The sequence below is a fragment of the Dermacentor variabilis genome, chromosome 1 (genome assembly GCF_050947875.1).
Source record: "Dermacentor variabilis isolate Ectoservices chromosome 1, ASM5094787v1, whole genome shotgun sequence".
In the NCBI taxonomy this organism is placed as follows: Eukaryota; Metazoa; Arthropoda; class Arachnida; order Ixodida; family Ixodidae; genus Dermacentor; species Dermacentor variabilis.
In genome coordinates, this window is record NC_134568.1 from 234,338,015 (window position 1) to 234,410,103 (window position 72,089).

The window sequence follows — 72,089 nt, forward strand, 5'->3', positions numbered from 1 at the left end:
ATATTTCAATACACTGAGTAAGAACAAACAAGTTATCATCCAAACGCCTACCTATTCTAAAGCCATTCTGAAGCTCTCCCAAAATGCCATTATTCTCATGCCCATGCTTGAAGCTTTAATATGATTGCCTGCATTGCTAGCCTGTATATTACCGATGTAATGGTCAACGGTCTATACGAGTGAATTCTGTCTTTCTCCCCCTTACCTTTATAAATTAAATTCATTCTACTTTGTCGCCAACTGTCTGGTATTCGTCTATCTTTTAAAGTTTTTTCCACTGCTTTCACCAGAGCTTCCTTACTTTTTGGTCCCAGTTCATTTATCAGCCTAACGGGAGCCTCGTCTAGCCCTGTGGCTGTGCGCTTAGGAATTTTCTCTTCTGCTTTCTTCCAGTTTAAATTTGTAAGCACTAGCTCCTTTCCCCTTTGGGTCTCTTTCATGCTCTTTTTTTCTTGAAATACAACCTCGTCCTTGCCTTGGAAAGATTCGGCTGTTACTTTTTGGATGTAATTTATTGCCGCTTCTCCTTCCAGTCTGTTTTCATCTTCGTCTAGGATATGTTGTTGTATTGTTGACTTCCTGCCTAATAATTTTATGTGATTCCAAAATATTCTAGGTGCGGCCTTCTTTTTCTCACGTATTTCTGACAACCAACCTTCACTTTCACCTTTTAATATTGCTTGCACCAGTATTTGAACCATAGACTTTTTCTCCCGGTATATTTCCCATTTACTGGTTACTTCATCCTGTGGCAACTGCGCCTTCTTTGCCTGCCTGTGCTCTCGAGATGCTTTCTGTCGTTCGGCGATCGCTTCTCGTATCTCCTTGTTCCACCAGCTTTTCGGTTTCCTTTTTCCTTTCCAACGAACATGTTGTTTCTCTTTCCGTATTTCTGTCGTTATTACACTTAGAAGCTCACCATATTCCCACTTTTTTAATTGGCCACTTGCCAAGTTCTTCCTCAACTCCAGTGACTATATTTGCTATTTGTTCAGCGTTCAAATTTGGACTGGCCATTGTGCTTTCCTTGCTCTCTTTCCCAACTACATATCCCATATTCAAAATGATGCGTTTATGGTCACTCCCTATGCTGCTAAACACTTCCTCATCGATGACTATTTCTCTCAACTTATCATGAATTCCTTCTGTCATCAGACAGTAATCAATGGTCGATTGCCGGTTTCCCACTTCGCACGTGATCTGTCCTTCACACTTAGGCCCTGTATTCACGATCACGAGGTTATGTTGCTCGCAAAGGTCTAGCATTGACTTCCCGTTATTGTCGGTATAGCAATCTAAATCCTGTATATGTGGGCATTCATGCCACCTAATAGGACAATCTCAGCACCATTCCCGAAACCCTTAATATCAGCGCTTATGCATTCCACTAACTCTTTATTCTTCTCTGTGCAATTTTTTCCGGTTCACAAATACGTAACTCCCAGCCAAGTTTCTTTCCCACTCATTGCACCTGATAACCAAAGATGCTCTTGACATTGTGAATTTACTCTTTTACATTTGGCTCCCTCATGGATGAGCATTCCGACTCCCCCTCCCTTTCTTTCCGACTTAGTTCTGCTGCACCCTTCCCATACATAATTCTCAATAACTGGCCAACCATGACGGGCCAACCTAGAGTTACTGTATATGCTATCAAAGGTAGCAGAGTTGCGCGTAGGTCCGCCATCTTGCATGGGAAGCAACCAATTCTATGCGGTAAAGCCGCACTCCGTTTTTGCAGGCGGCGTGCCTACCGTATCGTCGATCGACCGTGGGCGCTTTTGCATCGCTTGTGGACCGCTTTTCCGCCTAATCGCAAACAAAGCGCATCGAAACAGCTGACTGCATAAGATCGTCAAGAAAAAGGCGCCGAGATCGGTCCCCACCGAAGCTTAGGCCTAGCGTATCCGCCGAGTCCGTCTGCACGCTAGATCTCGACGCGCCTATAGGCTCAGGAATCAAGAAGTCTAACAAGGATAAATCACTATATTTCAGCTTTAGCACCGGTGTTCTTAAATAAACCATTTTTTTTTCATGTTTACAGTGCCAGCACAAGTAGCGATGAGCGCCGATGTGACGCGTCATAAACACAGGTATTTATGTACTGTCGCTGAAGGCTCCCGGCACTAGCCTGCGCTTCTCTGATGAAGATATATGACCAGACCGACGTGTCGACTGAAAGGCATCACTGAACTAAGAAAACGTTGCATATCCTTCGCGTGAAGAACAAGAAACAGCTATCCAAATCAGTAGTAACAGCCCATACAGCGTCCCGGGTCGGCGGTTCATTTAGGACTTTTTTTTCGAAGTTAAAATGCCAGTCGCAAGTGAAAATCGATGTTGTGGAACTTCCGAGCATGCTACTGAACACGGACAGCAAAATTTTCTTTGTGGTACAGGCGTGAGTTTTAGTTGCTGGGCGATAGCGCATCTACCATGACACTCAGCGAGACGTATCAGATCTGCGAAACTGAAACTGCTTCTCGATCCTTGACATGGCAAATTATCCGCTCATGTTCGCCTCCTGGCGTGGCGTAGTGGTAAAGTACCGGGCTTGGGGTCTGTAGGTACGAAGATCGAATAGTTGGAGCTTTTTTATTTTTACTTTTTTTTATTGCACCAAAACGCTCTCCGTTGATTTCTGTGTCCAGACGCCGCGTATTTAACGCGCTAGAGCTATATTTCTCACCAGTACCCAGCGCCTCCGAGTACGCCGCGCCTGCTCAGCGCCCCAGCATTCAGCGCGCGGCACGGGACCCATAATCCAGCGCTGCACTGAACACTGGATACTTGGTACTGGGTTTTGCATTAGGGATACCTGCTTATGTGCCAAAGCTCTCAACGTGTAGGCAGTCTAAAATATTACAGGTTATTCAATGACCAACCATTGGTATTTCGGCACTGGTACCCCATTAGACTTGTTGAAGAAACGTACCCACCTACTAGCAGGCACTGGATATCAGCCACACCTTATATCAGCCACACCAGCAAGTGCCACTCCATTATGTGCCTTTTAACTGCAGGGATTCCAAAAGTAACCTTCTGTGGGAGTGTAGTGAAAGTTTTTCTCTCGCAGGATTGACATAGCTACATAGATAGCTCTCCGCAGCTAGCCCGCACGCGAACAGCGATCGCCAAGATCGGCCGGATTCGCTTTGAATTTGACTGGCGATAACTTGTGTCAATCCAGTTCGCTGCAGCGGCGGCGCCGGGAAATACAAAAATTGGCCCGAGCATCTACTTCTCCGCAATGCACGGTTGCTTGACTCCCACGTGATGACTCTCTGCCAATAGAGGCGCTAGCGGTGAGATAAAACAGACACGCAACTCTGCTACTCTATGACCGCTACCTTTGGTAGCATATACAGACTACAGTAACTCTAGGCCAACCTAAAGCCCCTTGATAATTTGAAAGTAGCTACACTCTCCTCCTCACAGCGCTTTCCCCCTCGATTCTCCTCACCCGCCGGCTGCGCACGGCACGCTATTCCTCCTGGGCTCCCGCGGTATGGTGGCTCTAGCCACCATACCCGCGGACAGGCCGCAGGATTCTATGGAGGCGTGTTCTTTTGGGCCAGTTGCACCCCCCACATGGGGTTCGAAATTTTGAGAAATGCTAATAACAGCATCGATAATGCTGAAGGCAACGTTTATGAGGAGGTTGGTTTTTTCTTAAAGCCGTATGAACGGGGTATACCGATGTAAAGGGAGCTTTGGGGCGAGTTCTATGCTCCAGACTATTTTTCTGCCACGTGATAAGATGCTTTACTTCGTGCATCTGATCTAGTATTGCTTGTGACACATCCCTTTGTGCGTGGTTTATTAAGCGAAAGCCTTAGACCTCTGTTTCAAGGTCCCGTTGTGAGCTACAGAAAATATCACGTGACCGAAAGGCGGGAAGCGAACCAAAGCATGTGCAGCCGCGCATAGGAGATGATTAATGATTAGCAAAGTAATGATGATTAGTGATTGGATTAAGATGAATTCAGGTGTATTAAGGAGCGTTAAGGTGGATTAAAGTTGATGGAAGTGGATTAAGGTGCATAAAGGAGGACAAGGTTGGATTAAGGTCGATGAAGGTGGATTAGGGTGGATGAAGGTGCGTTGAGGTGCATTAAGGACGATTATAGTGGATTAGGGTGGATTAAAGTGCATGAAAGAGGATGAGGGTGGATTAGGAAGGATTAAGGTGCATTAAGGATTATGGTGGGCTAATCTGAATTAAAGTGAATGGAGGATATGGGTGGATTAAGGAGGGTTAGGGTGGACTAAGGTAAATGAATGCGGATTAAGGTGAATTAAGGACGATTATAGTAGATTAGGGTGGATTAAAGTGAATGAGGGAGCAGTAGGGTTGATTAAGGAGGATTAAAGTGCATTAAAGAGGGTTAGAGTAGATTAAGGTCGATGAAGGTGGATTAGGGTGCATTAAGGAGGACTCTCGTGAATTATGGTGGATTAAAGTGAATGAAGGAGGATTAAGGTCGATGAATGTGGATTCAGTGGATTAATGTGCATTAGGAGGATTGTGGTAGTCTAATTGGTCTTAATACTCAATGAACCCTAATTCACCTTAGTCTACCTTAATGCTCCTTCATCCACCTTAATCCAGCTTAGTACTCCCAATCCACCTTAATACAACCTAATCAACGTACATCGCGCCTAACGCACCTTAGCCTACCATATACGGTCTTAATTCTCTTTATCAATCCGCATCCATCATAATCCGCCTTAATCCTCCATCACCTTAATCCTTATTCATACACCTTAATCCAACGTTATCCTGCCCAACAGTCCCAATCTACCTTAATACACCCTAATCCACCTCTATCAAGCCTAATCCAGCTCCATGGTCCCTAATCCATCTTAATCTACACTAATCCAACCTAATCGGTCTTAATTCCCCTTTATCAACCCTAATTCACATTAATGGACCTTAATCTTACTTCATCCACCTTAATCCTCCCTAATCCTAGTTCATGCACCCTATTCCACCCTAATCGGTCCTAATACCCTTTCATCAACCATTCACGGTAATCCACCATAATCCTCCTCCACCCACTTTAATCTTTATTCATGCATCTTAATCCTTCTTAATGCACTCTAATCCACCTTAATCTTCTTTAATACACTCTAATCACATGAATCCTCCCTAATCCACCTTATGTCAATCACTAATGATTCATTAATTGGGTAATCATTCTCATATACAGGGGTGGACATGATTTGGGTCACCTCTGGCCTTCCTTGGGTCACGTGATACTTCGTTTTTACAACGCGCCCTTGAAATATAGAGATCTAAAGGCTTTCGGCTTAAAACTAAAAAAAAAACTCAATGTTGACTAGCTAACGCTTATCACCTGCAATATACGGGTATATTTGCCACTAATTTTTTCAGGGCGCAAAGCAGAATCTATAATGCTGCACTTCCGACTGAGTAACAACAGTTAGCGACGTGTGAGGGGAATATTAAGCATACTGAGGACAACCACAACAAAAGCGCTGGTGAGCAGGCCAGAACGAAAAAAAAATGCAGCATTACGGGATGCTGTGCTACGGCTCAAGCTCTAAGAAAGACGCCTCAGCTCGCAAACAACGCTGTTCTTTGTCGGAATAAAGTTCTTTCGGCTAATGTCACGCTGCCACTGCTTCCTGCGCAAGCGGTCACGCTTTCCTTGTGGTATCATAAAAACGGCATAGCCATCTTGAGGCTTCTTGCTGCAGTTATATGCGCAACAGCCCGGCATAGCGCTAGCACAGAGAGCAGGAAACACGGCGTACAACGTTCGCTACGCCGAGCTAGCCGTGCTCAGGAGGAAAATGGCGCGAATGAAAAAGAAAAACACAAGCAAAACCCAAGATACGCGCGTTTCTAAGAGCAACGGCAGGGAGACCAATCGGCGTGCAGAAAAAACGGGGGCAAAACTGGTTACCGCGGGGGGAACGCACAAGGGGCGAGGACGTCGCGCGGCGGCGGCAGAGTTCAAAGAGTGTCGTTACTTTCAAATTATCAAGGGACTTTAGGCTGGATGGATGGATGGATGTTATGAGCGTCCCCTTTGGAACGGGGCGGTGACTTGCGCCACCAAGCTCTTGTTACTATGCTGCCTAATATCCTACCTAGGTTAACCAATGAGAAACAAAAAAAAAGACACTATGAACTACCACGTCCAAATTTTCTGATACCCTATTGCGAACTGTGCTTTTGTACGTCTCCGTCTTTTGTCGTTTCCCTACTTTTCTTCCACCATTCCTCCAATCGCCTCTTACTGATGTCTATTGCGGACCTGTTTGCTTTACCATTGCTCCCGCTGAACCCAAGGGCTTCAAGGAGGCCAGTGGTGCCTAAATCGACCGCTGGATAGACGTCTTCACATTCTAATAAAATATGCTCCGTCGTTTCCCTAGCTTTACCGCAGCAAGGACATGCTTCTTCTTCCTTCTTATATCTCGCTTTATAGGTGCGTGTTCTAAGGCATGCCGATCTCGCTTCGAAAAGTAACGAGCTTCCCTTTGAGTTATCATAAATGGTTTCTTTCCTAATTTCGTTTTTTCCCCTTAAGTAGTTACTCATGGCAGGTTTCTTTTCCATTGCCGCCACCCATGAGATTAATTCAGCCTCTCTGACTTTCCGCTTGACCTTCTTTGTTGCTGTGTTGCCCACCCCACAGGCCGCATACTTGCTGGTAAGCTTCCTAGTTCTATTCCTCCACTGTGAATCAATGTTTTGCCTGTACAGATACCTGAACACTCTCCCAGCCCATTTACTTTCCTCCATATTCCTCAGCCGTTCTTCATACTCAATTTTACTGCGAACTTCCCTCACTTCAAAACTAGTCCAGCCCATATCCCCTTGCACAGCTTCATTTGTAGTCTTCCCGTGAGCGCCCAATGCGAGGCAACCCACTGACCTTTGGTTCCCGTCGAGTCCTGATTGTACCCCTGATTTAAAGCAAACAACCGCATTTCCAAAAGTAAGTCCTGGAACCATTACCCCTTTCCACATACCTCGGAGGACCTCGTACCTATTGTATCCCCATAGCGCTCTGTGCTTCATTATGGCTGCATTTCTCTTCCCCTTGACTGTTATGGTTTTTTCCTGTGTTTCCATATATCCGTTGCCTTCGTTTATCCATATACCAAGGTATTTATATTCTGTTACCCGAGGTATTTCTTGGCCCTGTATCTCCACTGTCTGTTCACTGTTTTCATTGAATACAATAACACCTGATTTTCTAACACTAAATTTCAAACCTAAATTGTTGCCTTCCTGTCCACAGATATTAGCCAGACGTTGCAAATCACTTTGCTTGTTTGCGAGCAACACAATGTCGTCCGCATAAAATAAACCTGGGAGTCGCTGCTCTATTACTGTACCTGCCTGTTTGTATGATAGATTAAACCCGATATTACTTCCTTCTAGCGCCCTCTCCATCCTCACCATGTACATCATAAACAGCAGCGGGGATAAAGGGCACCCCTGCCTCAGTCCCTTGTTGATATGAACTTTCTCCGCGCTCCTCATCCCTTCCTATTCAACGCAAACGCAAACAGTATTTTCTAGGTAAATCTCTCTCAAAAGCTGTATACAATCGTTACCTAAGCCTTCCCCTTCCAGAATATCCCACAAAATGCTGCGGTCTACGTTGTCGTAGGCTCCTGTAATGTCCAAAAAGGCCACATACAACGGTCTGCTTTCTGCTTTTGATATTTCAATACACTGAGTAAGAACAAACAAGTTATCATCCAAATGCCTACCTATTCTAAAGCCATTCTGAAGCTCTCCCAAAATGCCATTATTTTCTGCCCATGCTTGAAGCTTTAATTTGATTGCCTTCATTGCTAGCCTGTATATTACCGATGTAATGGTCAACGGTCTATACGAGTGAATTCTGTCTTTCTCCCCCTTACCTTTATAAATTAAATTCATTCTACTTTGTCGCCAACTGTCTGGTATTCGTCTATCTTTTAAAGTTTTTTCAACTGCTTTCACGAGAGCTTCCTTACTTTTTGGTCCCAGTTCATTTATCAGCCTAACGGGAACCTCGTCTAGCCCTGTGGCTGTGCGCTTAGGAATTTTCTTTTCCGCTTTCTTCCAGTTTAAATTTGTAAGCACTAGCTCCTTTCCCCCTTGGGTCTCTTTCATGCTCTTTTTTTCTTCAAATACAACCTCGTCCTTGCCTTGGAAAGATTCGGCTGTTACTTTTTGGATGTAATTTATTGCTGCTTCTCCTTCCAGTCTGTTTTCATCTTCGTCTCGGATATGTTGTTGTATTGTTGTTGACTTTCTGCCTAATAATTTTATGTGATTCCAAAATATTCTAGGTGCGGCCTTCTTTTTCTCACGTATTTCTGACAACCAACTTTCACTTTCACCTTTTAATTTTGCTTGCACCAGTATTTGAACCATAGACTTTTTCTCCCGGTATATTTCCCATTTACTGGTTACTTCATCCTGTGGCAACTGCGCCTTCTTTGCCTGCCTGTGCTCTCGAGATGCCTTCTGTCGTTCGGCAATCGCTTCTCGTATCTCCTTGTTCCACCAGCTTTTTGGTTTCTTTTTTCCTTTCCAATGAACATGTTGTTTCTCTTTCCGTATTTCTGCCGTTACTACACTTAGAAGCTCACCATCTTCCCACCCCTTACTTGGCAACTTGCCAATTTCTTCCTCCACTCTAGTGACTATATTTAGGCCAACCATGGCGGCAACTCTAGGCCAACCATGGCGGCAGCGCCACCTCGCGAGAGGAGACGACAGAGGGTCATGTTCTCGCGCTGCTCCCAGGCGGAGTTTTACAACTGAAAAGTATCTATATATATAGCGATGGGCCTTACTTGACATCTTAAGTGCGAGTCTGGACTGTAGGTTTTGAGCAGACCTAATGGCTTGTAGGTCGTGGAGGTTAACTTGGAGGTTAACAAAGAAGCTCGTATATCAAGTTAAGGACCACACAAACATGCGATGGAATGGAAAATGTGGATTGTAACTTTAAGAGACAAGAGAGCGGTGGTGGATCAGAGCAAATGAGGATGGCCGATGTTCTAGTTGACATTAAGAGAAAAAAAACATGGAGTTGGGCAGCTAAACGATAAACCATTAGAATTACAGAATTACTACCAAGGGAACGGAAGTGCAGTCGAGGACGACAGAAAATTAGGTGAAGTGATGAAATTGGCACAAGTTGGAATCAGCTAGCGCGACAGGGGTAATTGAAGATCGCTGAGAGAGGCCTTCGCCTTGCAGTGGACATAAAAATAGGCTGAGGATGATGATGATAAATTGCTTGTTATATGTTTTGCATCCTCCTTCCGTGTTCATTGTCACCCATGATGCTCCTCTACTTGCTTCCCTCTTCTCCTTCCCCAGCGCAGAGTAGCTGGCTAGAAGAATGTACTTCAGGCCTTTCTGCCTTACATATCACTAAACTTTTGTTTTCTCTCTCTGTCTATCTGTCAAAACATCGTCGTGAGCCGCCTAGTGGTCAGTTACAGAATAGCTGAGGCCCTTCTTGCTCCTGTATAAAACACTCACAAAACAAAGAGAGAGAGAGAGAGAAAATGGATGCTATAGCTTTACACGGGGAAAAGGATTTATGAGGTGCGGCGCTGAAAATTTTTTGTGCGTTTCTCATAGCGTTGCACAACGATGCTGATTTCATAACCATGCAGTGGGGAATGCATGTCGCTCCTGCCTCTTTTCAGTCATACAGTTTCGTACTAAAAATGACCAGCGGAAAATCTGGCGCCGCAGTTGCTTACCATCTGTCGTGACCCCATTTTCCTGTGGCGCAATCGAAAACTTCATCATCATCATCAGCAGCAGCAGCAGCAGCAGCAGCAGCAGCAGCCTGGTTAGGCCCACTGCAGGGCAAAGGCGCCTCTCCCATGCTTCTCCAACTACTCCGGTCATGTACTAATTGTGGCCATGTCGTCCCTGCAAACTTCTTAATCTCATCCGCCTACCTAACTTTCTGCTGCCCCCTGCTACGCTTCCCTTCCCTTGGAATCCAGTCCGTAACCCTTAATGACCATCAGTTATCTTCCCTCCTCCTTACATGTCCTGCCCATGCCCCATTTCTTTTTCTTGATTTCAACTAAGATGTCATTAACTCGCGTTTGTTCCCTGACCCAATCTGCTCTCTTCTTATCCCTTAACGTTACACCCATCATCCTCCTTTCCATAGCTCGTTGCGTCGTCCTCAATTTAAGTAGAACCCTTTTCGTAAGCCTCCTGGTTTCTGTCCTGAAATCGAAAACTTATATCCTAGCTATACAAAGCGACCGCGCACTCAATAAAATGGCTAAGCGCGGATAAATGTCTTGCTGCCCGTCATTCTCATGGTGCACGCTGAACAGCCGTACAGCATATTGCTAGCACAGTGTGAGTATGAACCTACGATATCCGCCATTGGGCACGATGGCTTGACCGGCAGCCATGACTTGGGTCCCTTCCACAGCAGTGCCATCAGACGCAATGTCGCCGAGGCACTTCAGCTTATTCCACCGCTGATACTTCCAACAGGGAAAGTGGCCACTTCGTTACATGACCACAGTATTTCAGACTCCAAGACGAACGTAAGCGGCGATGCACATGAAGTAGACGCGTACGAATTTCAAATGTATGAATCGACTAATCGTTGCTACTCGGTACGAGAAATTCACTATTCGAAGTTCTCAAACAGTTTTTTTTTTCTGTCCAAATGGAAGGGTAAATAAGGACTTATTTGATTTTCTGGCAGAAAGATGCTAGTGGTGACTATATTCAAAATGATTGTGCTGGGTGCGTTCAAATAAGGATAATCACAGGGAGGTACGACTATTTTCTTGATTTCAGCAATTTTTTTATGATATAGTAAAATCCCTCCGTACATCCTAACCGTGCTCATTTTTTCAGCGCAAGCCTTTGTTTACGTGCAAAAACATTAACGGAGACTGGATGAAAAGTGCGGCTAATACAAATGCACGACAATCCGACTTTGTAACGTTGTCGAAAATTAATAAAATGTTCTATTTCATAATTCTTCAACCGTGTATACACAACTTTGTAAATAGAAATAACATAATTTCATTTGTTTCCACAGAATCACAACACACAAACAAGAAAAATTGACAAACTAGTTCTAGTTTTTAAATGGGCCTTTTCTGCAATAATTTTTAATACACGTTTCTTTTAACTGTAACTACCTCTCGGACTTTTTCATGCGCATTCTTTGCTACCTTCTAAATGCACAGCAAAGAATATTTGGTCTCTCTTTGTACCATCATCTCGGAATTTGGCAGAAAATTCTGAGAAATCGCAAGAGGTCAAAAAGTTTGAGCTCTCGGGAGAAAAAAAAAAAAATTCATCTCCGATTTCGGTCAAAATTCTCCAGGTTTATCTCGTCTCATCGGTTGTCTGTTTTGTGCAAGAACATATTGCATTATTTTGTTCCGAGTGCAAAAGAAAGAAATGAACAGCAAACTGCAGATATACATAACGCGAGGCAATGTATATGAACAATCTTTAAAGGTATGGTAGGCTAATAGTCATCGCAAAACTTTGCCTCAAGCGTGTCAGAAACAGCGTCGGACTCGATATACATGAAATCCGAGTATGTCATCACATGACCCGATCTCTAGACATATAAAAGAAAGGTCCGAAAGTATATTTATGTTTTCATTTCTGTAGCGATGCTGCGTAATTACAGCGCCAAAAATTTAGATTCTCAATTTCCCTCGCAACTTACAGAGAGTTGGCGAGGAGCTAGGCTCGTATATCTTGTGACGCGTCTCACGAGTCAGCAAGCATACGAGCTCGGTTATAGTCGACATTGAATGACATAACTGAAGGGAACGTCCAGGTTTACAGCAAAGTAACGTTCGCAAGTGACGTGGCAGCCGTGCGCATGGATGCAAACATGTTCACATGTCTTCATGCAGACAATCTGCCCAGGACATTATGCAGTACGTCGATACAGTGAATTCTTTCGATGCGACTTTCTGTCCAGGGGGAACTGCCAAATTACCAGCATCCTCTGAACATGTCTTAGCATTTTAAGCAATTTGCAGAGCGGCTCCAACGCAGTGCTCCCGCACAAGCAATACTGTGGCAGAGTTACCTTCCCGAGTAGGCCTCCGCAGAGGTGCGAGAACGCGCCGGAGCAACGACTTCTCAGGGCGCACCGAAGACCCGCTTCACGGATGTGCTTTGTTCTTCGTCTTCTTATTCTTTTTGTTTGTTTCATTATTAGTATACGACGCGGGCAAACGCCGATAAATAAGCGATCCCGTGCGCCAGTTGACGCTATTTATTTGGGCCAGTGAAGTCTGCCTTGACAGGCGCGATGGGAAAGCACTCAAGTTGGTGAGCAGGAAATTCAAATAATCTGGTTCACTTTATTCCAACTGATTGTTGGGTGGCGCAGTGATGCGACGTGAACGACACTCGATACCGGTGCCTGTTGATACCGGTGTCGTTGCCAAGACCCAAGATCAACCCCGAGGAAGAAGGAATTATTTAAAGCCTGTTGCTGATTTCGACTATGTTGAAAAATAGAAATGACTAATAGGATTCAGAGAAGGGTCTCAAACACACACACACACACAGACAGACAGACAGACAGACAGACAGACAGATAAACTTTATTAAAAGAATAATCAGAAAAACCGCTAATGGTCGGGGCCCTTAGTCCAGGGCTCCGCTGGCTCTTGCCATCTTCTCAGCTCTCTTTATCAGCTTGAGCTGGTCGTCGAGAGCTGAGCTGGACAGCAGTGCCTCCCATTGCTTCCGCGTTGTGTTCCTGTCTGGGTGTTCTATGTTGTGTAGTGTGCACTCCCACGTAATGTGGTATAGGGTTGGTGTGGCCCCACACCATGGGCATTCGTCCCTGTAGGCTGTGGGGTGTATCCGATGTAATATGTGTAGGTTCGTGTAAGTGCCTGTCGTGAGCCTACGCCAGGCAGCGGCATCTTCTGTCTTTAGGTTTCGATGGGGTGGTGGATATCGCAAGCGACGCCCTCTGTGGTAGTTCACGATGGCTGAATACTCGAGGTCGACAGGGTCCAGGTCTTCTGCAGCCGGTGTGATGAGTGCTCGGTTATGTACGAATCCTCGAGCTGCTCTGTCGGCTTGCAGGTTGCCCGTGATGCCAGTGTGGCCCGGTATCCAGATGATGGCTTGGGTGGTGAAGTCCTCAGAGTTCTCCTTGAGTATTCCGGCTAGGACTTGTGCAGCAGGTCTTCCAATTCTACCCTGAAGGAAGTTGCGGCAGGCCTGCTGGGAATCCGTGAGGATCGTCAGTGGTTGGTTTGCGTGTAGGCCCTCGCGGATGGTTAACGCGATGGCCAGCTCTTCGGTTTCCGTAATCGTGCAGGGGCGGGTCGATGTTGCGGAGGTAACGTGGCCTTGGTGGTCGCATGCCACTGCAACTGCGCCCTTGCTGTTCGTCCCATACATGGCAGCGTCCGTAAAACGGGCCATTGTACTGAATTTGAACGCTTTCTCCATGTACTGGGCCATTGCTCTCCTCCTGTCGGAGTGTAGGTTAGGGTCCATGTTACGTGGTAACGGGGCAACGTGAAACCTGTCCTGGACGTGACGAGGTATCAAGCAGGTTTCTTGGGTTCGTGTTGTTATTGCTGGGAACCCCAAGGTTTGTGGGACCTGCCGGCCCGTGCGAGTCCGCGCAAGTCTCTGTTGTTGCGAGACGTAATGGGCTTCTGTCCTGTCAGTTCGCTGAGGGTGTTGCGACACCCTAGCGCCAATAATTTTTCAGTCGATGTACTCATCGGCAGGCGGAGAGCGGTCTTCAAAGCCATCCTCAAAAGTGTGTCGGCCTGATTTGTCTCAGACTGTGTGAGGTGGTAGTAAGGCAGGCTGTATGTGATTCTGCTCACCACCAGGCAACTGACCAGTCGGAGGGTGTCCCTTTCCTTCATGCCTCTGTTCTTGGATGTTACGCGGGAGATCATGCGTGATATCACCTTGACACTGGTTTTAAGGAGTGTAAGGGTGTGTGTGGCCCGCTGGTTGGACTGCAGCCACATGCCCAGCACCCTCAGCAATGGCTTCTCTGGTATGAGGCCCCTGTTGAGGCGTACCTCAAGTCTTCTTGTTGGGTCTGTGGTTACCCCGGCCTCGCCAGACTCGTAGGAGCTCAGATTTCTCAGGGGAGCATTGTAGACCCCGTTGGCTGACGTAATCTTGGATGAGATTTGCTGCAGTTTGCAGCCTTTCTTCTGTTTCAACGAGGGACCCTGTTGTGGTCCAGAGCGTTATATCGTCTGCGTAGATTGCGTGCCGAAGACCTGCTACGTCCTGCAGTTTGCTTGTGAGACTGATCATGGCGACGTTGAAGAGCGTGGGAGAGATGACAGCACCTTGTGGTGTGCCCTTGTTGGGAGGGTGGTACACTGGAGTCTGGATCTCTCCCATCTTCAGCTCCGCCGTGCGGTGGCTCAGAAAGCTCTGAACATACATCATTGCAAAAGCAGAGCAAAGCATTGGCACACGTAGTGATCTGCTCTCGATAAAAACACTTCCTTAGTTGCCAGGTGGACATAGCGGCCCAAAACTTGGACTGTAGACCTATGGACACTTTCTATAAATGAAAAGCATCTTCCCAATGCATCGTAGTAGCCAAATCTGTTTTCCCGTGAAGTAGTAGAAACATTATGTGACAGAATAGAGAAGCTGTGTGTGGTTGCATGTGACAAATATGTTTTCCCTGAGAGTGAACAAACGTACACAAGCAAGCAAAAGGAGGTAACAAAATGCTCATCAGTGATCCTCAACTCACCACCACTGCATACCATTGCACTCAAAAGAAAAGGAGTGCATGTTCCCTGCTAGAACTGCCAGCATAGTATCAGCTTTTAGTGATATGATTTAATCACTGCAGTTCATTATGAAACTGCAGTGTGCACAACAAATGAGACACAAGGCAAAGGTAACAGACAAGCGCGAGTAACAGCACTTGAGTGTTACCTTTGCCTTGTGTCCCGTTTCTTGAGCATTCTGCAGTTACATAATGAATAGCTACCAATTCGTGCAACTTTCAGCAATTCACTGCAGCTTGCAAATCCAGGGAAAACATGCGGAATGTGGGGAATGGAAATTCAAGGCAATGAGCAATGCGAGAACAAGGTGACAGCAGGAACCATCGTTTCGACAGGTGGACTTGTCTTTTTCAAAGCGATATATGCTCTCCTTCGCATAGTATAGATAGGTACGATTTGTCTAAAGGGGAGAGAGGGTAAGGCATTACTCGTGCTGCCAGGCCCACGGCAATCTCTTTGTATAGTATTTGACTGTGCTCGCATGCTATTGAAATTACTTTTGTTGGCAGGAGATATTGAAACTAATCCTGGACCTAGAAATGATCCAACTGTACTCCCTGCTGATATGATTGATGTTCTGAACGCATTGCAAATCGGGCAGTCGGCCATGCTTGAGCAGCTAAATTCAATTAGGTCAACCCTTGCTGATCATGAGAAAACGTTCAGCAAACTCGGCACACGGTTGACCAAGATTGAATCCGACCTGTTGTCACTTTCGAATATAAAGCCCCAAGTAAATAACATAGAAAGCGTCGCTAATAGCAGCGCTGCTCAGGTAACTGTGCTGACTGACCGCATTAATGAGATAGAAAACAGATCCCAAAGATGTAACCTGGTTTTTTACGGTATCAGCGATGTGCGAAATGAGTCGTGGCGTGATTCTGAGGAATCAATAATTGAACACTGCCACAAAAACCTGGGCGTAACTATTCAAAGTCGTGATACAGAACGTGCCCACAGACTTGGCACTTTTTTCAGGAGGGAAAATGGAGGCCAATAATAGTAAAATTCGCCCACTTTAAAGATAAAGAAGGCATCCTGTTCTCAAGCGGTAAGCTGAAGGGCACCGAATACGGCATTAGCGAAGACTTCTCCCCAGAAACTCGTCTGGCCAGGAAACATCTGATCGAATTTGGAAAAGTGCAGCAATCTTCATTCAAGCTCTGTTACGACAAACTTATCTCTGGCCGAAAAACCTACGTTTACGATCACGCTAAACAGTCGGTCGTCGAACGTCAATCCTAGCATCAAGTGCAAAAGCCACTGAGGCCGACTCAGCGTGTTAAGCACAATCTATCGTTGCTCTACCTAACATCCGCAGCCTGATACCCAAACGGGATTCGTTATGCAGCCTCATTTCCTCGTCATCCAGTAACATTGTTGCACTAACGGAAACATGGTTAAATTCCACAATACTTCATTGCGAAATTCTTACAGATCTACCAGAATTTTATATTTTTCGCAGACAGGTGCGATGGAAGCCGTGGCAGCGGTGTGGCTATTGCTACTCGTCGCCAACTTAAGTGCTCTTTTGTAAATGCACGCTCATCGGCTGTTGCTATCGTCCACCCTGCACTGATAGCTCCTTTCTTTCGTTTTTTCATGATGCGTTGTTTGAACTAACCACGGCTTATCCTAACACACCCATATTGTTACTCGGGGACTTCAACTTTCCAACTATACGTTGGAGTAACGTTGCGTCATGTCTAACACAAACAAACATGGCTAGCGAATTTATAAACATTTGCTTGCTGTTCGGTCTATCGCAGCTTGTTACTAAACCTACGCGAATAACTCAACACTCATCAAATATCCTAGATCTCGTCTTAGCGTCGCACCCCGATAAGATGCCTCCTCTTACGTACGTCAGGGGTCTTAGCGATCACACCGTCATTCATGCCACGTTTCCTTGCAATATACTCAAAAGTAAAATATCAAAGGAAGTGCTAACACTATATGATAAAGCCGATTATCTAAGCATTAATCGTGAACTTTCTATCTTTCATGAGCAACTTGCTCTTACGTATCAGCAGCGGTTGACTGAGAGTAACTGGGCACTTTTCAAAACAGAAATGCTGCGTTTAATAGGTCTTTACACTCCAACTATCACGATAAATGAAAGAGCGCGTTCCCCCTGGTTGAACACTACATTAAAGCACTTAAACAATAAGAAAAAACTATTATTTCGTGTAGCCAAATGCTCAGGTTCTTCTTCTGCCTGGGAAAAATATAACAAAGCTACTAAAGAATATAACTTATTAAAAGCACACGCAAAACATAATTTCTTTTCTACTACCGTCCCAAATATGTTGCACTCTAACCAACGGCGTTTTTGGAAAACAATAAAACCCGAAACTAATAGCTCTATTTCTCTATGTGATAATTCTGGCTTACCCATTTCTGACTCAAATGTTCCTGATGCCTTGAACCTTGCATTTTGTTCAATGTTTACAAAAGGACCTACCAATGAACTACCAGATTTACCATTTTTCGATTTTACACCAATGGAAGGTATTAACTTTAGGCCGGAAGGCATCATTAAGGTAATAGATGGCCTGAAGTGCTCATCATCCTGTGGAACCGACGGCACTAATGCCAAAGTGTTAAAAAATACAAAATATGTCTGTAGTTCGATCCTCTGTATCATTTTTCAGCATTCACTTGACACAGGCATTGTTCCAAGAGACTGGAAAACAGGGAAGGTCATTCCAGTCTTCAAGAAAGGTGATCGGTCTTCCCCAGGTAACTACCGCCCCATTTCACTCACCAGCGTATGCTCCAAAATCATGGAACATGTCATTTACTCTCATGTTGCAAACTACCTAACTTCAGTGAAGTTCTTTCACCCTTATCAACATGGCTTCAGGAAAGATCACTCATGCGAAACGAAGTTGGCTTTATTTATTCATGATATTCATTTAAACCTCAACTCTACATTCCAACTGATGCCCTGTTTTTAGATTTCGAAAAGGCTTTCGATAAGGTTCCACATTCTCGCCTTCTACTAAAATTATCACGCCTAAACATCCACCCACTTGTTCTTAACTGGATCCAGTGTTTTTTAACTAACCGAAAACAGTTTGTATATGCTAACCTTACATCTTCCGTTTCCTCCGTTCTATCTGGTGTACCTCAGGGCACTGTCCTTGGGCCACTCCTATTTTTAATCTACATTAATGACCTACCATTCACTGTAACCTCTGCAATACGTCTTTTCGCTGATGACTGTGTCCTATACTGCCCTATCAATACCGTCGCAGACGTCTCTGCTCTTCAGGAGGACCTCTTTCATATTCAAGATTGGTGTGCTACATGGCTCATGTCCCTAAACGTTAGTAAGACTGTGCATATTTCATTCCATCGTCGCCCTAACTACATTCCCCCTGCCTACAAGATAGTTAGTTAGTTAGTTAAATGGGGTTTAATGGCGCAAAAGCAGCTAAGGCTATGCTGCGCCAAACACGAGGTATTTTAAAATCTAGTTTGTGAAGGAAAAGGCTTTGTTAATTATCTATATTTTATGTAAAAATCCAGTGTCGTGTAGAAATTTACGGACGTCACATAATGGGACTAGCGGATCATCACCTAAAATCAGAGCAGGGTGTGAAGGTATGTGTAGTTGATATAATTTGTGCAAAAGTGTTCGTCTGTGTGTTTCAGTCTGCGTACATGTGAGTAATATGTGCATAACTGTTAGTGGCTGTTGACATTTCTCGCATGTTGGTGTGTCTTCTTTCGTAAGTAAGTAATTGTGTGTGAGGTGTGTGTGCCCAATGCGTAGCCGGCATAAAACTACTTCGATGAACCGCTCTTGATGATAACACGACTTCCACTCGCCAACTATGGGTTTCGTGAGATGTAGCTTGTTGTCAACACAATGGTCCCATTCGCGTTGCCATTTTACCGTGAAGGCTTTTCTAATTGCACGGATGCTATCACTATATGGGAGTGTCGTGTTTGTAATATCTTTGTGCGCTGCCATCAATGCACATCTATCAGCTGCTTCGTTACCTGGTATCCCTACATGGCTCGGGACCCAGCAGAAACGAATTGACCTCCCGTATTCGTTAAGCACCAACATGTTTAAAATGTCTCCTATCAGGGGTTCACACTCAGATTTCAGATGTAGAGCCTTCAGTGTACTTAAGGAATCAGTGTATATGACTGTGTTTTTGTGCTTGCCAGTGATAATCTTTTTAACTGCAACCCATACAGCATAAACTTCAGCAGTGAAAACAGAAGCATGTATTGGTAGACGGACACTTGTTTCCCAATATTCTGTTACGGCCCCTACACCCACGTGTTCTTTTGTTTTGGAGCCATCCGTGTAGAATTTCATGTGATTTTGATACTTGTCTTGAAGAGCACGGAATTCTTGCATGATGTGTGCGTGTGGAGTGTTTCTTTTCTTTAAATGTGTTAATGTCCAGTCGCACAACTGCGTGAAATTGTACCATGGGGCCAACCGTTGTGTTTTCTTGGCGACCTGGAGGACTTCGTGGGGGATGTCATAATCCTGACAGTATTTCTCATACTGCAGGAGAAGTGGCCTAATCATGTTCGGTTTATTTGTGTAGTGTAAGCGTGAGTTGCACTGTGTGAGGATGTTGTAGCATATGTGTTGCGGTGATGACTGAATTCTGAGTAGGTAAGAGAATGTTAATAATGCTCTGCACTGCTGTAATGAGGGTTCATTACACTCAACATATAAACTTTGAATGGGTGATGTTCTGTAGGCACCACTTGCCAGTCGCAATCCAAGGTTATGTACTGGATCAAGGAGTTGGACGTAGGACTGCCTGGCTGAGCCGTAAACCACGGAGCCGTAGTCTAAAAGGCTACGCACAAGAGAGCGGTAAATACGTAAAAGACAGGTTCGGTCGGAACCCCAGTGCTTATGAGCCAGAACTTTTAGGATATTCAATGCTTTATTTGCCTTAATTTTTAGTGTTTTAATGTGGGCTAGGAAGTTTAGTTTTTTATCAAAGATTACTCCCAAGAATTTACATTCCTGTTTTACCGGCAGTGCGACATCATTCAATTTTAGAAGCGGGTCTAAGTACAATCCTCGTTTTTGCGAGAATAGCACTGTAACGGTTTTTTGAGTAGAGAAGCGGAAGCCATTTTTCTCAGCCCACTCGGTTAGTTTATTAATTGTTATCTGGAGCTGTCTTTCACATGTTTGTAAGTTTGAGGCGCGGCACGCTATTTGCAGATCATCCACATATATGGAGTGCATAACAGAGGGGGGGATGACTTTGTTATCAGAGTTCATTTTTACTATAAAGAGTGTTGCACTTAGTACGCATCCTTGTGGCACTCCATTTTCCTGGATGAATATAAGTGACAGCGCCGTTCCTAAACGCACCTGGAATGTTCGGTCCGACATGAAATCGGCTAGACATTTGAGCATTCTACCTCGGATTCCTAAATCTGCTAAGTCCCTTAAGATACCAAACCTCCATGTTGTGTCGTAGGCCTTTTCTAAATCAAAGAAAACAGTGAGACAGTATTGTTTGTGTAGAAAGGCCGCACGTATCTCATCTTCTAGCCGGACTAGGTGATCTGTTGTGGAGCAACCTTTCTTGTATCCACACTGATGGTTATCTAGCATGTTCTCTGTTTCAAGGATGTATGTCAGTCTTATGTTGATGATGGCTTCATAGGACTTTGCAAGACAACTTGTGAGTGCTACGGGTCTATAACTGGTTGCTGTTGTGGGAGGTTTTCCAGCTTTCAAGAACGGGATTATGATAGCTTTCTTCCACTCTTTCGGCATTTTTCCTGTTTCCCAGATTTTATTAAAAAAAACGAATCAAGGTTTCAACTGCATTAGGAGATAGATGAGCGAGCATCGCGTAATGTACTCTGTCCGGACCAGGTGCTGTTTTTTTGTCAGTTGTTAGTACTCTATTGATTTCCGGTAGTGTTAAAGCGGCATTATACGGTCTTTCCGAACTTCCTGTGGTCGGAAGCTTTAGTTTTTCTGCTAATTGCTTATGTTTTAGAAATGCAGCTGAATAGTTTACCGAGCTTGATATAGTATGGAAGTGTTGTCCTAATATGTCTGCTTGTTCGTCTATATTTGTTTGCGTGCCTGGAGGTGATAGTATGGGGATAGTGTAAGAAGCGTAGTCGCCTCTAAACTTACGAACCTGATACCACATTCGTTTGGATGTTATTGAACTATTTATAGACGAGACATAATTTTTCCAGGACTGTCTTTCGGCTTGTCTGCGTGTGTACCTGGCTTTCGCTTTTGCTTTTTTGAAGGAGAGTAGATTGTCTTGTGTTGGGTATCGCCGGAAGATACCCCACGCTTTGTTTTGTAGTTTTTTTGTTTGTGTACATTCCTTCGTCCACCAGGGTTTCAGGTTTTTTCTTAATAGGCCAGAGGATTGTGGGATTGTTTCTGCTGCTGCAGCAAGTATACAGGCGGTGATCTTATCATTCATTTCATCTATGGTTGGCTCATCTGATATGTTATCTAGACTGGCCTTTTCAGTAAAGAGAGGCCAGTCTGCTAGGTGGAGTTTCCAACGGGGTGGTCTTAATGGTATGGTAGGAGAAGGAGATTTTCTTTTAATAATAGCAGGCATATGGTCACTACCATAGGGGTTGTCAATAACACTCCATTGAAAATCGTCAAAGAGAGATGGAGAGCATAGTGCCAGATCTAAGCAACTCATAGCGCCTGTGCTTGGGGAGTAGTAAGTTGCCGCACCGGTGTTTAAAAGGCATATGTTATTTGTTAGGATAAAATCTTCAAGCGTTTGACCCCTGGTGTCAGTTGTTTGACTACCCCACAACGTGTTATGTGAATTAAAATCACCGGCTAATAAAAATGGTTCGGGTAGCTGGTTTAAAATTAACTCTAGGTCTCTTACGGTAAAATGTAAATGCGGTGGAATGTATACTGAACAAATGGTGATGGTTTTGTGAGCTAAAACGGTGACAGCAACGGCTTCTATGTGAGTGTTAATGGGAACTTCTCTGGCTGCTATACCACCTGGCAGGACAATGGCTACACCACCTGACAGCCGGTTTGCCTGAGTACGGTTGCGGCGTACAACAGTGAAACCTTTCAAAATGTTTTTGTGTTTTTCGCCTAGGTTTGTTTCCTGTAAACACAGGGCTACAGGAGAGAAGTTTATTAATATGTCTTTAATGTCACCTAAGTTGTGTAAAAGCCCTCTACAATTCCAGTGGATAATAAAAGGCATTTTAAAATGGAAAGATAAGAAATGGCATTACGGAAAAATTAAGAGGTGTGGTATAGGTGACATGGATTTAAAAAGGCTAATACAGATGAGCGATAACCTTTAGGTTAACGCTTTCTTATTTTGAGTTGTTATTGGGATTTTGTCCCTCTTACCGCGCTCGAGAGAGAGCGCTTATCCTTCGGTGTCAATGACACCGGAGTTTTTGTGTCGACCTCCATCGCTCTCTCTGAGGCGCTGGAGGACCGAGAGTTAGGCGCCGAGACACGTGCCTCGGGCCTTGGGGTTCGTTTGATTTTAGGGCCCTGCGGGGCTGGTGTCTGCAGGGCCGTCGAAGAGGGTGGAGCAGTACTGACTGCTTGCACCACGGGGGCGGGAGGAGTCACTGCGGCACCACTGCGCATGGGCTCGGAGGACTCTGGAGGCCTCTGTGACGCTGCCCCCGCCTGCGTCACTTCGGCATAACTTCTTCGGGGAAGGTACGACAGTCTTTTTCTGGCTTCGAAGAACGAGATTTTTTCTTTAACAGTTAGTGCAATGACTTCTTTTTCTTTTTTCCAGCAAGGGCAGAACCACGAATAAGCTGGGTGATCTCCCTTGCAGTTAACACAATGTGGCGAAGGAGTGCAATTCTCTGATTGGTGGTCATTGGAGCTGCATTTAGCACAAGTTGTTTGTCCTCGGCATGCATGTGAAGCATGTCCAAATCTTTGGCACTTAAAACACCGTCTGGGATTCGGGATATACGGTCTCACATTCACTTTGACATAACCTGCATCGAGTGAAGTAGGCATTACGCTTGTTCCGAAGGTGAGTATAACATGTTTGGTGGGGATTTCTTGATCGTTTCTTCGGATTACTATTCTTTGTACTTTGGTGACATTTTGTTCCTGGAAACCTTCCAGCAGTTCCTCGTCGCTTAAACCAATGAAGTCTTCTTCAGATATTACTCCCCTGCTTGTATTAAGTGTTCTGTGGGCTGAAACAGTCACTGTCGCTTCGTCAATACTGGTAAGTTCAGAGAGCTTATCTGCTTGGTCTTTGTTATTCAGTTCTAGGAGGAGGTCCCCACTAGACATTTTGGATGCTTTGTATGTTGGTCCGATTTTGTCTTTCAGACACTTCGCTACCAGGAAAGGAGAGAGTTTCCTTACCGGAATGTTGCTTTCACTATGCACTACATAGTACTTTGGAAATGTTGGTGCGTTGCTTTGAAAGGAAAATTGAAATGGTACTTCGGTGTGGCATCTCTTCAGACGCCGATCATAAAAAACAGAGGCTTGCGCTGCCATAGGAAAATGTGTATGTTCGGCAACAGCGCCGACCGCCCACCATGGAGCCCAACGTGGGGACGCGGCACAGCTTGTGTACAAGCATGCACGACGCCAGCCGTACGCCATCACTATAACCCAATATGGTGTACCCAAGGTAGGATTCCACACAAGGTTAACCCTTGCCGCCGTGGAGAAAGGAAGTAAATGGAAGAGAGAAGATCACAGGAAAGATATAAAGTGAGAGATAAAGACGAAGGTTTGAGAAGAGAGAGACAGGAAAAGGCGACTACCGATTTCCCCCGGGTGGGTCAGTCCGGGGGTGCCGTCTACGTGAAGCAGAGGCCAAAGAGGCGTGTTGCCTCAGCCGGGGGGCCTTAAAGGTCCGAACACCCGGCATCGGCTCAACCCCCAGGATCCCCCTTTCCCCGGACACGGCTAAGCCGCGCACGGCTACACGCGGGAGGGTCCAACCCTCGTGTGCTCGGGTACGTGGTGTCGCAACACGCCAAACGCCTGCTGACGCAGACGCCCCTACGGGGCTGCCTACAAGATTAACAACTGCACTATATCTACTACCGACTCCTTCAAGTACTTAGGAATTCACCTATCCAAACATTTGTCTTGGACAAATCACGTAAGCCACATAATTAATTCAGCTAACAAAATTCTTGGTTATCTTCACCGTAATATCTTCATGGCACAACCACCCGGATGGCCTGTTTGACGAACACGATGAGCCAGCTGGACCAGCTGGCTGTCACGACGTATGGAATAAAAAAACCTGCGATAGAGGCATAGGCGAGAGATGCGACGACGAGAGGCAAGAGGCGATAGGTCTAGTTTAGATTTTAGTGATGAAACGCTAGTGCGATATGAGTAATCTGAAAGAATAAATCTAGTAGCACGGTTTTGAACACTTTCAAGGGCTTTAGTGAGATTAGTTTGGTAAGGGTCAAAGATAGCACATGCATATTCAAGTTTTGGTCGCACAAGCATTTTATAGGCAACTGATTTCACGAGTGGTTGTGCCATGAAGATATTACGGCGAAGATAACCAAGAATTTTGTTAGCTGAATTAATTATGTGGCTTACGTGATTTGTCCAAGACAAATCTTTGGATAGGTGAATTCCTAAGCACTTGAAGGAGTCAGTAGTAGATATACTGCAGTTGTTAATCTTGTAGGCAGGGGAAATGTAGTTAAGGCGACGATGGAATGAAATATGCAGTCTTACTAACGTTTAGCGACATGAGCCATGTAGCACACCAGTCTTGAATATGAAAGAGGTCCTCCTGAAGAGCAGAGACGTCTGCGACGGTATTGATAGGGCGGTACAGGACACAATCATCAACGAAAAGACGTATTGCAGAGGTTACAGTGAATGGTAGGTCATTAATGTAGATTAAAAATAGGAGTGGCCCAAGAACAGTGCCCTGAGGTACACCAGATAGAACGGAGGAAACGGAAGATGTAAGGTTAGCATATACAAACTGTTTTCGGTTAGTTAAAAAACACTGGATCCAGTTAAGAACAAGTGGGTGGATGTTTAGGCGTGATAATTTTAGTAGAAGGCGAGAATGTGGAACCTTATCGAAAGCCTTTTCGAAATCTAAAAACAGGGCATCAGTTGGAATGTAGAGTTGAGGTTTAAATGAATATCATGAATAAATAAAGCCAACTTCGTTTCGCATGAGTGATCTTTCCTGAAGCAATGTTGATAAGGGTGAAAGAACTTCACTGAAGTTAGGTAGTTTGCAACATGAGAGTAAATGACATGTTCCATGATTTTGGAGCATACGCTGGTGAGTGAAATGGGGCGGTAGTTACCTGGGGAAGACCGATCACCTTTCTTGAAGACTGGAATGACCTTCCCTGTTTTCCAGTCTCTTGGAACAATGCCTGTGTCAAGTGAATGCTGAAAAATGATACAGAGGATCGAACAACAGACATATTTTGTATTTTTTAACACTTTGGCATTAGTGCCGTCGGTTCCACAGGATGATGAGCACTTCAGGCCATCTATTACCTTAATGATGCCTTCCGGCCTAAAATTAATACCTTCCATTGGTGTAAAATCGAAAAATGGTAAATCTGGTAGTTCATTGGTAGGTCCTTTTGTAAACATTGAACAAAATGCAAGGTTCAAGGCATCAGGAACATTTGAGTCAGAAATGGGTAAGCCAGAATTATCACATAGAGAAATAGAGCTATTAGTTTCGGGTTTTATTGTTTTCCAAAAACGCCGTTGGTTAGAGTGCAACATATTTGGGACGGTAGTAGAAAAGAAATTATGTTTTGCGTGTGCTTTTAATAAGTTATATTCTTTAGTAGCTTTGTTATATTTTTCCTAGGCAGAAGAAGAACCTGAGCATTTGGCTACACGAAATAATCATTTTTTCTTATTGTTTAAGTGCTTTAATGTAGTGTTCAACCAGGGGGAACGCGCTCTTTCATTTATCGTGATAGTTGGAATGTAAAGACCTATTAAACGCAGCATTTCTGTTTTGAAAAGTGCCCAGTTGCTCTCAGTCAACCGCTGCTGATACGTAAGGGCAAGTTGCTCATGAAAGATAGAAAGTTCACGATTAATGCTTGGATAATTGGCTTTATCATATAGTGTTAGCACTTCCTTTGATATATTACTTTTGAGTATATTGCAAGGAAACGTGGCATGAATGACGGTGTGATCGCTAAGACCACTGACGTACATAGGAGGAGGCATCTTATCGGGGTGCGACGCTAAGACGAGATCTAGGATATTTGATGAGTGTTGAGTTATTCGCGTAGGTTTAGTAACAAGCTGCGATAGACTGAGCAGCAATCAAATGTTTATAAATTCGCTAGCCATGTTTGTTTGTGTTAGACATGACGCAACGTTACTCCAATGTATAGTTGGAAAGTTGAAGTCCCCGAGTAACAATATGGGTGTGTTAGGATAAGCCGTGGTTAGTTCAAACAACGCATCGTGAAAAAACGAAAGAAAGGAGCTATCAGTGCAGGGTGGACGATAGCAACAGCCGATGAGCGTGCACTTACAAAAGAGCACTTAAGTTGGCGACGAGTAGCAATAGCCACACCGCCGCCACGGCTTCCATCGCACCTGTCTTTGCGAAAAATATTAAATTCTGGTAGATCTGGAAGAATTTCGCAATGAAGTATTGTGGAATTTAACCATGTTTCCGTTAGTGCAACAATGTTACTGGATGACAAGGAAATGAGGCTGCATAACGAATCCCGTTTGGGTATCAGGCTGCGGATGTTAGTGTAGAGCAACGATAGATTGTGCTTAACACGCTGAGTCGGCCTCAGTGGCTTTTGCACTTGATGCTAGGATTGACGTTCGACGACCGACTGTTTAGCGTGATCATAAACGTAGGTTTTTCGGCCAGAGATAAGTTTGTCGTAACAGAGCTTGAATGAAGATTGCTGCACTTTTCCAAATTTGATCAGACGTTTCCTGGCCAGACGAGTTTCTGGGGAGAAGTCTTCGCTAATGCCGTATTCGGTGCCCTTCAGCTTACCGCTTGAGAACAGGATGCCTTCTTTATCTTTAAAGTGGGCGAATTTTACTATTATTGGCCTCCATTTTCCCTCCTGAAAAAAGTGCCAAGTCTGTGGGCACGTTCTGTATCACGACTTTGAATAGTTACGCCCAGGTTTTTGTGGCAGTGTTCAATTATTGATTCCTCAGAATCACGCCACGACTCATTTCGCGCATCGCTGATACCGTAAAAAACCAGGTTACATCTTCGGGATCTGTTTTCTATCTCATTAATGCGGTCAGTCAGCACAGTTACCTGAGCAGCGCTGCTATTAGCGACGCTTTCTATGTTATTTACTTGGGGCTTTATATTCGAAAGTGACAACAGGTCGGATTCAATCTTGGTCAACCGTGTGCCGAGTTTGCTGAACGTTTTCTCATGATCAGCAAGGGTTGACCTAATTGAATTTAGCTGCTCAAGCATGGCCCACTGCCCGATTTGCAATGCGTTCAGAACATCAATCATATCAGCAGGGAGTACAGTTGGATCATTTCTAGGTCTAGGATTAGTTTCAATATCTCCTGCCAACAAAAGTAATTTCAATAGCATGCGAGCACAGTCAAATACTATACAAAGAGAGCGCCGTGGGCTCAGCAACGCGAGTAATGTTCGGTAACCAGTGCGTTTAGCGAAAACGCAACAGCAATTTGTTACCTGCGTAGCGAAAAAGTGAAGTCGGTTAGGATGGCCCATCACTGACGTGCCGCCAAGCCCACTGAGCGTGGCGATGGTTTGTCTAGGCTTTATATCGGGGATCCGAGGGAAGATGGCGCTGTCAATCGAAGATAGTTAGGAGGGAGGGAAAGAATGCCCTAGTACTTATCGGTGGTGATTCAAATATGAGGAGGTGCAAAAGAGCTATAATGGAGCGTGCAAAGGGTGATAAGCGGGTAGCAGTCGGGACGTTCCCAGGCAGGACAATGGACGCAGTACTGAGAGAAACAAAAAGCGAGGTTTCTGAGAATGTTGCAGAGCGCAATTTGGTAGTGGTAGCGGCGGGGCTAAATGATGTGTTGAATGGTGAAGCTGCAAAAGTAGTGGAAAGATTAGCGGAGGGAGTTGACAATTTAAGGGCGATAGCACAGCAAGTCCAGATCGTGGTATGCACAGTGCCGGAGGTGCAAGGAAGGAACGGAGCAATTGCCAAGGACGTTGTGGCTGTAAATTGTGAAATAAGGAAGCTAAGCCAGGAGAAAGGATTTGAAGTGGCAGACATAAACAGAGAAGTGCATAGAGCAGGCTTTGGCGGAGGCTTTACACGAGATGGCATCCACTTTAATGGAAGGCTAGGAGCCGAGATCTGCTGGCGCCTGGCAGGTCGGGCAGTAGCTTTTTTAGGGGGTCCACTGCGCCTCAGGGCGTAGGGGTAGGTAGAAACAGTGTAGAAAGTGCAACAATAGAGGCTGACGCCAATAAAAATGGCCACTAGGAGGTCCAGGAAGAAAACTACAAATAAATTTAACACCAGGATCAGGTACATAAACATGCAAGGCGGTAGAAAGAGAGCGAGGTGGTTAGAAATAGAACAGCAGTTAAAGGACGAAGAAGTAGGTGTATACGCGCTATGCGAAACACACCTCAGGGATCTAGAAGACCCACCGCTTATTGAAGGCTACGTCTGGGAAGGGAGCAATAGAACAACAACGGAGAGGAAGGGAGGAGGAGTAGGTATGCTCATACACCAAGGAACAAATTGGCAAAGAATAAAGTTAACTTGCAAAGAACATGTCTGGGTATCAGGTACAATTGCCGGTAAAAAGGCATGGCTAGGAGTAGTTTATTTAGGGACAGGGGACAAATACAGGCAAGAGAACAAAGATCTAGTGAAGTGTCTCGATGACGATATAAAGCAGTTTGGAGAAGGTGCCGATATTTGTCTGCTGGGTGACATGAATGGCCACATCGAGGATCTGGATGGATACACAGATTGTAATGGGAAGTTGATGCTAGACTTCTGTGAACGACACAACCTAGTTATAGTAAATAGAGAGACTAAGTGTGAGGGACAAATCACGTGGGAGTCCCGTAACAGACAAACAACCATTGACTACTGCTTAATGTCGCAGGGATTGTATAGCAAGATAGCAATAATGGAAATAGACGAAGAGGGGAAGTACAGCCTCGGAAGTGATCATAAGCGTATTAGTCTACAGTTGGGAGCCCTACTCAAAAGAGAAATGCAGGGAAGCCAAAAAGAGTACGCAAAATTAAATGACGCGTAAATAGCGCAAATAGCGGCTGGCATAGAGGAAGCAATAAAGAAACATCCCATGGAAAGGTGGGATTATAATCAGTTAGAACTACTCATTAGTACAAAAATAAAAGAGGTAAAAGGAGTAAACTGCTGGAGAGGAAAGGGGAAGCCACGAAGTTGGTGGAATAAGGAAATTAGAGAGGCCATCGAACAACGACGGTGGGCATCTCGGGAACACAGAGAAGCAAAGAGGGCGCAGTTATCTGAAGGGGAAATAGGCCAAAAATGGGAATATTATCGACAAAAGAAACAACAAGTGCAGGTCCTCGTCCAGGCTAAAATAAAGCAGTCCTCTGATCGCTGGCTGGCTGAAGTTCGCAATGCAACTAAAGGGGGGTCAAGAAAATTCTGGAACCATATAAGCTGGCTGGGTAAAGCTAATCACAGAAAAGAGGAACAGATTCACGATGCCGAAGGAAATTGTTTAGAGGGAGATGACGCTGTGAACTACATTGGTTCAGTTATAGCAGAGTCATTTAGGAAAGACGATAGGGTAATCGCCCCAAGTGAGGGAGCAACACAGAATAGCATAATAAAATACAGCTTAGAATTGACCAATCTTAACTGGAAAAAGGCGGAAGCAAATGTTCCAAAATACACGTCCGCGGGGATAGACGAAATTCCAATCAAGTTAATTAATGAACTTGGCCCAAGAAGCAAGGAAACGCTGATAAAAGCATTGGAGGCAGTCATAACAAATAAGCAAATTCCGCACAGCTGGAAACAGAGTAAATGAATTTTATTTATAAAGGGAAAGGTGATAAGAAGAACATAAAATCTTTCCGACCAATTACGATAACATCAGTTATATATAGGCTGGCGATGCAGGCGGTGAAATTAAAAATGCGGTCATGGGTAGAAAGTAATAGAATACTTGGAGAACTTCAGAACGGGTTCAGAAGTGGTGGGCGCTTAGATGATAGCCTGTTCGTGCTTACCCAGTGCATAGAAATAGCTAAGGCGGAAAATAGACCTCTGTATTTAGCCTTCCTGGACATAAGTGGTGCATACGACAATATGAACAGGGAACTCCTGTGGAACAGATTAAAAGCTGAAGGTATCGGTAATGAGGTAATTGATTTTCTACAGGAATTATATCGAGAAAATAATGTTGAAATAACATGGGAAGGAATCAAGAGTACGACAACTGTCGAGGTTCACAAAGGATTAAAGGGATACGGACACAAAAATTAGTGGGTGGTTTTCTGCGTCCGAACAAAAGTTGAACTGTTAAAAATGACGAATACAACAAGCTGCTTAGAAAAAAAGAACGAGAAACACCTTTCTTTTGCGATTTTCTGTTGCGCCTTGCCTCCAAGCGGCCGCCGGGAGAAGCTGAAACTTGACGTCATGACACCCCCGCGTGCCCGCGCGCGCGCGGCCAAGGTCAGCCACAGCCGGCGCAGTCTTTCCGGAGTGTCGGTCCCTTGCAGCGTTTGTTTATCGCCGTCGGCTATGTTCGCACGTGGTCTGTCTGAAACATTATCCCCGTCAGCTCTCCATGCAGGTGGTGCATCTTACACGCGTGTTCGCACGGTCGTCGATCGGTATTGAAGCATTCTTCGTAGCGGAAGAAAATGCCCAGACATTACGGCGCCCACGGCTGTTATAACAGCATTATCGGTCGTGACACGCCGTCGCGCACGTCTCCCAGAGACAAGGTGCGTGAACTTTGCATACGTGCCTGTCAGCCATCACACCCAGCATGGAGACTTCTAAAAAATGGCTTCACTTGCGCAGACCACTTCGTCAACGATGCTTATGCGAGCGGGCTAGCCCGGCTGTGCTCAAAAGCCTTGGCATGCCGCTCAAAAGGCTCCTGTTGAGGCAATACAATTCAAAGAGCGGGTGCTTAGTGACGCATTCGTAACTGTTAGCTGTGTTTGCCAACTTTTGTTGTTCTTGCAACAGACCCTCTCTCTTTCTGTATGCATGTAGCCGCAGCGGTGACCGCAGGAGTGCCTGTTGAAAGAAGGGAGTGCCTGTTGAAAGAACCCTTTCATTGGCTGTGCAAGAACAAATATTCTCGGCTTGTGACAGAAATTGCTTACCCTGCGGATAGATGTGTTTATCACAAAACAAAATAGTCATGTTGTGTGCACTCTCGCTGCGTCTAATATTTAACGACAGCATACGAGCGCTCTTTTAATTGATCAAATATACAAAACACAGCCAGTGAATGAACGCCAGACAACAGCATACATGTGTAGTAATCTAAAATGCGCAGCACATTTATCTACATTGCCGTTTCACACGTTGCTTTTCAATCTCAAGCAAGAAATTACGGATTTTCATAGGTCTCTGCGTAATCATGTGTCGGGTTTCATGACTTGGTTGTTCGCGCAGCATTTCCCTATTAAATGTCACAGCTAAAGACTTTCCTTTGTCTATGGCCACAGAATCGATGTAGCTAAGTGATCTGGTCGACGGGTCCCTAGCGCAGCCGCCCATCTCAACGAGTTCAACCAGTAAATGGCTTCTAATGGCGTGAATGTAAAAGTAGCCGTAAACACAGGGCTATGAAACGGTTGGAAAATTCTACACATGCCGTGCCTCGTCGCGTAAAAACGAAGTGTGCAGCGATCGAAAGCCGACAGCGTAGGTAAGCACAAAGCGACGAGCTACGCTACCTACGATTCAGCCGTAATAGCTCCCTTTCTGCCTCAACGCGGGTCACGAAACTAGGCATTTTGCATCCTACGTAACATAATTTTAGGAACTGCTGCTGCTGCACTTCAAGTTTACTAGAAAAAGAAATTAACATTTTGCTGGCCCGGACTGCCTGACCGGCACGTTCAAGGCCGCCTGCTCTTCATTGCCTCTTGACGCGGAAGGCTCGTAACCGTAAGCAATTATATTTCTTGCTAAGTTGGAACGGTCCTCATCTACAGACGTGTACTCATCGCTGGTAGAGGCACCAGAACCCGAATCCATGCTCGCGATTGCGGCGGCGGCGCACCTCGAATGACCGTGGCCGGCCGGCTGGCTATCCGACGGGGGTGTCGTGACGTCACGCCTTCCAACTCGCTTGGGCCGGGCGGCGTTGCGCGCGCTCACAAAAACGCCAAAAATAAAGCCATCCGCTGAAAACTGAGCGAAGTGACTACTTGTTTTCAGTGTACTCGCACACTGAGGACTCATTTTCTGTATTATCGTAAAATGTTCAGATTTTGTGTCCGTATCCCTTTAAGGCAAGGTTGTCCTCTATCACCGCTGCTGTTCATGCTTTATATGATAAGCATGGAAAGAAGGTTACAACGAAGCAATCTAGGGTATAATCTGTCGTACAGATTAGGCGAAAAGGTTGTTGAGCAACGACTACCGGGTTTAATGTATGCGGACGATATTGTACTGTTAGCAGATAGCCAGGAAGATTTGCAAACTCTGGTTAATTACTGTGGTGACGAAGGAGACGGTTTAGGTTTCAGTTTTAGTGCAGCTAAGTCCGGTGGGATGTTTTTCAACGATACAACTGATCAGGAGCTTACAATACAAGGCCACGAAATACCCCGAGTGGCCGAATACAAGTATCTCGGGGTATGGATAAACAAAGGGCAGATGTACACGGAAAAGCACGAACAGTCTCTAATAGCAAAAGGGCGAAGAGATGCCGGGATAATGAAACATAAGGCATTGTGGGGTTACAACAGGTATGAGGTACTGAGAGGCATTTGGAAGGGAGTAATGGTGCCGGGGCTTACTTTCGGGAATGCGGTCCTGTGTTTAAGGGCAGAGGTTCAGTCGAGACTAGAAGTAAATCGGAGAGCTGTGGGAAGGTTAGCACTAGGTGCCCACGGGAAAACCACAAACGAAGCAGTACAGGGAGATATGGGCTGGGCATCATTCGAAGCACGGGAAGCTCAGAGTAAAATCCTATACGAAAAACGTCTGAGGAAATTGGATGATAACAGGTGGGCAGCTAAGATGTTTAAATACCTATACAGAAAGAGCGTTGACTCACAATGGCGGAAAAGAACTAGGAAGCTAACCAGTAAGCATGCCAGACACGAGGACGAAGAAAGACAGAGCATTAAACGACAGGTTAAAAATGCGGAAGGTAAAAATTGGATAAATTCAATGGAAAAGAAGCATAGTGTAGAACTATATCGATACAGGAAACAGCAGATCGGGAAGGAAGCATTTTATGATAACTCAAGAGGCAGTGCCCTACTCTTTGAAGCTAGATCAGGATGTCTTAGAACGCGGAGCTATAAAAAGAAATTTAACGAAGAAGAAGACACATGTACTGTGTGTGGTAAATATGTATAAACGATGGAACACCTCATACTAGAATGTGATGGTATCAATCCCGATGTCGATGCGGCCACAGTCACCCTTCCTGAGGCCCTAGGGTTCAGAGATGATAGTCATGTAAATAAATATGCGGTGGAAATTAGCAAAAGGCGATTGGAGGATTGGTGGCTCAAAAGCAGAGAGGTGACATAAGGTTAAAAGGGTAGGAAGACGTATTTAAAGAAAATCGAGAAATTCAATAACACACAACACAGATAAAAATAAAAGGCAAAATAAAAATCTGAGCATGTTGGCAACTGCCATTGCCCCGTTTCAAAGGGGACGCTCCTACCTTCCATCCATCCATCCAGTGTGCCAGGAAGCCAGGACGTCAGCCGATGACACCGCAGCGACAGAAGTGGCATAATCTGTGATGCGCAGTCCGATGTTCCGTAGAGGTAGGTCCGGCGCAGCTCGCCATGGCAATGGGGGGCGTCCTCATCGGCAGGCAGTGGAATCCAGGCAGGCTGTTCAGAGTACGGTGTCAGCTTCAGAATCCAGGACAGCACCAAGAACTGCGTAGCGAAGAAGTGAAGTCGGTTAGGATGACCCATCACTGACGTGCCGCCAAGCCCACTGAGCGTGGCGATGGTTTGTCTAGGCTTTATATCGGGGATCCAAGGGAAGATGGCGCTCTCAACCGAGGATAGTGTGCCAGGAAGCCAGGGCATCAGCCGATGACACCGCAGCGACAGAAGTGGCGTAATCTGTGATGCGCAGTCCGATGTTCCGTAGAGGTAGGTCCGGCGAAGCTCGCCATGGCAATGCGGGGGCGTCCTCATCGGCAGGCAGTGGAATCCAGGCAGGCTGTGCAGAGTACGGTGTCAGCTTCAAAATCTAGGACAGCACCAAGAACTGCGTAGCGAAGAACTGAAGTCTGTTAGGACGGCCCATCACTGACGTGCCGCCAAGCCCACTCATTTCTCATGTGCAAAACAGCTTCGCTGGTCAACCACCTTCACAGAGTGGAATGACTCCTGATTTTATTTTTATCGCAAGGCTTCAAGATTCTTATGTGATGCTCCTCCCTAGTCTGTTTCCTTCCCTCTTGTTGATAGTGCTTTCTATTTATCTGAACAGAGAGTGAATCATGACAGCTTCTGTGTGTGACGTTGGTGCATTTGCCCAAGGGGAAAAAGAACAGCAGAATAAGCATAATAATAATAATAGGTCGAATTTAGCACACACCGGGGCATTTTGTCTTACTTTGCTGCTGTAAATTAGATGCTTACGTTTTCTCTTCCCCAACATAAATGAACGCAAATGTAGGAATTTTTCACAGGACCATCCTTACTTGTATGCGCTTTGCCTCTGTAACTTCTTTTCCCCTATATTACCACAGAAAGTTGCCCATGAATACAGAATGCTCAGCTTTAACTTGCTATTCCGTCAGTTTAATCCCACGTTGGATATCCCCACATGAAAATGAAGATGTACCAAATATGACCACAAGTATGCATCTTCTTTCCTTTCCGCACATCCGTGACCTTTTACTTGATAGCTGGCATGTGGTTGTCCTCCTGGCGGTTCTTTCGTGTCTCTTTTGCATGCCTGCCTTTCTATACCATGAATCCACACACACTCAGTTTTCTGTTGTTTTAAAGACATCCTATTTCATGTGCTAATATGCAATACCTGTACCAATGCTTAGAGAACCAATGTTAAAACGAACACATATGGCCCATTTTCTAGATCAAGGTTGCTGTTCAAACTAAAATGTCTTACAGTGAAGCAGTTTATCATAGAGTTTCATACAATAATTACTAGAGGTAACTCTGGCACTAGTGCTTATGTGAGCTGCAAAGGGAGCGGTTGCGCCAGCCTGAAAATTACATGAATTTGCCTGAACTTCGTCATTCTGGCTCCAAACGGCTTTGTAAGCTCGTCATTTTCAACAATGTACTGGGTAATAAATAATTAAATAAGTTCCCTCTAGTACATTGTAGGAAACTATGCTGTTTATGGCTAGGGTTCCGTGCATTTTTCGTGTCCATCAAGAAATCATTGCGAGTAAAAACTATCATCATCAGCAATGGCCAGTGCCACTGCTCGCACGTTCGTCATCATCTTCCACAGCCCGCTCCGATGTCGCTCATCGTGTGTGCGTTCCCATACTGCCCCTCCCTCTGCGAAGGTGCCCATGGCACTAGTCCGCTGCCAGTCAGTGCAGTGATTTCTCTCTCAAATTCTTTGCCTCAATATATCTCTTTCGCTTTCATCCCTGTCTTCTTCCACAGCTGGCTTCGTTGCCGCTCATCATACCAGCGTTCCCATCCTGCCCCTCCCTCGCAAAGGCACTGGCGCACTGCCAGTCAGTGCAGTGATTTCGGTCTCCAATTCTTGGCCTCACTACATCGCGAAATGTAGACATGAATGAACATAAGGAATGTATAATACGAGCGATGTATAAAAAAAATGTGCGTGCATATCTTTCGTCACGATGACCACTGATAAACAGAATTAATGTTTTCATACCTTTGTTCAAAATTTCATGTCACCTCTTTGTCGTGTGCTAGCCAGCTTCGTTGGTCATCCACCTTCACAAAGTGGGATGGCTCATGATTTTTTTTTTACCATTATTAAGCTACATGCCAGATGTGTCAACACATTTCACTTCACATTTCTGTAGCACCATTGTCTATACCTCTAAGGAAAAGGACAAGGAAGTTCCATCTGTCAATAGACGTTCCCACTCCTGCATAGAAAGATACACCGAAATTTCGGTAAAGCATGATGCGCAAAAAGAAATTCATATGTTTGCAGATGGTTGCCTCTAAACCTGCTCCACTCAGTGACTCCTCTCAATTTCTAAATAATCACAAGCAGCAATTTCTGAAAACGTTAAGCAGACACTGCAGCACATTGCAGCTTTCTGTTACAAGAATCCTGGCACCATCCATGGCAACTCGATGAAAGTGCCACCGTTTGGCAAATGTACTTAGTAACTCAGCTGCAAGCAACGACTGTCCTGCCCACCTAACTTTTTTAGTAAGGCAACAGCTTTCCTTACCTATTGCGGCCACTTTGGATGAATGGACAATTTCAAACAATAACCAGTGGCACATATATCTAGTAACCGAAGTTGTCTACTAGCTCCTCCCCCTGGGTATGTGGATGAATAGACAACCTGCAGCTGGCTGCTGTCTGACCTAGTAGACAACTTGGGTCACTGGGTATGTGTCCAGACAGACAACTTCGGCACTGCATGCGTGATGCCGGTATGTGCACATTCTTGCCCAATCCCTGCAATGGATGTGCCAAGGTGACACAGGGAGGATGTAGCCATCAAATATGTTGAAGCTACAGCACCCCATCTGCAACAGACACCTCCGTGTCCAGCACATCCACTTAACTGATTGCAATATAGTTTCAGCCAGCACACTAGAGATAGGGGAGGTTGCAAAGCTACCACTGACTTTATAAGTCATCGTTGGTAGTTGCTCCCACAATTTCTTCACTTATTCACACACTGCGGCAATCCTACACAGCATTACAGCAGGTGCTGAGCAGTCGAAGACAGCGGCACAACTCTCTTCAACACAGGACGAAAAGTCACTGAAGAATTCCGTCTAGCACTATCATTTCACACTAAAACACATGCGCTTTATTGGTATGTTGTGCACAACATATCACATGGCCTTCAAAATTTGCACAGCTGCAATTTTTGTATAAAGCTGCTCTTGTAACAAGCACAGGTGAAACTTCACTAAGGAAAATTACACAACACAGCATTGCTTAAAATAAATGATGCAGATGTGTGGTGAAAATTGCATTAACTTATGAGCCATGAGCTGCACACACAAGGCCATTCACAAGATAATCATAAATGAGAAATAATTACATCAATTTTATGAGCCCCACAGTCACAAAGGCATCGGGCCTTTTTTTTTTTTTTTTCCTTTGCTTCCACTCCAGGGAAAGACTCCATTATTATGCTCATAGCACAATTTTGTAAACACGTTAAACAGGCATTTTCGATGCACAGTGGTGTATGTATTGAATTTTTGCAGAGTTCAGACAAAGCACAAAACAGATGCCAACTAGAACCAACTGAAGTGCTTGGACATGGCAGCATTTAATGGCCCTTGATTTTATCTGTACTCAAGCATGCTTGCACATGCCTGTGTAACAGAGATCAATATGCAAAATGCCGACCTCACCTCCCAGACATTCCAAGTGCAACTGCTTTTTCCCAGAGGGTCACAGCTGTAGCGGCAACAGATATGTGCATTAGAGCTAAATCCAGTTCACTTTTTCGCTTATTTTTAGGCAGATCCTGTATATGTGGCTAGCTACAACCAACTTGCCCTGCTTCAATGCAACATTTATGTGTTTAAAGCACAATGCCAACACTTCAGAGTCATGGCAACATCAGCCATTGGAGATTTCCCAACAAAAATTTTCATAAGCATGCACATACACAAGTGCGGCAGCGCATGGCAGTTTGCAACAGTGCATGCACAATGAAAGTGCAGCATGGGAATTTTGAATGAAGGAAATGAAATGTGCAGCAATTTCAGGGCCAAAGAGAAGCAACATGCAATAATTGCTTAAGGCAATAACAAACACCTTTAGTCACATAGTTCAAAGCATGCCAATGGCACCAACAGCTGACTTGTTTGCGAAAACAGAAAAACTACTTTTCAAAATCAGCAGGTATTGTAGTAAAACAGAAAGGAAAAATACACTTTTAGTTTTGCAGAATGCATTCACTGATGGGCTAGTCAGTGCAAATTTACAATAAGGCTTACGGCGAACACGACACAAGGCCAAGGACAGGACAAGACGCCTTGTCCCATCTCCTTGTGTAGTGTTTGCACTAAGCCTTCTTATCAACCGACAGCTGTATCATGCTAGCCTACAATGTCTCACTGCCACATTAATTGCATGTGATGGATGCCTGTGTACTTGGGGCTCATACCGCCTTGGCATAAGTTAGCCAAGCATGCCTCATGTGGCGTCTCAATTCCTAGACAACAGTGCCTTTTGAACAGACCTTACCTTCATTTAACACTGCTTTTTCTCTCCTCCATGCACCAAGAAACAGAATGCGCTAACAAAGCACATGCAACATGCAAAGTGGCACCTAGAGGTGCGAATGCCGGCAGGCTATGTTGCACATGTCTAGAGGAGGAGGGCAATGAGCTCTCTTGCCACATTGACACAAAGATGCATGCAGGGCTATCAACGGTTCATTCACTTGTCAGCCAGTCATAAAAAAACTTTAACAAAAAACAACATAGCAAATGATAAAGTCTTTGCATGGTAGTGCGAAGACTGCCACATGATGCTGATGAACATTTGAACACTGGTGAATCAAATAACCTTGATGACAGCATATCACAGCTACTGTCTCCTCACCAACGGTTGCGATGGACACCACCCCAACTGCCACCGCTACCGCTGCCGCCGCCGTTGCCGCCTCCTCCTCTCCAGGAACCCCCGCCTCGGCCACCGCGGTCCATGCCAAAGCTACGCTCTTCCTTGGCACGGCGTTCCTTCCAAGCATCAAAGCGCTCAGCCATTGAATAGAGCTCAGTGGGGACATCTTGGCTGGCTTCCTCCAAGATTCTGATAAGCTCGCGAGCCTGCCTCCAGTCGCCACGAGTTATAAGCGTGATGGCTGTGCCTGTACGCCCAGCTCGACCCGTGCGGCCCACACGATGGACATACTCTTCCACGTTGCGAGGGAAGTCGTAGTTGAAGATGTGTGTCACATCTTTGATGTCCAACCCTCGTGCGGCAACGTCGGTGGCAATCAAGATGCGCACCTTGCCTTCCCGTAGATCATCGAGTGCTTGCTCACGGTCGCACTGCTCTCTGGATCCGTGGATGGAATCGCAGTTGATGCCAGCCAGGACAAAGTCGCTTGCCAGGTGGTCCACAGTGGCCTTCCTGTCGACAAAGACTATCACTTTGTCTTCGGGCTGCATGGAGTCGAAGAAGGCCAGAAGCTGCCCCCTCTTCTCCTCTTCCTCGCACAGGATGACCTTCTGCGTCACTGTGTGCACTGCGGCGAGGTCCAAGGAGCCGATGAACACCTGGAATGGGTTTTTCATGTACTGCTGGGAAAGGCGACGCACACAGTCTGGCCAAGTGGCACTTGTCATGACTGTCTGCCGGTCAGGCCTTATGTCCAGCATCACCTTCCGGATCTGTATCTCAAAGCCCATGTCCAGCATGCGGTCTGCTTCATCCAGGACCAAGAAAGTGACAAAGTTAAGGTCGATTATCCTGTTCATCACGAGGTCGTTCAGGCGGCCGGGCGTCGCGATGACGATTTCCACGCCAAGGTTGACGGTCTGTATCTGCTCTCGCCGACTGCCACCGCCGTAGATGCATACACACTTTATCCCTCGGTAGTGGTATTTCTTTGCTTCCCGCTCAATCTGCTGAGCAAGCTCGCGCGTCGGAGCGAGAATCAGGCACGAAGGACCTTTCCTCTCCTCTCTCGGAACAGGCTGGCTGTCGATGTGAATCAAAGCTGGTAGCAGGAATGCCAGAGTCTTCCCTGTACCTGTCTGTGCGATTCCAATGAGGTCTTGACCTTGCAGTAGGATTGGCCAGGCCTGGCTCTGTATTGGAGACGGCTTCGAGAACTTGTTTTTGTAGATCTCGTCCAAGATTTCTGGATAGTTTGAAAACGCCTGCTCGAAAGTCTCCACAGGGTTAGTTGCTACGTCTGGTGGCGGCTCATGTTCTGGGCCCAAGTACTTGACAACTATATTATTGTTGGCCGCCCTGAAGGACGCCGCGTCCTCTGCAGACATGGACGCAACCTGACGATCTTCAACGTAAAAATTTTTGGTTATCGGTGCGAGGGAGGCCCAGCGCTTCTTCGCCTCTTCGTCGCTCTTGGCAAGCAGCTTGGCCCAGTCAACCAAAGGCCGCGGTTCTTCGATTTTGCTGGTGCATGCTGGCTCTTCCGGCGGATGGACGATCGCGTCGATGAGCTCGCGAGCTTTGCGACGCGCCTCTTCAGAGCCCGAGAGTTCGAACTTGGCTTCAAAGTAATCTCCGTCGTCTTTCATGACCCAGATTTGCGCACCACTTGAATCCTGAAGCTCGCGGACCCGGGAACCACCTCTGCCGATGATCCGGGCAACATCCCTGACTGGCACCGTGATCACTTCGGAATCCGGGCGAGGCGCATTGGGTCGTTCATAGTTACACCGGCCACGGCCCCTACCAGACGCTGCGCCGAGGTTGCCTCCTTCGCCGTAACGCCTGGGTCCTGAAGTCGGCTGCGAAGGCGGAGGAACGTATTCTTCCTCAATCCACTCGTAATCTCCATTCTTCGAAGCGGCGTCCATAACAGGGGATACAGCGTTCTATGGACGAACGACGGCCGTGGTGCGAGGCTCGTCAGATTTGCGCCTCGTGGGCAATGGCCGCTGCCAGCAAGATACGATAGGCCCACTCAATATAAAACAGACCTGGTGACAACGAAATGCTTCCAGGAAAAAAAAAAGATTTTCTCAACAACAGCGAGCAGGTAGACAAAGACGCATTCGCATAAATGTATGGAACGTTGTTGCACGAGAGCTGCGCCCGGCGCAGCACGTGCTGAGAGCGCGGGTCCGCGCCGACAAAAGGCCACGAAGAAAAAGTGGTATTCATCCGCCCGTCTAATCATCTTCGTCAGCACCTTATACGTAACATGTACGCAATCATGCAGCGGACGGACTACTTTCAACGCGACGACAGGTGCCTAAAGAATGGATAGTAGTCAAATGTCATTGACATAAATTCACAAAATATGGGCACACCATGTATGGGCACTTGCAGTTCTGCGCGCCGCCACCAATATGTCTGCTCCAGCTCTAAATCGAAACATAAATTAAAGAGATTAGTTTATTTGCGTACGACAGGTGGCGTTACAATTTTTTATTTGCAATTTCTTTTCTTTCTTTTTTTCTGAGACATGTGACAATTTGTTTCGCAACGTAGATGTTGGGTCCGCTTGCCGTTTCGCGGCTCGCATGCTCGTCTGCTATATGCTGTGCGCGTCTGGAAGTGAAATAAATCATGATTTAACCTGAGGTTTCTTTCCCAATTTGTTCCGGCTACCACAGCCTCCTCCTCGAGACCGAGTATTGTGACGGAGTATCTTGGGTGACTCGAGCGTCCGCTACCAGCCAGCCATTTCCCACGAACGGTCGTGAGCCGTACAGCCGGTTCAGCGTTTATTCTTCGTTGCACCATAGGTGTTGGACTCGTGGACAGTAGAGTCGAGAACGGACTCGTTGAGACAGTTTCCTGTAAGTATACATGTGCAAAATTGACGTTAATATAAACTTGTCGAAATGTAGCATGAGCTCGCAAGCAAGGAATGGATGCGCTTACTTTTGTGCTTCGTAACCTCCGTGAAACTGTGGCCTGATGTGTGCCCTGCGGCGTTTTCCTCTCGCCTTGTGGGCGTGCATGAACTTGCACTCCAATGTATCCCAGTTAACAGCATTTAGTGTTCGATCTTCACATACACGCCACAGTCAAGTAGTAGTGTTCCCGCAGGAGTTTGCAATTGGCGCGCAGATGCATTTGTTTTGTTTGCGTTCTCGTTGCGTTGTAGGATGACGCCTGTCCCTGCATATGTGCATCCTTCTGTTCTGTTCGCAGTTCGAATAGCCGTTGGTAAATGTAAAAGTCCACGTAGACATGAAGCGGGCTGGTGCAAGCGGTCGTAGCATTCGAAATAGATCTATAAACGATAGTTGTGTCCGGCTGTACCGGCGTCCATGTGGCGTCGACTGCCCGGGAAATTTAAAACTGCCACTTGTCTTAAAGGGACACTAAAGGTTACCAGAAACTCAAGTTAAAGTGGTAGAGCAATGTTCTAGAACGTCTAAGGCGTCAATATAATCGCGAACAGAGCTTTAGTAACCGAGAAATTGAGGTAAATGCATGACACGATTTGAGACCCCCCAGCGACATTCCGGTACTAGCCCGATGACGAAAGGACTCCTCATAATTTGTGTTACTAATACTCAACTACTCGTATTAAAAATATCATTTCATTCGATTATAAGACGGAAAAAAATGCTACTTGTCTACGTCTATTCGATTCTAAGAAAAAATAACATTTTGACGTTACCCTTCAGTAATATGGGTGTTCGAAAGGTTTCGTTTTCGCTCGACTCTGCGCCGCGCACGCTTTGGAGTTTCAGTAGTTTCGTTATCGCGTCGTGCTGTGAGGGTTCTGCTGGCTCGCGAAACTTTCATTTGGAACAAGCAGCGAGAATCCCACGTCCATGTGATGTCGTGGGAAGCCCTCGTTGCTTTCCCGCTCCGGAGAGCCGGTGTCGAGGCCGCCGTCGTAGTACGCAACGATGTCGGCTGTGCGAGGCCTCAGCAGCAGGTCGCGCTCGTCGGTGCTCAAATCGCTGAAGTTGAGCCCACCATCGCGAGCCAATCTGTCGGTGTCAGGGTCCATTGCGACGAGCGTCGAAGTTAGCGTTACAGAATGAAGTACCAGCTTATGGGCGTCTTGCGCTGGAGTTTGAGGTATAGTAGCGGCGCCTACTGGCGGTGCGGGAAACGACATCTGGGTCGTGCCAGCTTGGGTCGTATTGAGCCCTGGCTGTGGCGAAGCACGTTTCTAGGCCGAGTTTTGCGTCGATTCGCACATTTTTATGCCCTGTTGCGAGTGCGAAAAGGCTCGTCGCTTCTCATAGAACACGCCGACCACGCTGCGAGCTCGCCGCAGCCTATAGTTTAACGAAAACGGACTCTCCGTGTGCCGTGGGACGTAATGTGGGACGTAATTCGTTTCTCCTTCCGCTAGCCACCATACTCCCGCTTTCGCTCTGCTGTCGGCTCTGTCTTGGCTCTGTTTCTGGCCGCGCGTTCGCGTTTTGCGCAGAAAAGCCGTAGCGCCGTCTGCGGACGCCGTTCTACTCACCGATGGCGCAACGTCACTATGAGACCATGATGTCAGTACTCCTCGATCGGAGGGCGGGCGATTTGAACTGCGCTAGAGGTACGCGGACGCTTCAGAACGCATTTTCTCTTAAAATAAGTCTCTCCTTGGCACGAAACAAGCGTTTCGAGGTTTCTGTGATGGTATTTCAACAGTCCACGTTGACTTAATACTAACCTTTAGTGTCCCTTTAAGCGTGATCGATCACTATGTTGCGGTTTCACCAAGTGCTTTGCGTATCGTATTGTAATACGTTCTTTCTTTGAAAGTGTTCTACGCTTAAAAATAACATCGGGGGTCTTACGTGCGCAAGGGTCGAAACCACGCCCTGATCATGAGACTTGCCGTAGTGGAGGGAGATTTTGAACACCTGGTGTTTTTTAGCGGGCACCTAAATCAAAGTACACGAGTGCGTTCGCATTTCTCTCCCAGTGAAATGCGGCCGCTGGGGCCTGGATCCAACCCGCGTACTCGGACGCAGCGGCGCAAAGCCATATCACAGAATCACGACCTACTGGAACTCCAGACCTGCACAAATATCGGGCTTCTATATGGGAGCCACTTGCGCCCACTCTCATTCAACAGGGGAGGCCTAACTTCCTTCGTTGCACAGGCAAATTCGTTTTAGAGGTCTTCTTTCTAGAGGTTCTGAAAGATAGGAATTTAGCGAGGACATCATCAATTCATTGTTGTACAGGTCATTTCGCTGTACAGGCTTTTGACTGTGTGTTAAGCAGAAGTGGAGTTACTGGCAATCAAAGAATGCCTTTGATCTCCTTCGTGGTGCTCCCACAACTTCTTTAATGTGTTCAACTGGGAAGGCGACGGTGGAGTGGGGCAGTGCCCACAACTGTAAGCCTACTGAACGCCACTGTGGCATGCAGTTCAAATAGGATTCTGAGTTTTTAAGTAGGCACCCCTACATCTGATTTTGGTGCCTACAACGTGCCGAACTACTCAGCAGCTGTTCCTCAGTGCATGGTTTAGTTCGCGGCGTTCGTGGTGTCTCATCACATTGCTGTGCAACAATGTACTAGATAGCTGTGCGCAGCTGTGTATTCTTGCACCAAGTGTAAGCACATTTTTTTTTTTTTTGCAATTTAAAGCAATCACACCCGCCGTGGTTGCTCAGTGGCTATGGTGTTGGGCTGCTGAGCACGAGGTCGCGGGATCGAATCCTGGCCACGGCGGCCGCATTTCGATGGGGGCGAAATGCGAAAACACCCGTGTACAGTGGCGTAGCTAGGTCGTCTGGCACCCGGGGCCCATAGGCCTTCTGTCACCCCACTCCCCGGGTGTAGCCGGCGGAAAGAGAGGTGTCTTCAGACGTATGACACCCCCCCCCCCTCACTGGCCCCTTGCACCCAGGGCACACGGCCCCCCGGCCCCCCCTGTTGCTACGCTACTGCCCGTGTACTTAGATTTAGGTGCACGTTAAAGAACCCCAGGTGGCCGAAATTTCCGGAGTCCTCCACTACGGCGTGCCTCATAATCAGAAAGTGGTTTTGGCACGCAAAACCCCATAATTTAATTTAATAAAGCAATCACACAATTTCCGAGGGTTGAACAATGTCATCTTTAAGTTTGCTCGTGTGAGTACACTGGCAGCATGTACATCGGCTAATCAATGGATGTCGCATTTAGTACTTGCGTTGAAAGGATTCCTAGAGTAACGAGCTTCGACCATGATGGCAAGGCACATTTAGGATGTGCACGCTGGTAAGCAGACAACCTGTCCATCTGATGTTGGTGTTCATGCCGGCTCGCCACATGCCTGGAGTCGCGTCACCCAAAGATATCTATGTGTTCGCTACAAACACCACATTAACTAAATTTTCAGATTAACGAACTTTTCAGAATATCCTACTGACTGCTTATAGCTTCAATGTAAAAATATTTCAGTACTACGAACTTCAGAATACCGAACTTTTCAGAATAACGATTGTTATTCACTTTCTCTGTCACGTTAACAACCCCTCAGTACTACCATCTAATATTCTGTGCATCCTTCACGGCAGCCGGAACAGTAGGCTAGCATAAGACAAGGTGCAGAAAGCAGACGCCGCGGCGCATCGGTTTGGAAAACTCGACACAACGGCGGAGGAAAAAGATGTCCAAAGAGGACTTTTTATATATTACGGAGGCAACAATGGTATCAGGTTTTGCAAGTGCATGCTCCACCCAAACAAGTGTCACCTAGCAACAGAGGCGTGTGTCTTCCTTCTCTCATCCTTTTCTTCGGTCGTCCCAGCTACGTGCACTGAGAAATGTAACTTCTGTGTATGCGGTGCTGCCACACAGTCACACTTTCTGGACGGTGTTGTTTACACGCACTTGCATTTTGGAATAGTTGGTATCCACCTCAAGCAAGGCAGCTGCAGTGTCCATGGCAAGGAATGTGGAAAAAAGAAGAAAGCGTAATGCTTTATAGGCGACATGGAGCTGCTTCTTTGTCATGTTTTTCTTGGCATCATCATCTTTTTGCTTGAGCCATGGTGCGTGACGGCGGAATCTATGGAAAATAGCAACAGCACGGGCCAAGAGCCAACAGCGACGTTTTCGGGGATAGCTCATATGGTGAGAACTGAGGGGTCGATGGGCGAAATTATTAATTTTGGGGCTTTCACTATAATAACCTTTCAGAATAACGAAAAATTTGCAGGCATACCATGAAGTTTGTTATGGCGAAATTTCACTGTACACGGTTGTCCTCAGCGAGTCGTACCAATCTCAGCGAGCGGGCTGCAGCGGCCGCGGTACGTATGCCATGCTGCAGATGCAGCTACATGCAACTACAGTGCGTACAGCTAGTATAGCGCAATGTTTATTATCTGCACGACAGGGTTGGAGTGCGTGTTTGCGCTCATGTGCTCCAATCTGGTCGTGCTACATGGTATGTACCGGCTTTGTCCTGCACCAGCTCGAACAACGGATAGTAGCCTCACCCAAATTGCACATTTTGAAGTGCCATCATCAATAGCTCAATGCGAAATCAAGTCTGCAAAGGCATCTAGCAAGGAGCGGCCAGAAGTGATTGTGCGCTGGCAAGCGTATGTATGTTCTGACTTTAAGTTTTGTGTGGTTTGAGGATAGTTGAGTGTCCAAAACTAATTGAAATTAGCGAGAGCCGATGGCTACGACACTGATAAACAGTGTGGCCAAATTTTCATTCCCACATGTGCGGGTGTGGCTGAGCGTTGGCATACGGCAGCCGGGGATGGCATAGCAGTTGTACTTCCGGAAGTACACAATTCTTATCGAAATCCTAATGCAGATTTTTTACTTCCTTCAACCTGTTTAATAAAATGTGTCAATAAATATACACAGTAATAGTAAGAAGAAGAGTACTAATCCAAACACCTTTCTTGATTGAGCTACCAGCCAATAGCAACAGTGGCATCAGCAGGGGGGAACTGCCTTAGGTGCAGCGCTCGGGGGTAGCAGCTGGCCAGTGGAAAGGGGGGCATGGTATGGCAAACAATTAGTAATTGTCAAAAAAGCAAAAAAGCACCAAGCGCCTTTAGATGAATGGAACAGTGCTAGCCAAAAATGGGAATTTGCAGGAGGGTATAGTGTTGTAAAAGTTTAAAAAGGCAAGGTAAATATATGTAGGTATACATGTACAGGTAGGTAATAAAATACTTATTAAACGGTCTTACCATATGTAGGACGCACACCCTGAACGGCGCTTCCATGGACGTAACCAAAATTTCTGATGGGGCCATAGGGAGGGGTCCTTGAAGACGATAAGAGGATATTCGAAGGGCTCGATTCTTGTGTTAAATTTCAGTGGCAGATCCAGAGCGGTCCGGAATCACGGTTAAGCGCCGTCCTTCGGCGGAGAGCACTCGCTGCGAATCCACGTTGGAACACTACCAGAGCAAGCATGGGGCACATCGCATGCGAAAGTATCGGCATTATTCGCACCGAAGTGACACGTTTTCCCTTCTTATGAACGGCAAACGTTTCTGCCGCACTCTCATGGCATATTTGCGTGCGGATCAGCTTCAGGTATATTGGTGCATAAAAACTCAAATGTGAACTCTGAGAATGTGCGCTATGTCTCTCTTGCGTACTTTTCATCTAAGTGGTGGCCTCCGCTGTAAGGTTCACTAGTTTGGAATTGATTTGGCGAACAGAAGAGATCGTCTTTTTGAGTACCTGCAAGCACTACCTTGTTGTCGTCCAGGACGATTTCCTCACCCTTGAACCCGAGATGCTGCTTTGCGATCCACAATTTTCTGAAGAAGCATGTCAATATATAGTGCCGCGGGAACGTTTTATTTTAGAGCGCAGCCCTAGCGCCCGTTCGTGGGGCGAGCGTCGGCGTAACCGAGCAAATGAGCACAACGAAGGATGAAAGAGCGAACGCGGAGCGCAGCGGCGGATGAAAGACGGCGAAGAGAGCGGGAGTAGAATAGCGGAGGAGGTAAGAAATATACAGAAATATATATTTGCAGAACAATCACAGTTCTTTTGGATCCCTCGTTTACTGCTCTAAGAAGTTAAGTGCCACAACCGACTCTTATTGTTATTTGGGAAGTCACGTAACGATGCGTGGCCGCCAGTCGCATACAACCGCGCATGGCGCACGAAGCTGCGACTCTACACGTACTGCGCCCACCGCGGAAGGTTAGGAAAACATCTACATAAGCACAGCAGAGAAGTGGCAACGTTAAGCGGCTCGAATGATAACTGTAAAAGCGTCATTCAGAACACACGGGATTGTCCTCCACTTCCGGCGGCGTTCTCTCTACTTTCTCTTTAAATAAAAAGATGTTGATTCATGAATATTTTCATAAACAACGGTTACATTTCTTAATTTTTGCTTTTCCTTCCTGTTTGGCTTTTGCCTTGGCTCTGTCCCTTCGTAGATCGCTTAATTTATCAAATCCTTGCGACTCTTGTTTCCAGTTGGCAATTTTGCACGAAAAGAGCTGTACAATTAGGGAAAAACCAGAAGAGTTAACAGGTGACAGTCATATTGCCTATGAGTTTCAAGGTTATTCCAGGGATTGATGATGGATGCTATCTCGCATTATTTTGTTTTCCACCTTATCAAACCCATATCACGGGTATATGGTTCCGAGGATCTGTCAGCGTCGCGGCGAGCCCTCACTCGAGGAAATAATTAAACAAAAAGAAAAGTTAAACGCAACTGGCATTTTCTCTGGCCGCAACTCGTTCCACGTGCATACAGACCAGCTGACCATGAACTGAATCCCTTTCCTGGTTCCTGGATCAGTCTAAACGAAGAAGGTTGAACTTACGAAGCAACAACGATGGGCGTGACCGTTGAATAGACGGTAACAACTGAATGCATCTCGAGGTAATCGCACGGGCGCCGAATTGATGAGGAAACTCGCCATCACATCCCAGGAGGCGCCTATAACTACCGCCATCCAAAAGGAGTGAAAAAGGCAGCAAAATGTTGACCACCGAATGGCTGTCAAGTCTCAACATTGATTTGGCGGCGCTTTAGGAATGTGTGTGAGAAATGGTGGCGTGGGCGGGGAGTGGGGTGGGGGAGGAGTATGCGTCTTAACTTCGGGAGGGGGGGCCGGGCCCCCTGGGCCCCCCCCTTGGGTACGTGCCTGAAAGAGGACCTTTTCATCGCGATCCTGTGGGCGCCGCCATGATCGATCACGTGGTGACGCGTCCATTGATTGCCTCAGCTGCCTCCACGTTTACATGTGCATGTGCATGACACCAATGCGGCTCAGCAAATTTCGCTTGATGTCGCTGACGGTGAATGGGTGGATGACGCGAAGCTTTGGCAACAGCTTCAGAGACATGTGCGGTTTCGAAGCTCCAAACAGTGCGAGCAACGTATACGATGCGTGCATACTAGAAGCGGCGCTAGAAATTTATTCCAAGTTGTTCGAACATTTCGCTTCTGAATTAAATCAGTATCAGTGTCTTTTGTTGTTCGTTCTTTACTTGCTACTCACTTTGAAGCAGCGGCTTCTTTCTGACTCAGTAACGCTCCTCGCTGCGGCCACTATTTGTTTGTTTATTTTCTTCCTAATCCCTCGCGGCTGTGCTAAGTTGTGGTAGATTTGTTTTTGCTACGCACAAGGGGCTTGGAGTGTAAATTTTTCTCTACTTTGCAATAGCTTCTAGCAGAGACGAGTTGTCGCTAGACACTCCATTTCTCTGTGGACCGTCACGAATCACTGAGCTTCGTGCATTCGTGTGCTGTCGGTGTAGTCCGTCACCACGCTTCGGCGGATTCTAAAGTGCGCCTATTCACTTATTGCCAATACGTGGGCGATAGAGTGGGCGTAAGTTTGAGTTGAGGTGGATGTGTGTAGGTGACGTGCGAGAAACTTACGTACTATGCCAGGAAGCGATGCTGCTTCCTTTATCGGTGTGAAACGAGCGGTACTCATTCTTACCGACGTTCCGGAATTGAAGTCATTTGTTAGAGCTTAACGATAAAACGGTGGCGGACGAGGTAACTTTTTTTTTATCCTCGAGGAAAGTCGTGCATAGCGAAGGGCCGGCAACACAGGCAGTCCTTGCGTAGCAGTGGTCCGCGAACTTGGGTCCAGAGATTCATTCCATTTCTGATAATGCCATTCAGTATTGTTGCAGCCCACTACAGCAGACGTCTTCCCTCTACCGATCCACACTTTGCAGCATGAATGGAGCACAGTGCGTTAGCAATCACCCATCTGCATTCCAGACAGCTGATTGCACAGTAGCAGTGTGGAAGCAGTAATGGGGTAATGGTTTCGCATTCCTTAGGTAACGTGTCACCCGACGCAGGAAGCGCCATCTCGTTCTTCTATGGAAAAAGACTACTCCGCGAGAAGGGTTTATGTATACCAGCTCGAAAACTTCAGCGGCCACCACGTTACATTTCGATATACTCTCAGTCACTGTGGTGCACATGGCAACGAACTGGCCGATGTCGAGGCGCTGAATGCACTCGAAGAATCCCAGTTACTGCTTTTAATTCCTTTTTTAAGAGCGGACGAACTGCTTTCTCTCAAGTATCATCCGAAAAGCGACAGAAAAGCGCTGACCATCGGGGAAATCGCCACAGACTTCAGAGACTGGACCCTAATATGAAATTTCGCCTACCCCAAAAAAAGTAAGCGCAGCTGTGCCCGCGTCTTTTGCACAGACTTAGGCTGCGAGTGGCGTTTACGCGTGGGTACGTGCACCTAATGCGACGCACCGAGATTACACACTGTAATATGTGTCATATATATGAGGCTATAGTACATGTGCCGTGTGACTGCCCTCAGTACGTGAAAGAGCGACAAAAGTTGAGCAATGATCTTGCGTGCCTCGACAGTCCGCCGTTGTCGGAGGACGTCATTTTAGGCTCTCGACAAGACGTTAAATCTCGTCTTTAGGCCATCCAGGCCTTACCAACGTTACTAGATTATTTTCAGTAGTCTAACTCCGCCGCGGCACCTGGCCCCTTTCTGTCGCGCCCGCGGGGTGGCGCGCGCGACACTGTCGGCCCGAAGGCGCGCAGTGCGAGCAACGTTTGTGCAGGCGGCCAGAGACGCCGATGCGTGCAGCAGCGTGCCACGATTTGCTCGTGTTTCTTATTTGTGTGCCAGGAAAATGCTGCTCGCCTTGTGAGCAAACATGCCTGCAATGGAACAATCAAACGGCAATGAAACGAAAAACCACGAGAAAGAGACAAAGTGATAGCTAGGGAGGGTGCAGTGCCCTTCCTAACTATCATTTTGTCTGTTTTCACTTCTGTTTTTTCGTGTTTGTTATTAAAACCTTGAGAGCATTCGACGACGAAATAGTGTACCAGACCACCACCTTTGAACTTCGCGCGCATTTTCTAAGGGCTATAAACTTGTTACACTAATCATTTCAGGTCATCAAATATTTTTTGGAACTCCTAAACTTGACAGAACAGAATGCAATTTAAAAGAACCTGTAGCATTTTGCATCACAACAAACGACAAAGTCGCTGCGAGTAACTGTGATGTCGACTTTAGACATTGTCGATGAAGTGCCGCGTCCAGGTGCGCTCTATGTTTCGACAGCAAAGTTAAATCAAGATCCACTGGAGGTAAGGCACACTGTTCACATTTGTTGTGACTGCATTCACATTGCCCTGTTTGCTAGTAAATTCCCTCACTCATGTTTTTTTCAGCAATACATTGGACTAGTGCGTTCCTTCGGTTGAGATCAGTCCCATCCTACTATAATCAACTTCACGCAGATATTCCGCCTTCTAAGCCTGTATACACCTGTTAAAACAGCGCACCGTGGTAGTGTGGAAAGTGCGCCAGGCCCTGTGCTCGTCGGCGTCAACGACACATTCAAGCAGAAGAGAGAAGCCTGCAAGTAAAAAAAAAGTAGTCTTCGCATTGCCATTGAGGCGACGTTGATAAGTTGCCTGGAGCCAGCAGCTCATCAGAATGTGCTTGCAATGAGCACACTTATGCTTGAGGAAACATAGGGCCAGGACAATGTTGTTTATTATCTGTGTGGATATGTCATTCATAAAGTCAGAAAGGGCGCACCATGTGATCTATGCATAGCGGACATAAGCTTTGAAATCCCAGCAGTTGGCTGCGACAGTTACTTAATTGAGTGCAGAAGTCTCAAGCAAGGTTCCTTAAAGCACCCGACGCCAAAGATGCTGGGCTTTATGAAGACTGCTAACAAAAGTGTGTCAGCTTCCCTGGATGAGGCAGGCCTTTGCGGAGAGATATTTTGGAAGGTTTTAGATTATCTAGAGGGATGCTGCCTCCCTCTTCTTGGTTGTGCAGAGCATATGTTCGCATTCACGCGCGAAATACTGAATTTCCTCATTGTTATTCGGATGCATTTTTACTCTAGGGATCAAAACTGTCAACTAGAAAGCAGTAACAAGGTAGCTGTAGCAACCAAGGAAGCGCGTCTTTTGTGAATGTCGATGCAGCATGCTTAGATTCATCAATCCGGCGTTGCACCGGTCCTATTCTTCTTTTTTTTTCAATGTATACATAAAACAACATGCCACAAACGAAAAGCCTCACTGTCCTCTTCATTCACCTATTAGCTGCTTTTTACAGAGTGCACAATGTAAAACGGCTATTCTTTGAATATTTAACGCCACGCAGAGCAGCAAAAAAACAAAACAAAAATCTGGCATTGAGTCGGCGTCGCGCTGCTGCCTTGGGAAGCTTCCGTAGCCAACCGGGCATGGATGGATGGATGGATAGATGTTATGAGCGTCCCCTTTGGAACGGGGCGGTGGGTTGCGCCACCAAGCTCTTGCTACTATGCTGCCTAACATCCTACCTAGGTTAACCAATGAAAAAAAGAAAAAAAAAACACTATGAACTACCACGTCCAAATTTTCTGATCCCCTATTGCGAACTGTGCTTTTGTACGTCTCCGTCTTTTGTCGTTTCCCTACTTTTCTTCCACCATTCCTCCAATCGCCTCTTACTAATGTCTATTGCGGACCTGTTTGCTTTACCACTGCTCCCGATGAACCCAAGGGCTTCAAGGAGGCCAGTGGTGCTTAAATCGATCGCTGGGTAGACGTCTTCACATTCTAATAAAATATGCTCCGTCGTTTCCCTAGCTTTACCGCAGCAAGCACATGCTTCTTCTTCCTTCTTATATCTCGCTTTATAGGTGCGTGTTCTAAGGCATCCCGATCTCGCTTCGAAAAGTAATGAGCTTCACTTTGAGTTATCATAAATGGTTTCTTTCCTGATTTCGTTTTTTTCCTCTTAAGTAGTTACTCATGGCAGGTTTCTTTTCCATTGCCGCCACCCATGAGATTAATTCAGCCTCTCTGACTTTCCACTTGACCTTCTTTGTTGCTGTGTTGCCCACCCCACAGGCCGCATACTTGCTGGTAAGCTTCCTAGTTCTTTTCCTCCACTGTGAATCAATGTTTTGCCTGTACAGATACCTGGACACTCTCCCAGCCCATTTACTTTCTTCCATATTTCTCAGCCGTTCTTCATAATCAATTTTACTGCGAGCTTCTCTCACTTCAAAACTAGTCCAGCCCATATCCCCCTGCACAGCTTCATTTGTAGTCTTCCCGTGAGCGCCCAATGCGAGGCGACCCACTGACCTTGGTTCCCGTCGAGTCCTGATTGTACCCCTGATTTAAAGCAAACAACCGAATTTCCAAAATTAAGCCCTGGAACCATTACCCCTTTCCATATACCTCGGAGAACCTCGTACCTATTGTATCCCCATAGTGCTCTGTGCTTCATTATGGCTGCATTTCTCTTCCCCTTGACTGTTATCGTTTTTTACTGTGTTTCCATATATCCATTGCCTTTGTTTATCCATATACCAAGGTATTTATATTCTGTTACCCGAGGTATCTTTTGGCCCTGTATCTGCACTGTCTGTTCACTGTTTTCATTGAGTACTATAACACCTGATTTTCTAACACTAAATTTCAAACCTAAATTGTTGCCTTCCTGTCCACAGATATTTGCCAGACGTTGCAAATCACTTTGCTTGTTAGCGAGTAACACAATGTCGTCCGCATAAAATAAACCTGGGAGTTGCTGCTCTATTACTGTACCTGCCTGTTTGTATGAGAGATTAAACCCGATATTACTTCCTTCTAGCGCCCTCTCCATCCTCACCATGTACATCATAAAATGCAGCGGGGATAAAGGGCACCCCTGCCTCAGTCCCTTGTTGATATGAAATTTCTCCGCGCTCCTCATCCCTTCCCATTCAACGCAAACGGTATTTTCTAGGTAAATCTCTCTCGAAAGCTGTATACAATCGTTACCTAAGCCTTCCCCTTCCAGAATATCCCACAAAATGCTGCGGTCTACGTTGTCGTATGCTCCTGTAATGTCCAAAAAGGCCACATACAACGGCCTGCTTTCTGCTTTTGATATTTCAATACACTGAGTAAGAACAAACAAGTTATCATCCAAACGCCTACCTATTCTAAAGCCATTCTGAAGCTCTCCCAAAATGCCATTATTCTCATGCCCATGCTTGAAGCTTTAATATGATTGCCTGCATTGCTAGCCTGTATATTACCGATGTAATGGTCAACGGTCTATACGAGTGAATTCTGTCTTTCTCCCCCTTACCTTTATAAATTAAATTCATTCTACTTTGTCGCCAACTGTCTGGTATTCGTCTATCTTTTAAAGTTTTTTCAACTGCTTTCACGAGAGCTTCCTTACTTTTTGGTCCCAGTTCATTTATCAGCCTAACGGGAACCTCGTCTAGCCCTGTGGCTGTGCGCTTAGGAATTTTCTTTTCCGCTTTCTTCCAGTTTAAATTTGTAAGCACTAGCTCCTTTCCCCCTTGGGTCTCTTTCATGCTCTTTTTTTCTTCAAATACAACCTCGTCCTTGCCTTGGAAAGATTCGGCTGTTACTTTTTGGATGTAATTTATTGCTGCTTCTCCTTCCAGTCTGTTTTCATCTTCGTCTCGGATATGTTGTTGTATTGTTGTTGACTTTCTGCCTAATAATTTTATGTGATTCCAAAATATTCTAGGTGCGGCCTTCTTTTTCTCACGTATTTCTGACAACCAACTTTCACTTTCACCTTTTAATTTTGCTTGCACCAGTATTTGAACCATAGACTTTTTCTCCCGGTATATTTCCCATTTACTGGTTACTTCATCCTGTGGCAACTGCGCCTTCTTTGCCTGCCTGTGCTCTCGAGATGCCTTCTGTCGTTCGGCGATCGCTTCTCGTATCTCCTTGTTCCACCAGCTTTTCGGTTTCTTTTTTCCTTTCCAATGAACATGTTGTTTCTCTTTCCGTATTGCTGTCGTTACTACACTTAGAAGCTCACCATATTCCCACCCCTTACTTGGCAACTTGCCAATTTCGTCCTCCACTCTAGTGACTATATTTAGGCCAACCATGGCGGCAACTCTAGGCCAACCATGGCGGCAGCGCCACCTCGCGAGAGGAGACGGCAGAGGGTCATGTTCTCGCGCTGCTCCCAGGCGGAGTTTTACAACTGAAAAGTATATATATATAGAGCGATTGGGCTTACTCGACATCTTAAGTGCGGGTCTGGACTGTAGGTTTTGAGCAGACCTAATGGCTTGTAGGTCGTGGAGGTTAACTTGGAGGTTAACAAAGAAGCTCGTATATCAAGTTAAGGACCACACAAACATGCGATGGAATGGAAAATGTGGATTGTAACTTTAAGAGACAAGAGAGCGGTGGTGGATCAGAGCAAATGGGGATGGCCGATGTTCTAGTTGACATTAAGAGAAAAAAAACATGGAGTTGGGCAGCTAAACGATAAACCATTAGAATTACAGAATTACTACCAAGGGAACGGAAGTGCAGTCGAGGATGACAGAAAATTAGGTGAAGTGATGAAATTGGCACAAGTTGGAATCAGCTAGCGCGACAGGGGTAATTGAAGATCGCTGAGAGAGGCCTTCGCCTTGCAGTGGACATAAAAATAGGCTGAGGATGATGATGATAAATTGCTTGTTATATGTTTTGCATCCTCCTTCAGTGTTCATTGTCACCCATGATGCTCCTCTACTTGCTTCCCTCTTCTCCTTCCCCAGCGCAGAGTAGCTGGCTAGAAGAATGTACTTCAGGCCTTTCTGCCTTACATATCACTAAACTTTTGTTTTCTCTCTCTGTCTATCTGTCAAAACATCGTCGTGAGCCGCCTAGTGGTCAGTTACAGAATAGCTGAGGCCCTTCTTGCTCCTGTATAAAACACTCACAAAACAAAGAGAGAGAGAGAGAGAAAATGGATGCTATAGCTTTACACGGGGAAAAGGATTTATGAGGTGCGGCGCTGAAAATTTTTTGTGCGTTTCTCATAGCGTTGCACAACGATGCTGATTTCATAACCATGCAGTGGGGAATGCATGTCGCTCCTGCCTCTTTTCAGTCATACAGTTTCGTACTAAAAATGACCAGCGGAAAATCTGGCGCCGCAGTTGCTTACCATCTGTCGTGACCCCATTTTCCTGTGGCGCAATCGAAAACTTCATCATCATCATCAGCAGCAGCAGCAGCAGCAGCAGCCTGGTTAGGCCCACTGCAGGGCAAAGGCGCCTCTCCCATGCTTCTCCAACTACTCCGGTCATGTACTAATTGTGGCCATGTCGTCCCTGCAAACTTCTTAATCTCATCCGCCTACCTAACTTTCTGCTGCCCCCTGCTACGCTTCCCTTCCCTTGGAATCCAGTCCGTAACCCTTAATGACCATCAGTTATCTTCCCTCCTCCTTACATGTCCTGCCCATGCCCCATTTCTTTTTCTTGATTTCAACTAAGATGTCATTAACTCGCGTTTGTTCCCTGACCCAATCTGCTCTCTTCTTATCCCTTAACGTTACACCCATCATCCTCCTTTCCATAGCTCGTTGCGTCGTCCTCAATTTAAGTAGAACCCTTTTCGTAAGCCTCCTGGTTTCTGTCCTGAAATCGAAAACTTATATCCTAGCTATACAAAGCGACCGCGCACTCAATAAAATGGCTAAGCGCGGATAAATGTCTTGCTGCCCGTCATTCTCATGGTGCAAGCTGAACAGCCGTACAGCATATTGCTAGCACAGTGTGAGTATGAACCTACGATATCCGCCATTGGGCACGATGGCTTGACCGGCAGCCATGACTTGGGTCCCTTCCACAGCAGTGCCATCAGACGCAATGTCGCCGAGGCACTTCAGCTTATTCCACCGCTGATACTTCCAACAGGGAAAGTGGCCACTTCGTTACATGACCACAGTATTTCCGACTCCAAGACGAACGTAAGCGGCGATGCACATGAAGTAGACGCGTACGAATTTCAAATGTATGAATCGACTAATCGTTGCTACTCGGTACGAGAAATTCACTATTCGAAGTTCTCAAACAGTTTTTTTTTTCTGTCCAAATGGAAGGGTAAATAAGGACTTATTTGATTTTCTGGCAGAAAGATGCTAGTGGTGACTATATTCAAAATGATTGTGCTGGGTGCGTTCAAATAAGGATAATCACAGGGAGGTACGACTATTTTCTTGATTTCAGCAATTTTTTTATGATATAGTAAAATCCCTCCGTACATCCTAACCGTGCTCATTTTTTCAGCGCAAGCCTTTGTTTACGTGCAAAAACATTAACGGAGACTGGATGAAAAGTGCGGCTAATACAAATGCACGACAATCCGACTTTGTAACGTTGTCGAAAATTAATAAAATGTTCTATTTCATAATTCTTCAACCGTGTATACACAACTTTGTAAATAGAAATAACATAATTTCATTTGTTTCCACAGAATCACAACACACAAACAAGAAAAATTGACAAACTAGTTCTAGTTTTTAAATGGGTCTTTTCTGCAATAATTTTTAATACACGTTTCTTTTAACTGTAACTACCTCTCGGACTTTTTCATGCGCATTCTTTGCTACCTTCTAAATGCACAGCAAAGAATATTTGGTCTCTCTTTGTACCATCATCTCGGAATTTGGCAGAAAATTCTGAGAAATCGCAAGAGGTCAAAAAGTTTGAGCTCTCGGGAGAAAAAAAAAAAAATTCATCTCCGATTTCGGTCAAAATTCTCCAGGTTTATCTCGTCTCATCGGTTGTCTGTTTTGTGCAAGAACATATTGCATTATTTTGTTCCGAGTGCAAAAGAAAGAAATGAACAGCAAACTGCAGATATACATAACGCGAGGCAATGTATATGAACAATCTTTAAAGGTATGGTAGGCTAATAGTCATCGCAAAACTTTGCCTCAAGCGTGTCAGAAACAGCGTCGGACTCGATATACATGAAATCCGAGTATGTCATCACATGACCCGATCTCTAGACATATAAAAGAAAGGTCCGAAAGTATATTTATGTTTTCATTTCTGTAGCGATGCTGCGTAATTACAGCGCCAAAAATTTAGATTCTCAATTTCCCTCGCAACTTACAGAGAGTTGGCGAGGAGCTAGGCTCGTATATCTTGTGACGCGTCTCACGAGTCAGCAAGCATACGAGCTCGGTTATAGTCGACATTGAATGACATAACTGAAGGGAACGTCCAGGTTTACAGCAAAGTAACGTTCGCAAGTGACGTGGCAGCCGTGCGCATGGATGCAAACATGTTCACATGTCTTCATGCAGACAATCTGCCCAGGACATTATGCAGTACGTCGATACAGTGAATTCTTTCGATGCGACTTTCTGTCCAGGGGGAACTGCCAAATTACCAGCATCCTCTGAACATGTCTTAGCATTTTAAGCAATTTGCAGAGCGGCTCCAACGCAGTGCTCCCGCACAAGCAATACTGTGGCAGAGTTACCTTCCCGAGTAGGCCTCCGCAGAGGTGCGAGAACGCGCCGGAGCAACGACTTCTCAGGGCGCACCGAAGACCCGCTTCACGGATGTGCTTTGTTCTTCGTCTTCTTATTCTTTTTGTTTGTTTCATTATTAGTATACGACGCGGGCAAACGCCGATAAATAAGCGATCCCGTGCGCCAGTTGACGCTATTTATTTGGGCCAGTGAAGTCTGCCTTGACAGGCACGATGGGAAAGCACTCAAGTTGGTGAGCAGGAAATTCAAATAATCTGGTTCACTTTATTCCAACTGATTGTTGGGTGGCGCAGTGATGCGACGTGAACGACACTCGATACCGGTGCCTGTTGATACCGGTGTCGTTGCCAAGACCCAAGATCAACCCCGAGGAAGAAGGAATTATTTAAAGCCTGTTGCTGATTTCGACTATGTTGAAAAATAGAAAGGACTAATAGGATTCAGAGAAGGGTCTCAAACACACACACACACACACAGACAGACAGACAGACAGACAGACAGACAGATAAACTTTATTAAAAGAATAATCAGAAAAACCGCTAATGGTCGGGGCCCTTAGTCCAGGGCTCCGCTGGCTCTTGCCATCTTCTCAGCTCTCTTTATCAGCTTGAGCTGGTCGTCGAGAGCCGAGCTGGACAGCAGTGCCTCCCATTGCTTCCGCGTTGTGTTCCTGTCTGGGTGTTCTATGTTGTGTAGTGTGCACTCCCACGGCGCTCTCTTTGTATAGTATTTGACTGTGCTCGCATGCTATTGAAATTACTTTTGTTGACAGGAGATATTGAAACTAATCCTAGACCTAGAAATGATCCAACTGTACTCCCTGCTGATATGATTGATGTTCTGAACGCATTGCAAATCGGGCAGTCGGCCATGCTTGAGCAGCTAAATTCAATTAGGTCAACCCTTGCTGATCATGAGAAAACGTTCAGCAAACTCGGCACACTGTTGACCAAGATTGAATCGGACCTGTTGTCACTTTCGAATATAAAGTCCCAAGTAAATAACATAGAAAGCGTCGCTAATAGCAGCGCTGCTCAGGTAACTGTGCTAACTGACCGCATTAATGAGATAGAAAACAGATCCCAAAGATGTAACCTGGTTTTTTACGGTATCAGCGATGCGCGAAATGAGTCGTGGCGTGATTCTGAGGAATCAATAATTGAACACTGCCACAAAAACCTGGGCGTAACTATTCAGAGTCGTGATACAGAACGTGCCCACAGACTTGGCACTTTTTTCAGGAGGGAAAATGGAGGCCAATAATAGTAAAATTCGCCCACTTTAAAGATAAAGAAGGCATCCTGTTCTCAAGCGGTAAGCTGAAGGGCACCGAATACGGCATTAGTGAAGACTTCTCCCCAGAAACTCGTCTGGCCAGGAAACATCTGATCGAATTTGGAAAAGTGCAGCAATCTTCATTCAAGCTCTGTTACGACAAACTTATCTCTGGCCGAAAAACCTACGTTTATGATCACGCTAAACAGTCGGTCGTCGAACGTCAATCCTAGCATCAAGTGCAAAAGCCACTGAGGCCGACTCAGCGTGTTAAGCACAATCTATCGTTGCTCTACACTAACATCCGCAGCCTGATACCCAAACGGGATTCGTTATGCAGCCTCATTTCCTTGTCATCCAGTAACATTGTTGCACTAACGGAAACATGGTTAAATTCCACAATACTTCATTGCGAAATTCTTCCAGATCTACCAGAATTTAATATTTTTCGCAAAGACAGGTGCGATGGAAGCCGTGGCGGCGGTGTGGCTATTGCTACTCGTCGCCAACTTAAGTGCTCTTTTGTAAATGCACGCTCATCGGCTGTTGCTATCGTCCACCCTGCACTGATAGCTCCTTTCTTTCGTTTTTTCATGATGCGTTGTTTGAACTAACCACGGCTTATCCTAACAGACCCATATTGTTACTCGGGGACTTCAACTTTCCAACTATACGTTGGAGTAACGTTGCGTCATGTCTAACACAAACAAACATGGCTAGCGAATTTATAAACATTTGCTTGCTGTTCGGTCTATCGCAGCTTGTTACTAAACCTACGCGAATAACTCAACACTCATCAAATATCCTAGATCTCGTCTTAGCGTCGCACCCCGATAAGATGCCTCCTCTTACGTACGTCAGGGGTCTTAGCGATCACACCGTCATTCATGCCACGTTTCCTTGCAATATACTCAAAAGTAAAATATCAAAGGAAGTGCTAACACTATATGATAAAGCCGATTATCTAAGCATTAATCGTGAACTTTCGATCTTTCATGAGAAACTTGCCCTTACGTATCAGCAGCGGTTGACTGAGAGTAACTGGGCACTTTTCAAAACAGAAATGCTGCGTTTAATAGGTCTTTACACTCCAACTATCACGATAAATGAAAGAGCGCGTTCCCCCTGGTTGAACACTACATTAAAGCACTTAAACAATAAGAAAAAACTATTATTTCGTGTAGCCAAATGCTCAGGTTCTTCTTCTGCCTGGGAAAAATATAACAAAGCTACTAAAGAATATAACTTATTAAAAGCACACACAAAACATAATTTCTTTTCCACTACCGTCCCAAATATGTTGCACTCTAACCAACGGCGTTTTTGGAAAACAATAAAACCCGAAACTAATAGCTCTATTTCTCTATGTGATAATTCTGGCTTACCCATTTCTGACTCAAATGTTCCTGATGCCTTGAACCTTGCATTTTGTTCAATGTTTACAAAAGGACCTACCAATGAACTACCAGATTTACCATTTTTGATTTTACACCAATGGAAGGTATTAACTTTAGGCCGGAAGGCATCATTAAGGTAATAGATGGCCTGAAGTGCTCATCATCCTGTGGAACCGACGGCACTAATGCCAAAGTGTTAAAAAATACAAAATATGTCTGTAGTTCGATCCTCTGTATCATTTTTCAGCATTCACTTGACACAGGCATTGTTCCAAGAGACTGGAAAACAGGGAAGGTCATTCCAGTCTTCAAGAAAGGTGATCGGTCTTCCCCAGGTAACTACCGCCCCATTTCACTCACCAGCGTATGCTCCAAAATCATGGAACATGTCATTTACTCTCATGTTGCAAACTACCTAACTTCAGTGAAGTTCTTTCACCCTTATCAACATGGCTTCAGGAAAGATCACTCATGCGAAACGAAGTTGGCTTTATTTATTCATGATATTCATTTAAACCTCAACTCTACATTCCAACTGATGCCCTGTTTTTAGATTTCGAAAAGGCTTTCGATAAGGTTCCACATCCTCGCCTTCTACTAAAATTATCACGCCTAAACATCCACCCACTTGTTCTTAACTGGATCCAGTGTTTTTTAACTAACCGAAAACAGTTTGTATATGCTAACCTTACATCTTCCGTTTCCTCCGTTCTATCTGGTGTACCTCAGGGCACTGTCCTTGGGCCACTCCTATTTTTAATCTACATTAATGACCTACCATTCACTGTAACCTCTGCAATACGTCTTTTCGCTGATGACTGTGTCCTATACCGCCCTATCAATACCGTCGCAGACGTCTCTGCTCTTCAGGAGGACCTCTTTCATATTCAAGATTGGTGTGCTACATGGCTCATGTCCCTAAACGTTAGTAAGACTGTGCATATTTCATTCCATCGTCGCCCTAACTACATTCCCCCTGCCTACAAGATAGTTAGTTAGTTAGTTAAATGGGGTTTAATGGCGCAAAAGCAGCTAAGGCTATGCTGCGCCAAACACGAGGTATTTTAAAATCTAGTTTGTGAAGGAAAAGGCTTTGTTAATTATCTATATTTTATGTAAAAATCCAGTGTCGTGTAGAAATTTACGGACGTCACATAATGGGACTAGCGGATCATCACCTAAAATCAGAGCAGGGTGTGAAGGTATGTGTAGTTGATATAATTTGTGCAAAAGTGTTCGTCTGTGTGTTTCAGTCTGCGTACATGTGAGTAATATGTGCATAACTGTTAGTGGCTGTTGACATTTCTCGCATGTTGGTGTGTCTTCTTTCGTAAGTAAGTAATTGTGTGTGAGGTGTGTGTGCCCAATGCGTAGCCGGCATAAAACTACTTCGATGAACCGCTCTTGATGATAACACGACTTCCACTCGCCAACTATGGGTTTCGTGAGATGTAGCTTGTTGTCAACACAATGGTCCCATTCGCGTTGCCATTTTACCGTGAAGGCTTTTCTAATTGCACGGATGCTATCACTATATGGGAGTGTCGTGTTTGTAATATCTTTGTGCGCTGCCATCAATGCACATCTATCAGCTGCTTCGTTACCTGGTATCCCAACATGGCTCGGGACCCAGCAGAAACGAATTGACCTCCCGTATTCGTTAAGCACCAACATGTTTAAAATGTCTCCTATCAGGGGTTCACACTCAGATTTCAGATGTAGAGCCTTCAGTGTACTTAAGGAATCAGTGTATATGACTGTGTTTTTGTGCTTGCCAGTGATAATCTTTTTAACTGCAACCCATACAGCATAAACTTCAGCAGTGAAAACAGAAGCATGTATTGGTAGACGGACACTTGTTTCCCAATATTCTGTTACGGCCCCTACACCCACGTGTTCTTTTGTTTTGGAGCCATCCGTGTAGAATTTCATGTGATTTTGATACTTGTCTTGAAGAGCACGGAATTCTTGCATGATGTGTTCGTGTGGAGTGTTTCTTTTCTTTAAATGTGTTAATGTCCAGTCGCACAACTGCGTGAAATTGTACCATGGGGCCAACCGTTGTGGTTTCTTGGCGACCTGGAGGACTTCGTGGGGGATGCCATAATCCTGACAGTATTTCTCATACTGCAGGAGAAGTGGCCTAATCATGTTCGGTTTATTTGTGTAGTGTAAGCGTGAGTTGCACTGTGTGAGGATGTTGTAGCATATGTGTTGCGGTGATGACTGAATTCTGAGTAGGTAAGAGAATGTTAATAATGCTCTGCACTGCTGTAATGAGGGTTCATTACACTCAACATATAAACTTTGAATGGGTGATGTTCTGTAGGCACCACTTGCCAGTCGCAATCCAAGGTTATGTACTGGATCAAGGAGTTGGACGTAGGACTGCCTGGCTGAGCCGTAAACCACGGAGCCGTAGTCTAAAAGGCTACGCACAAGAGAGCGGTAAATACGTAAAAGACAGGTTCGGTCGGAACTCCAGTGCTTATGAGCCAGAACTTTTAGGATATTCAATGCTTTATTTGCCTTAATTTTTAGTGTTTTAATGTGGGCTAGGAAGTTTAGTTTTTTATCAAAGATTACTCCCAAGAATTTACATTCCTGTTTTACCGGCAGTGCGACATCATTCAATTTTAGAAGCGGGTCTAAGTACAATCCTCGTTTTTGCGAGAATAGCACTGTAACGGTTTTTTGAGTAGAGAAGCGGAAGCCATTTTTCTCAGCCCACTCGGTTAGTTTATTAATTGTTATCTGGAGCTGTCTTTCACATGTTTGTAAGTTTGAGGCGCGGCACGCTATTTGCAGATCATCCACATATATGGAGTGCATAACAGAGGGGGGGATGACTTTGTTATCAGAGTTCATTTTTACTATAAAGAATGTTGCACTTAGTACGCATCCTTGTGGCACTCCATTTTCCTGGATGAATATAAGTGACAGCGCCGTTCCTAAACGCACCTGGAATGTTCGGTCCGACATGAAATCGGCTAGACATTTGAGCATTCTACCTCGGATTCCTAAATCTGCTAAGTCCCTTAAGATACCAAACCTCCATGTTGTGTCGTAGGCCTTTTCTAAATCAAAGAAAACAGTGAGACAGTATTGTTTGTGTAGAAAGGCCGCACATATCTCATCTTCTAGCCGGACTAGGTGATCTGTTGTGGAGCAACCTTTCTTGTATCCACACTGATGGTTATCTAGCATGTTCTCTGTTTCAAGGATGTATGTCAGTCTTATGTTGATGATGGCTTCATAGGACTTTGCAAGACAACTTGTGAGTGCTACGGGTCTATAACTGGTTGCTGTTGTGGGAGGTTTTCCAGCTTTCAAGAACGGGATTATGATAGCTTTCTTCCACTCTTTCGGCATTTTTCCTGTTTCCCAGATTTTATTAAAAAAAACGAATCAAGGTTTCAACTGCATTAGGAGATAGATGAGCGAGCATCGCGTAATGTACTCTGTCCGGACCAGGTGCTGTTTTTTTGTCAGTTGTTAGTACTCTATTGATTTCCGGTAGTGTTAAAGCGGCATTATACGGTCTTTCTGAACTTCCTGTGGTCGGAAGCTTTAGTTTTTCTGCTAATTGCTTATGTTTTAGAAATGCAGCTGAATAGTTTACCGAGCTTGATATAGTATGGAAGTGTTGTCCTAATATGTCTGCTTGTTCGTCTATATTTGTTTGCGTGCCTGGAGGTGATAGTATGGGGATAGTGTAAGAAGCGTAGTCGCCTCTAAACTTACGAACCTGATACCACATTCGTTTGGATGTTATTGAACTATTTATAGACGAGACATAATTTTTCCAGGACTGTCTTTCGGCTTGTCTGCGTGTGTACCTGGCTTTCGCTTTTGCTTTTTTGAAGGAGAGTAGATTGTCTTGTGTTGGGTATCGCCGGAAGATACCCCACGCTTTGTTTTGTAGTTTTTTTGTTTGTGTACATTCCTTCGTCCACCAGGGTTTCAGGTTTTTTCTTAATAGGCCAGAGGATTGTGGGATTGTTTCTGCTGCTGCAGCAAGTATACAGGCGGTGATCTTATCATTCATTTCATCTATGGTTGGCTCATCTGATATGTTATCTAGACTGGCCTTTTCAGTAAAGAGAGGCCAGTCTGCTAGGTGGAGTTTCCAACGGGGTGGTCTTAATGGTATGGTAGGAGAAGGAGATTTTCTTTTAATAATAGCAGGCATATGGTCACTACCATAGGGGTTGTCAATAACACTCCATTGAAAATCGTCAAAGAGAGATGGAGAGCATAGTGCCAGATCTAAGCAACTCATAGCGCCTGTGCTTGGGGAGTAGTAAGTTGCCGCACCGGTGTTTAAAAGGCATATGTTATTTGTTAGGATAAAATCTTCAAGCGTTTGACCCCTGGTGTCAGTTGTTTGACTACCCCACAACGTGTTATGTGAATTAAAATCACCGGCTAATAAAAATGGTTCGGGTAGCTGGTTTAAAATTAACTCTAGGTCTCTTACGGTAAAATGTAAATGCGGTGGAATGTATACTGAACAAATGGTGATGGTTTTGTGAGCTAAAACGGTGACAGCAACGGCTTCTATGTGAGTGTTAACGGGAACTTCTCTGGCTGCTATACCACCTGGCAGGACAATGGCTACACCACCTGACAGCCGGTTTGCCTGAGTACGGTCGCGGCGTACAACAGTGAAACCTTTCAAAATGTTTTTGTGTTTTTCGCCTAGGTTTGTTTCCTGTAAACACAGGGCTACAGGAGAGAAGTTTATTAATATGTCTTTAATGTCACCTAAGTTGTGTAAAAGCCCTCTACAATTCCAGTGGATAATAAAAGGCATTTTAAAATGGAAAGATAAGAAATGGCATTACGGAAAAATTAAGAGGTGTGGTATAGGTGACATGGATTTAAAAAGGCTAATACAGATGAGCGATAACCTTTAGGTTAACGCTTTCTTATTTTGAGTTGTTATTGGGATTTTGTCCCTCTTACCGCGCTCGAGAGAGAGCGCTTATCCTTCGGTGTCAATGACACCGGAGTTTTTGTGTCGACCTCCATCGCTCTCTCTGAGGCGCTGGAGGACCGAGAGTTAGGCGCCGAGACACGTGCCTCGGGCCTTGGGGTTCGTTTGATTTTAGGGCCCTGCGGGGCTGGTGTCTGCAGGGCCGTCGAAGAGGGTGGAGCAGTACTGACTGCTTGCACCACGGGGGCGGGAGGAGTCACTGCGGCACCACTGCGCATGGGCTCGGAGGACTCTGGAGGCCTCTGTGACGCTGCCCCCGCCTGCGTCACTTCGGCATAACTTCTTCGGGGAAGGTACGACAGTCTTTTTCTGGCTTCGAAGAACGAGATTTTTTCTTTAACAGTTAGTGCAATGACTTCTTTTTCTTTTTTCCAGCAAGGGCAGAACCACGAATAAGCTGGGTGATCTCCCTTGCAGTTAACACAATGTGGCGAAGAAGTGCAATTCTCTGATTGGTGGTCGTTGGAGCTGCATTTAGCACAAGTTGTTTGTCCTCGGCATGCATGTGAAGCATGTCCAAATCTTTGGCACTTAAAACACCGTCTGGGATTCGGGATATACGGTCTCACATTCACTTTGACATAACCTGCATCGAGTGAAGTAGGCATTACGCTTGTTCCGAAGGTGAGTATAACATGTTTGGTGGGGATTTCTTGATCGTTTCTTCGGATTACTATTCTTTGTACTTTGGTGACATTTTGTTCCTGGAAACCTTCCAGCAGTTCCTCGTCGCTTAAACCAATGAAGTCTTCTTCAGATATTACTCCCCTGCTTGTATTAAGTGTTCTGTAGGCTGAAACAGTCACTGTCGCTTCGTCAATACTGGTAAGTTCAGAGAGCTTATCTGCTTGGTCTTTGTTATTCAGTTCTAGAAGGAGGTCCCCACTAGACATTTTGGATGCTTTGTATGTTGGTCCGATTTTGTCTTTCAGACACTTCGCTACCAGGAAAGGAGAGAGTTTCCTTACCGGAATGTTGCTTTCACTATGCACTACATAGTACTTTGGAAATGTTGGTGCGTTGCTTTGAAAGGAAAATTGAAATGGTACTTCGGTGTGGCATCTCTTCAGACGCCGATCATAAACAACAGAGGCTTGCGCTGCCATAGGAAAATGTGTATGTTCGGCAACAGCGCCGACCGCCCACCATGGAGCCCAACGTGGGGACGCGGCACAGCTTGTGTACAAGCCTGCACGACGCCAGCCGTACGCCTTCACTATAACCCAATATGGTGTACCCAAGGTAGGATTCCACACAAGGTTAACCCTTGCCGCCGTGGAGAAAGGAAGTAAATGGAAGAGAGAAGAAGACAGGAAAGATATAAAGTGAGAGATAAAGACGAAGGTTTGAGAAGAGAGAGACAGGAAAAGGCGACTACCGATTTCCCCCGGGTGGGTCAGTCCGGGGGTGCCGTCTACGTGAAGCAGAGGCCAAAGAGGCGTGTTGCCTCCGCCGGGGGGCCTTAAAGGTCCGAACACCCGGCATTGGCTCAACCCCCAGGATCCCCCTTTCCCCGGACACGGCTAAGCCGCGCACGGCTACACGCGGGAGGGTCCAACCCTCGTGTGCTCGGGTACGTGGTGTCGCAACACACCAAACGCCTGCTGACGCAGACGCCCCTACGGGGCTGCCTACAAGATTAACAACTGCACTATATCTACTACCGACTCCTTCAAGTACTTAGGAATTCACCTATCCAAGCATTTGTCTTGGACAAATCACGTAAGCCACATAATTAATTCAGCTAACAAAATTCTTGGTTATCTTCACCGTAATATCTTCATGGCACAACCACCCGGATGGCCTGTTTGACGAACACGATGAGCCAGCTGGACCAGCTGGCTGTCACGACGTATGGAATAAAAAAACCTGCGATAGAGGCATAGGCGAGAGATGCGACGACGAGAGGCAAGAGGCGATAGGTCTAGTCTAGATTTTAGTGATGAAACGCTAGTGCGATATGAGTAATCTGAAAGAATAAATCTAGTAGCACGGTTTTGAACACTTTCAAGGGCTTTAGTGAGATTAGTTTGGTAAGGGTCAAAGATAGCACATGCATATTCAAGTTTTGGTCGCACAAGCATTTTATAGGCAACTGATTTCACGAGTGGTTGTGCCATGAAGATATTACGGCGAAGATAACCAAGAATTTGGTTAGCTGAATTAATTATGTGGCTTACGTGATTTGTCCAAGACAAATCTTTGGATAGGTGAATTCCAAAGCACTTGAAGGAGTCAGTAGTAGATATACTGCAGTTGTTAATCTTGTAGGCAGGGGAAATGTAGTTAAGGCGACGATGGAATGAAATATGCAGTCTTACTAACGTTTAGGGACATGAGCCACGTAGCACACCAGTCTTGAATATGAAAGAGGTCCTCCTGAAGAGCAGAGACGTCTGCGACGGTATTGATAGGGCGGTATAGGACACAATCATCAACGAAAAGACGTATTGCAGAGGTTACAGTGAATGGTAGGTCATTAATGTAGATTAAAAATAGGAGTGGCCCAAGAACAGTGCCCTGAGGTACACCAGATAGAACGGAGGAAACGGAAGATGTAAGGTTAGCATATACAAACTGTTTTCGGTTAGTTAAAAAACACTGGATCCAGTTAAGAACAAGTGGGTGGATGTTTAGGCGTGATAATTTTAGTAGAAGGCGAGAATGTGGAACCTTATCGAAAGCCTTTTCGAAATCTAAAAACAGGGCATCAGTTGGAATGTAGAGTTGAGGTTTAAATGAATATCATGAATAAATAAAGCCAACTTCGTTTCGCATGAGTGATCTTTCCTGAAGCAATGTTGATAAGGGTGAAAGAACTTCACTGAAGTTAGGTAGTTTGCAACATGAGAGTAAATGACATGTTCCATGATTTTGGAGCATACGCTGGTGAGTGAAATGGGGCGGTAGTTACCTGGGGAAGACCGATCACCTTTCTTGAAGACTGGAATGACCTTCCCTGTTTTCCAGTCTCTTGGAACAATGCCTGTGTCAAGTGAATGCTGAAAAATGATACAGAGGATCGAACAACAGACATATTTTGTATTTTTTAACACTTTGGCATTAGTGCCGTCGGTCCCACAGGATGATGACCACTTCAGGCCATCTATTACCTTAATGATGCCTTCCGGCCTAAAATTAATACCTTCCATTGGTGTAAAATCGAAAAATGGTAAATCTGGTAGTTCATTGGTAGGTTCTTTTGTAAACATTGAACAAAATGCAAGGTTCAAGGCATCGGGAACATTTCAGTCAGAAATGGGTGAGCCAGAATTATCACATAGAGAAATAGAGCTATTGGTTTCGGGTTTTATCGTTTTCCAAAAACGCCGCGGGTTAGAGTGCAACATATTTGAGATGGTAGTAGAAAAGAAATTACGTTTTGTGTGTGCTTTTAATGAGTTATATTCTTTAGTAGCTTTGTTATATTTTTCCTAGGCAGAAGAAGAACCTGAGCATTTGGCTACACGAAATAATCATTTTTTCTTATTGTTTAAGTGCTTTAATGTAGTGTTCAACCAGGGGGAACGCGCTCTTTCATTTATCGTGATAGTTGGAATGTAAAGACCTATTAAACGCAGCATTTCTGTTTTGAAAAGTGCCCAGTTGCTCTCAGTCAACCGCTGCTGATACGTAAGGGCAAGTTGCTCATGAAAGATAGAAAGTTCACGATTAATGCTTGGATAATCGGCTTTATCATATAGTGTTAGCACTTCCTTTGATATTTTACTTTTGAGTATATTGCAAGGAAACGTGGCATGAATGACGGTGTGATCGCTAAGACCCCTGACGTACGTAAGAGGAGGCATCTTATCGGGGTGCGACGCTAAGACGAGATCTAGGATATTTGATGAGTGTTGAGTTATTCGCGTAGGTTTAGTAACAAGCTGCGATAGACTGAACAGCAATCAAATGTTTATAAATTCGCTAGCCATGTTTGTTTGTGTTAGACATGACGCAACGTTACTCCAATGTATAGTTGGAAAGTTGAAGTCCCCGAGTAACAATATGGGTGTGTTAGGATAAGCCGTGGTTAGTTCAAACAACGCATCGTGAAAAAACGAAAGAAAGGAGCTATCAGTGCAGGGTGGACGATAGCAACAGCCGATGAGCGTGCACTTACAAAAGAGCACTTAAGTTGGCAACGAGTAGCAATAGCCACACCGCCGCCACGGCTTCCATCGCACCTGTCTTTGCGAAAAATATTAAATTCTGGTAGATCTGGAAGAATTTCGCAATGAAGTATTGTGGAATTTAACGATGTTTCCGTTAGTGCAACAATGTTACTGGATGACAAGGAAATGAGGCTGCATAACGAATCCCGTTTGGGTATCAGGCTGCGGATGTTAGTGTAGAGCAACGATAGATTGTGCTTAACACGCTGAGTCGGCCTCAGTGGCTTTTGCACTTGATGCTAGGATTGACGTTCGACGACCGACTGTTTAGCGTGATCATAAACGTAGGTTTTTCGGCCAGAGATAAGTTTGTCGTAACAGAGCTTGAATGAAGATTGCTGCACTTTTCCAAATTCGATCAGATGTTTCCTGGCCAGACGAGTTTCTGGGGAGAAGTCTTCGCTAATGCCGTATTCGGTGCCCTTCAGCTTACCGCTTGAGAACAGGATGCCTTCTTTATCTTTAAAGTGGGCGAATTTTACTATTATTGGCCTCCATTTTCCCTCCTGAAAAAAGTGCCAAGTCTGTGGGCACGTTCTGTATCACGACTCTGAATAGTTACGCCCAGGTTTTTGTGGCAGTGTTCAATTATTGATTCCTCAGAATCACGCCACGACTCATTTCGCGCATCGCTGATACCGTAAAAAACCAGGTTACATCTTTGGGATCTGTTTTCTATCTCATTAATGCGGTCAGTTAGCACAGTTACCTGAGCAGCGCTGCTATTAGCGACGCTTTCTATGTTATTTACTTGGGACTTTATATTCGAAAGTGACAACAGGTCCGATTCAATCTTGGTCAACAGTGTGCCGAGTTTGCTGAACGTTTTCTCATGATCAGCAAGGGTTGACCTAATTGAATTTAGCTGCTCAAGCATGGCCGAGTGCCCGATTTGCAATGCGTTCAGAACATCAATCATATCAGCAGGGAGTACAGTTGGATCATTTCTAGGTCTAGGATTAGTTTCAATATCTCCTGTCAACAAAAGTAATTTCAATAGCATGCGAGCACAGTCAAATACTATACAAAGAGAGCGCCGTGGGCTCAGCAGCGCGAGTAATGTTCGGTAACCAGTGCGTTTAGCGAAAACGCAACAGCAATTTGTTACCTGCGTAGCGAAAAAGTGAAGTCGGTTAGGATGGCCCATCACTGACGTGCCGCCAAGCCCACTGAGCGTGGCGATGGTTTGTCTAGGCTTTATATCGGGGATCCGAGGGAAGATGGCGCTGTCAATCGAAGATAGTTAGGAGGGAGGGAAAGAATGCCCTAGTACTTATCGGTGGTGATTCAAATATGAGGAGGTGCAAAAGAGCTATAATGGAGCGTGCAAAGGGTGATAAGCGGGTAGCAGTCGGGACGTTCCCAGGCAGGACAATGGACGCAGTACTGAGAGAAACAAAAAGCGAGGTTTCTGAGAATGTTGCAGAGCGCAATTTGGTAGTGGTAGCGGCGGGGCTAAATGATGTGTTGAATGGTGAAGCTGCAAAAGTAGTGGAAAGATTAGCGGAGGGAGTTGACAATTTAAGGGCGATAGCACAGCAAGTCCAGATCGTGGTATGCACAGTGCCGGAGGTGCAAGGAAGGAACGGAGCAATTGCCAAGGACGTTGTGGCTGTAAATTGTGAAATAAGAAAGCTAAGCCAGGAGAAAGGATTTGAAGTGGCAGACATAAACAGA

The 72,089-nt window shown here is 45.5% G+C and overlaps 2 protein-coding genes across 2 annotated transcripts; both read right to left on the reverse strand.

The window, feature by feature from the left end:
- Positions 1 to 12,643: 12,643 nt before the first annotated feature.
- LOC142559596 (uncharacterized) lies at positions 12,644 to 37,295 on the reverse strand. Its single transcript, XM_075671180.1, has 2 exons — positions 33,692 to 37,295; positions 12,644 to 14,446 (listed from the first exon to the last, which is right to left on the reverse strand). Exon 2 carries the CDS (start codon positions 13,532 to 13,534, stop codon positions 12,665 to 12,667), a length of 870 nt encoding a protein of 289 aa, XP_075527295.1. The 5' UTR covers positions 13,535 to 14,446; positions 33,692 to 37,295; the 3' UTR covers positions 12,644 to 12,664.
- A 304-nt stretch (positions 37,296 to 37,599) lies between these two features.
- On the reverse strand, positions 37,600 to 40,958 carry LOC142559587 (putative ATP-dependent RNA helicase DDX43). The gene has a single exon (XM_075671172.1). It carries the CDS (start codon positions 40,710 to 40,712, stop codon positions 38,757 to 38,759), a length of 1,956 nt encoding a protein of 651 aa, XP_075527287.1. The 5' UTR covers positions 40,713 to 40,958; the 3' UTR covers positions 37,600 to 38,756.
- Positions 40,959 to 72,089: the final 31,131 nt, after the last annotated feature.

What these genes read in the sequence shown, in the direction of transcription:
- LOC142559596 (XM_075671180.1), bottom strand. Translation starts at nt 13,534, where the DNA reads ATGGACCCTAACCTACACTCCGACAGGAGGAGAGCAATGGCCCAGTAC.
- LOC142559587 (XM_075671172.1), bottom strand. Translation starts at nt 40,712, where the DNA reads ATGGACGCCGCTTCGAAGAATGGAGATTACGAGTGGATTGAGGAAGAA.